Source organism: Arachis hypogaea, chromosome 8 (genome assembly GCF_003086295.3).
Source record: "Arachis hypogaea cultivar Tifrunner chromosome 8, arahy.Tifrunner.gnm2.J5K5, whole genome shotgun sequence".
Lineage (NCBI taxonomy): Eukaryota > Viridiplantae > Streptophyta > Magnoliopsida > Fabales > Fabaceae > Arachis > Arachis hypogaea.
The window spans coordinates 3,766,995-3,839,083 of NC_092043.1; the positions used below are offsets into that span (position 1 = coordinate 3,766,995).

Sequence of the window (72,089 nt, forward strand, 5' to 3'; positions counted from 1 at the left end):
AATTAAAGTTATATTTTTTTATATTTTGATAATATTCTTTTTAATTAACACTTTTTAAAAAATAAAAAAATATTATTTTAATTTTAACCATATTTTTTAAAATATTATAATTATAAGTTACTATAATATAGTCATAATAAAATGATGCATATAATTAATTATATATTTTTTGTTTACTTAAATCTTTGGAATGTATCATTTAGTTTATAATTTGTACATGATATTAAATGTTTTACGAAAACAATTTAGCATAATAAGACAAACTAAAAAAAAATCTTAGCATATAAAATCGAATGTCTTTGAGATTCATAGAATTATTTAATTTGATTTTTGAAATTTTAATTTTATCATAATAATCTTTAGATCGAACTTCCAACATCATAGTAATTTCTGAATATCTTTTTTATGATGACTAAATTGTTTTAGTATTGATGTGATCAATAACAAATCCAAAAATTTTAAGTCATGAGGACAAATATATGGCACATACAAATAACAAAAAAAAAATTATATAAATATATCGAAGTATATAAAAATAAATAATATAAAAATATTAAATATTAAATAATTTTTTATTTATGAGTAAAGTATTGTTTTGTCTCAACGTTTGGAGTAAGTCTTATTTGTGTCCTTAACGTTTAAATTGTCTTATTTGTATCCCTAACGTTTATAAAAGTGATTCAATGTTATCCTACTATCAATTATACTAACAAACCAGATTATATTTTTCAATTATTCTCATTTGGATGTATTTATTCTCAATTAGGTCTCACTTGGATGTGTTCGATTTTAATATTATACCTACTATTTGTGTTTAGATTCAATTATGTCCCTAAAAAGGTAAATTATGTAAATGTTGTAGAAATTAGTTTCAACTTTTGATGAGTTATTTTTCAGAGTGGATCATCAATTCTATCCCAGACATTTATATTCTAACTTCAAGAAGAGATTTTTAAAACTCAAACTAAAACATTCATGATGTATAATTGACAGCAGGATAATATTGAATCACTTTTACAAACGTTAGGGATACAAATAGGACGATTTAAACATTAGAAACACAAATAAAATTTACCCCAAACGTTGGGGACAAAAACGATACTTACTCTTTATTTATTCATTATGAATATTGATATTAATAAATAATAATTATTAATTCAATTATATATATATATATATATATGTATGTATGTATATAATAATAATACAAAAAAATTGAATAAAAAACCTCAAGGATATAAACTTTGACTAAATAAATTTATTAATTTATAATGCTACAGTAGTGTTTTGTTTTTTTATTAAATTGATTTAATATATATTTTTATCTTGTATTTTTAGATATAGATTAGAGTTTAATGTTAATGTATTAACGGTGTCAATTATTCAATTATGTATGTTCTTTTAAAAGATCATTCACACAATCAATGTAAAAGATAAATTTTTTGTGACATGACATTACATAATCAGATATATGTGTAAATTTATTTTACACTAATAATATATCAAAATTTAATTCTAAAAATTAAAAAATATATATATATATATATAATAAAGGAGTTAGCTAATTTATATCCTAAGAGAACATATTAAAAATACAAAAATTTTTAAATTTTTAATATATTTAATATGTTAAAAAAATAAAAGAATCTATAATTTTTGATAAAAAAAAATTATGGTATTTTTAAAATGTGCCCTTATAGTATAGGTTAGCAAAATCTTTAAAATATTTTGACACAATTTAATACGTATTTTTTTTAATGTGGGGCAAATACAATTTTTTAAGGGGCACATATATATATTTGTACATATACTTTCATATGTTTTTTTAGAATGTTAATAGGGGCACTTGTCCTTGTAACCTACAAGGTAGACCCGTTCGTGGATGTGACTATCCTATGCCATATTAAAGTGTGCAACGATTAGTTTAGCTGGCAAGATTACAATTTAGACTCAATTTGATCCTTCTTTTTCTATTTAACACTAACATTCTTTGGTCCCTCTCGAATCTTGTGAACGTTACCCATTTCTATATCAATGATTAATATTATATTTAATTCTCTAATCTCAACCAGCCACCTTTGTCTCTAGTTTTTTCTACCTTACAAATATTTGACAAACCACCTTTTAGTATTATTTTATCATTAAGCAGTGCTAATTTTCATAATTAGCATCAAGCATACACAACACAATTATTAGCCATCAAACAAAAAATATAATAATTAGCAGAGATGCATCTCCATGTATTTTTTGTCATCACCATCACCAATCCTACCACTGAAAAGAGTTGGTGTCTCCGCCAAATTTCTCTACTATTATTATCGTTGGGAGTAAAATCAAAGACTCATTGAAGTGACACACAGTTTTTGAAAGATTTTAAGAATAGAATTCACCCAAGTTCTGTGATTCCCGGCTCCTGCTTAAGTTCATGGGACTTCATCTCGACCCGTGCGATAATCTCTTCACTCAGAAATTCACATGCGGCTTCAAGTGCAACTCCAACATTTCCAAATTCAGCTGAGTTACCAAACTCGCTCTTGACTAGGTCGGCTACTCCAACTTGGAATCTTCTTCCCTACCTCCAAGCTCTGAATCTCTCTAACAACTTTTTCTTTGGCAACATTCCCAACTCCCTATCCAACTTGACTCGCTTGTACCGACTCACCTTCTTTGGTAACTCCTTCTCTGACGCCATACTACCCTCCTCCATTGGCTCACTCTTCACTCTCGAAGAGCTTCGCTTCAATCACAACCACTTCATCGAAGCTATCCATCCACCTTCAACGGCCTCAAGAACTTGAAGAGGTTGGAGCTTCAATCCAACAAACTCCAGGGTTCAGTTCCCAAATACTTGGGTCTCCTAAACTGCCTTAATTACTTCGACGCTAGTGACAATTTTCTAATCAAAGAATTTTCAACCTGGTTGTCAGCTTTTTTGGTTCGTATTTCGATGAGGAACAATAAGTTGAGTAGAGTACTAAAACTAGTAGTGTTGAAAAATCGACCAATTGGATTTGACTTCGAATAAGCTGAGTGGGACAATTTTTTTCGCTCTTTTCGAGCTTCCATCGTTGCAGCAATTAACGTTATTTTTTAACGAGTTTTTTTAATAGAAAAAAATTTTGCAGGATTTGAAAAGAGTGGATTGATCGCGATAGATATAAGCAACAACAAACTTAGGGGTACTTTGCTATGGTTTATGGTGTGGATGCCTCAACTTTTGGCATTGTCATGAGAGAACAATATGTTAGGTGGCATGATACCAATGGAGTATTAATCATTGATACGAAGAAGAAAAAGAAAAAGCATCACAAGAAAAAGAGGAGGAGGAGGAGGAGGAGGAGGAGGAGGAGGAGGAGGTAACATTCATAAGATTTGGGAGGAATCAAAGAATGTTAAGATTCAATAGAAAGAGAGAACTAAATTGGATCCGAATTGCAATCGCTAGCTAAACTAGCCGTTGCACACTCCAAACGTGGCACGACGTTAGTACTGAACAATTGAGTCACTACCAGAAAGATGCCCAAAAATCATTATAGTTTTCGAAGCTCAATTTGAGGGACTACTATAATGACATTGTAATCTCAAAGACTAAATTAGATAATCTCATGAATTTCAAGAACTATTATAAAAGTTTACTCATATAAAATCATATTTTAATTTTAAAAGAAACTCTTGTATGATGTGATATATTAAAAATATAATTATTTACCTATTTTTTATTAATTTAAGCTAAAACCTAAAAAAAATCAAAATACTAAAAATATATACTAATCTTAATTTCTTAATTGATATCATTTTTTTGGATAAATCTTAATTAACATATTAAAATAATATTCTTAAAATAATATTAACCTATATATGCACATACACACTAACACACACAGAATATATCTTATGAGAATGAAAAGATATATTTATCGTTATTAAATTTATTTAAATGGGCAAAAAATATATATAAGCCAAGGATAGACAGATATTATGTGAATGCGCCAAGTTGAAAAATGATTCATCAATCAACCAAAGCACTTCTCTATACAATTCGAATTGCATTTGTATATAAATTGAACCGAATCAGCTCGAATTACTCAGCAAAATTCACAATAATTCGAATCAGGTTGGTTCAAACTCAAAACATACATAATTCGAACTAGATGAGTTCGAATTATATAGTGTAAGATTTCCAAAGTAATTCGAACCAAGTTGGTTCGAATTAGTAATTAATAATTCGTAGCAGCTTGGTTCGAATTAGTTAGGACCAGACATGTATATATTTGGTGTGAACGTAAGTTGCTCTCATTAGAGGGGTGAGATGACTACTGAGGAGAGTTTCGTAGTGTTGGTTCACCACAGAGGATCCATTAAGAGGAAAACTCGTTCCGGTGTGAAGTTCACTGATAAGGATCCTCTGTGTATGATCGTCAGGCCTACGACGAGGTATGAGGACCTTGTTAGCTCTGTACTGCTGAAACTTGGTCTAGAAGGTGTGAAACGGGTTAAGAAGTTTTCTATCGCATTCCAATCACGATGCTCCAGGAAACCGTTAAGTATGATTGTTTCACGATCGGGAGTGATGAGGACTTGCAGGTCATGTTTCATTATCGCCGGCAGTTTCCAGAGGTGAGAACACCAGAACTGTTGGCAAAGTTGGTTGACGTGGTATCCAGCTCGGGGGGTTCGAACCGGCATAGCACCACTTTCGCCACGGTAGCCGGTTCTAGCTCCCGACCTGCCGTTGCTTCTTCCTCCGTCCCTGCGTACGAGCCACCCGTCCAACCTGTTGCCTCCCCTTCGTTCGCTGTTGATCTCAACGGCAGTGTAGGCGACGAGGTCGAAACAGGAGAATTTCTACAAACCTCTTTACAGTGTGCTGCACCGGCTGGGGTTGGAGATGGATTTTTGGATGACCCAGATGACGATGATGTCGAGCCGGATATGATTGCTGATGACAGTGGCAATGATGTCGGAGCAAGTGAGCCTGCTGGGGCGGGCAGTGGTTCTAGCTCTGGCACACAGCAGTACCCTCCACATTTTTCCTCTTTGGACTTGGATGCCATGAGGCAGGAGGGGGTTCCTGGGCAGCCGGCTGGATTTGGCTCTAGAGATGGCGAAGGGTCTGCAGGTCTGAAAGAGTTTCAGGTTGGTCAGCAATTTCAGGATAAAGATGAGGCCCTGTTAAGTGTGAAGACTTACAGCATCCGTCGAGGGGTACAGTACAAGGTCGTGGAGTCTGACTATCGCCGGTATGTGGACAAGTGTTCTGAGTTCGGGAATGGGTGCACCTGGTTGATTCGCCTGAGTCTCCGATAGCGCAAGGGCCTTTGAGAAGTCAAACACTACAACGGACCGCATACGTGTCTCGCCACCTCCATCTCCAGCAACCACAGGAGTTTGGATTACCATGTGATATCGGCGTTCATTATGCCAATAGTTAGGGCTGATGCATCCGTCAGCATCAAGGTACTCCTAAATGCCACCGCCGCACACTTTGGGTTTATGCCGACGTATAGGAGGATCTAGTTGGCCAAGCAGAAGGTTGTTGCCCTCATCTATGGTGACTGGGATGAGTCGTACAACGAGCTCCCAAGGTGGGTGTTAGGAGTCCAGTTGACGATGCCTGGTACTGTTGCAGTCCTTAGGACGAGTCCTGTTCGTGTTGGTGCACAGCTGGACGAGTCTCAAACTTATTTTCACATACTATTCTGGACGTTTCCACCGTGGATCGAGGCATTCCGTCATTGCAAGCTCCTAGTTAGTATTGATGACACCCATCTCTATGGCAAGTATGGGGAAACGTTGCTTGTCGCAATTGCACAGGACGGGAACTCCAACATACTCCCTGTGGCATTCGCATTAGTCAAGGGTGAGAATGCTGAGTCGTGGGCCTTCTTTCTCTCCCACCTGTGTGAGCATGTGACACCGCAGTCGGGTCTACTGGTTATATCGGACAGGCATAACGGCATCAAGACCGCGCTTGAGGCTCCTGACGGAGGATGGTTACCTCCGTCTACATACTGGGCATTCTGCATTCGACATGTAGCGGCAAATTTTGCCCTAACCTTCAAGGGCAAAGACGCAAGGAGGCTACTTGTGAATGCAGCGTACGCTAAGACCGAGGTCGAGTTCCATTACTGGTTTGATATTCTGATGTCTGAAGACCCGGCGATGTGTGAATGGGCGAACCGAATTGAGTATTCATTGTGGACACAGCATTGTGATGAGGGGCGTAGATTCGGACACATGACGATGAATATCTCTGAGTGTGTGAGCTCAATCCTTAAGGGTGTCAGAAACCTTCCTGTGTGCTCGCTTGTGAAGGCAACATACGGAAGGTTGGCCAAATTATTTGTTCGCAAAGGGAGAGAGGCTGAGGCGCAGTAGGAAACCGGACAACAATTTAGTCAGCACTTGGTGAAGTGTATAGAGGCCAACTTGAAGACGGCTAGGTGCTTCACGGTGACTTTGTATGACAGGGAGAACTCCGAGTTCACCATCGCAAAGACGACTCATACTGGTTCTTTCTCACTGGGTAGCTACAAAGTCTCAGACATGTAACTGCGGTTACTTCCAGACACTTCATTTCCCGTGTCCCCACGCACTAGCATGCTGTGCCTACTCACGGTTTACATGGGAGCCTTACGTCCACCAGGTGTATCGTCTTAGTTCGGTCTTTAGTGTGTATCGGATGGGTTTCACACCTCCCATTCCGGAGGATTTAGATGTAGTTTTTAGAGAGAGGGGTTTTCTCCTCTCTCTTAGGATTTAGGATTAGGATTTCTATTAGGATTAGGATTGTTTCTTCATACCAGGTTCAATAATTTATGTTTCTCTTCTATTTTTGTTTATTTTGAAGCTTTTATTTATTAATGATTTATGTTGCCAAATTGGCTTATGAACCATTCATGTTATGATTTTCTTAACTAATACACATTAAGGTATTTCAGACTTATATGTTATGGATGCTTTAGCTTTATCCAAATTATTTTCATTCGAGTAGATTTTCTTCCCTTTTGGCTTTGGTTGATTAATTGGTAACTCTTGAGTTATCAAACTCATTGTTGACTGAAAATTAGAATTCTTCAAGAATTAATTCGAGTTTCAATAACTCTAGCCTTTCCTAATGAAAGACTAGGACCTGAGGAATCAAAATTAATTCATTCACTTGACTTACCTTCATAGTTAGAGGTTGACTTAGTGGGAGAAAAATCTAATTCTCATCACAATCGATAAGGATAACCGGGATAGGACTTCCAGTTCTCATACCTTGCCAAGAGCTTTATTAGTTATTATTTTAACGACTTGTTATTTTACATTACTTGTTCAACCCTTTTGAAAACCCAAAAAATATACTTTTTCATAACCAATAATAAGAACATACCTCCCTGAAATTCCTTGAGAAGACGACCCGAGATTTGAATACTTCGGTTATCAATTTATTTAGGGATTTGTTACTTGTGACAACCAAAACGTTTCTAAGAAAGGACTTTTGTTGGTTTAGAAACTATACTTGTAACGGAAATTTATTCTAAATTTTAGACCACACAAAAGTTTTCTCTTCACACGCCATTCCTTGGAGTGGCACGCCAGCTTCCTGTATTTTCTTAAAAGTACTTAGAAACATATTAGCAATAGAAAATACTTCAAATCAATCAATTTAGATGAAAAAAACTGTAATTTGCTTAATGAAAATGTAAAAAGAATGCAAGAAAAACTACTAAAAATACAAACACATCAACCGTCTAGGGCGCTGCCTCAGCAGTCCCACCAGCGGGACGACGACGACGATGATGACGACTATCAAGATCTTTAGTGACTAGGGTTTTCTTTATACACTGTTTGATTGTATCATATTCTCTGTTATTTGACTTTTTATTTTATTTATACACTTGATAATTTAACATTTTGACTTCTATTATTTAGAATTCGGCTACTAATTGTGCAAAAATTGAATTGAAATAAAAAATTTAGAATTTGACCACTAATTTTGTCAAAAAATCTAAAAACAAAAAGAACTTATTGTCGGATTGACCGGGAAAAAATCCGACGGTAATCATGCGGGAACAAAATAGTTTGGCGCCAAAGTTACTATAAAAAAAAACCGCCAGTAATTAACGTTAGATATTCGTAGCTTAAAAAATAATTCTGACGCTAAATCCACTGCAAGTTAACGGCGAGCAACAAAATCCAATAATAAACAGTTATCGATGAGATTTATATTATCAGATTGGATCCCACAATAAATTTATTACTGACGAATTATTTTTATTTTTTCACCAATAAATTCAATGATACTCAACATTTTTTTTTATAATGTCACCAGAATTTGAATTTCCCAAACCACAAATTAAACTCTAAATTTTCTATTCCCATCCACACAAAATCGAGGCTCTAATTTATTCATCAACAGAATTTAAATTCACCAAGCCACAAATTAAACCTTAAATTTTCTATCCCCATTAAATCTGAGCATTCGATTTATATTTTGTAATTTTAAAAATAAATCATCGTTATATCTATAAAAAAAACACCCAATTAATCCATAACCATAATAATACATACTGAGAATTCATTACCAAAAAAATTAGCCTTATAATTGATCATAGTGATCTGATAAGCTGCTCGAATAATATAGTGATCTTTATGGCCTTGTCCGATCTTTTCTAAGATTTACTTTATTCAAAAGCGTCAATAGTCATAATTTGTTCTCCATGTGTTATCGCAACAGTATTAATTATTATCTTAGCAAATGGATATGGTGTGTGTGAACATATGACATATGGATGGAGAAAAAGCAACGCTCAGTTCAATTATTAAAATATTAATATATACCGTACCAAATTTTTTAATGGATACTTTTAATTTTCTTCTAAATTCTAATAGCTAGTATATAGCAATGGAAGACATAAAGACAAATGAAGGAAGAATTCCATCAACTAACCAACATTCAACCAGCTAACTAACAGTCATTTTATCGTTAATTAATAATTATTTAAATTATATTTTTTAAAAAATATAAAATCAATAAATATTAATTGCAGTTATTTAAAATTAACTAATTAAAAATTATTTACCTATATTTTTTCATGAAGAAAACCTAACCAAGCTAAGTCAACCAATTAAATTGTACTGCATGCAAATTATACTCATTATGTGACCAAGCCTGTCTTGCATGTCCAAGGTATGTGTACTCAACATTCATGTTTGTACATTTCCATTTATTTCTATATATAAATAACAGCTAATTAAGTAAACGATTTTGTGAATAATAAATTTTCATGTATAATTGAATATTAATATATTATTTGAACTATTAAGTGTTATCTATAATTGGGAATGGAATTAATTAGAACCCTTCGGGAGAATCTTCTAATAAACCTGATTCAAAGAAATGAGGGCCCGGAAAAGAAAAAAGGAGAATACATGCATGGAACATGCGCAAATACGCGGTGGTCGGAACACTTTGTATTCATGTATGGAAATTAGTTTAACTTTATAGCTGACTTTGGTGTCTCATAATGTCTAACCTAAATTTTTTGTCGGTCCCTTTGGCTTAAATTGTCAGTGTAGTCACATTCGTATTCAATTTGCAATTTTTTTTTACGACAATACTTAAAAAAAAAAAACATTTACAACTTATTTTATTTAGCATTCATCAGTTCTAACTATTTTTTATTAATTCTTTTTTATTACCAAACATTTCTTCTATTTTTCTTATTTGGGTCCAATTAGGAGTATTTGACATTTGCTCATACATATGCTCCTGGTCTTTATTGTTATTACGAATCTTATACATGTTCCTTCATTTTCTTTATATTATTTTCTATCCAAACGACCCAAATGCTAATAATAAACTAGTTTAAGGTTAGGTTAGCTTATTTGATTTAATGAAAAAACACGTGAGTAACAAATCTATTTGTTAATATACATTTTGTACAACTAAAATATATAACGAAATTTTGGGGCCAAGGATTTTTTTTGTTTGTTTTTATTTGCATTCATTAAGAGAAAATACTCAGTTTGGTCTCCACAGTTGTATTTAAATTTCAATTTAGTCCTTGAAATTTCAATTACTTCAATTTAGTCCCTAAACTTTTCAAATTTTAATCACGTTAGTCTCTGCGATGGTTTCCGTCATAGAGTCAATTGAAAAGTTTAGGGACTAAATTGAGGCAAGTGAAATTTCAAAGGCTAAATTGAGACTTGAGTGTAACTTCACAGACCAAACTGAGTATTTTCTCTTTCATTAAATACGGCTAGAATAAATGCATAATATTAAATATAATAACTATGTATTATGCATATTACATATTTGAAACTATAGATTTCAAATTTAATAAAATAACTTTAGATTATTGTCTCTTTAGCATTATTCATAGATAGTACAAGTCATTCTTATTATTTATAAATTAAATTATTTTTTCTTTCTTTCACATTATTTTTTTCTCTCTCAACAAGCTATACCCTGAAGTACGCAAGCGTAACCTGGTTTCACGTTCACACAAGTAGCACCACATTCTAAGCTCCTAAGAAAACCAACAATGAAGGAAGTTTCTTAGCTCTAATTGATAATTGGATATGACAGACACACACACAAGTTTCTTAGCTCTAATTGATAATTGGATATGACAGACACACACACACACAGCTACAGAAATGCAAGGAAGAAAAACAAACTTGACCTTTTCTTGGTCTCTTCAATCAGGAGGAAATTCACTCCATCTCCAATAGTATTCTAGATTATCATTGTTACGGTCGGTGGAACCAGGGTCAACCTTAGCCTCATGTACCATATATAGTGCTATAACAATTTGTCTTCCTCTTATTATTTGCAAAACTGTCACTATTGTATTATTTCGGCCAAATGGCGATGTTTCAGCATGTGGAGTATTTGGTTTCTTTGTAATAATATGGCTCCACATAAACTAGATTAGGTGACCAGAAATCTAGAATGAAAAAAAAAAGGAAAAAAAAAAGAGAAAAGATAGATTCGCACTGAAGAATTTATTAATGAACGAAATCCTGGTAGCGATATCACGCTTTTGCATCATTGAGTAGCCACATTAATCAATAATCATCAGAGTTAACGAACCTAATATGAGTGTTTGGCACATGGTGGGGTCCTATGACCCAACAAGAAAACTAGTTAATGGCGTTATGCGAGAAGATTTACAGAAAAAAAAAAATACAAAAAGTTAAATTTTTGTTCTTAATTAACTACAGGTATAACAATTCCTTCAGGATGTTAAGAATTATTTAATGTAGAAAACGTAATAGGCCAAACGGCCCAAGAAACAAAGACAGAACTTGTATATGGGGGCTAACTCCTGACCTAAAAAAACAAACAAGATGGGGGCAAACTCACATGCTTCTCCCTAATCCATCATCATAAGGTTACAGACTTGCAGAGTTACCAAAATAAATAAATAAATAAATAAAGATTACAGACTTACAGTATGTTTCCTTTCTAATAACATATCTTTCCCTCTGATCCCTGTCTTCCTTAATTGTTTGAAATGATAAGAATATTGCTAGATTCGCTAAGTTTAATTAGTCATAAATATTCACGTCCATTGCAATTAAATCAAATCGACATTCAACAGGACTAACTTTCACAGTTTCACTTCTGCAATGGCAATAAGTTTAACTAAAGAAATAATGCTTGACTTTCAAAATAGGTACAAGTTTGTAGCATACACCAACCAAACCAGTAAGTAAATCTTTACTAAACATTAACAGAAATCGAACTCAATCTACCTTCTGATACCAACCAAAATTAACTTCTGTCGATTTCTGAATATTGCAATGGTGGGTTCTGTCTATGATGTTCAGGGATACTCTGAGAGGCTAGGTACTCCAATGCAACAACAATATCACCGATTAGCGGCCGGACTTTTGGTTGCTCCTGTAGACACATTGCAGTAATGGCAATTGCCTGATGTAAACAGCGCAAGGGGAAGTTCCCTTGCAAAAGGGGATCAACCAATTGTATGAACTTTCTCCGGTCCCCAAAACATGGGCGAGCCTGGAAACCAAAACAAAAGAGAAGTGTTAAGAAGTAATTTCACATATGAAACGGAAGAATACAGATACATCCATCTATTAAGCTAAAGACGAATTTGCATGTTAAAGGCAGGAATCAACCTAAATCACCATGTCAGTTCCTTTATGCTGAAGCATACTCTATTTTTTTTCAAGGCTTTTTTCACTTTTTGCCATATAGAAACTACATAAGTACATATATAGGGGGTAAGCTATACGGCAATGGAAATAATACACTAAAAGGAGTTACATATGAGCAAAACTATGACAAATAATTTACTCAAAAGGGGAAAAATTCATTTTGGGAAACAAACAAGCTAAACATTTACCCATGAAATTAAGTTTTGCTCCCCTGGTCTTCTGCTACTATCTATTGCCCTACGCCCAGTGATCAACTCCAACAAAACCACGCCAAAGCTGTATATATCAGATTTAAGTGTTAATTTGCCACTCATGGCATATTCTGGTGCACAGTAGCCATATGTTCCCATCACCCTTGTTGAAACATGGGTATTGTCTCCAACAGGTCCAAGTTTAGCAAGCCCAAAATCTGACAGTTTGGGATTGAATTCATTGTCTAATAAGATATTTGCAGACTTCAAGTCTCGATAAATAACTGGCGGATCAGCTCTACAATGGAGATACTCAAGGCCTCGGGCAGCCCCAACAGCAATCTTCATCCGTGTACTCCAACTTAGTGGTTCTTTGTCTTGGGGAGGATCTGAAATAGAATAAGTTACAACAGAATCAGTTAATTAATTATATAACCGAGAAACTAATGTTGGGATGTATTTAAAGAGGAGTAGAGGATTTTTGAATAAACAAACATAATAAGAACAAGTTTGTTCTTCCAATAAATTATACATTATACATCTAAGCTGTAAAAAAATTGCTCTTTAATTTTAACAAAGATCCACACAGACGAACATCGAAGAACAACTGCAGTTTACTTTTAGGTAATTCTAGTTCACAAAATCAAATTTCAAAACCATCCTTACTGAAAAACTAGAAGCTGTTTTGGTTGTCTACAGCACAATAGTGTAAACCTAACAGAAAATAGATAAACAGAATTTATGATTTTATCCACTTGAAGCCTATACTCATATGCCGCATACTTATTGACGAATCATGGATGGGTGTCACAGAAGAAAAATCAGAAAGCAAAGACTAAGACCATTTTTTCTCCACATTGGACGAAGTTTATGACACTCCTTACACAGTTGGACACATAAGCCATAAACCAGTTTACAGTGGTCACTATGCAATCACAAGGAACACCGCAACGCATATCAAAGTAGACAAAATCTGTTCGTTCTATATACATAAACTCCTTCTGTGGTTAATGGGAACAAAATATAAACAATACAAACGAAATATACAAAATTATGAAAATATACTTGCAAGAGCAACACAAGCAACAAAAGTTTTCCTGTAAGTAGCAGGTGTTGCAATGTGCTCTGTTGCATCAACTTCATTATAAATAATGGTCAATACTGAGATATGAAGAAACTAAAGATACCTATTCCAGTCACAAATTTACATTGACTGTTGACTAATGACTATAAAACCACAAAGTTGTCTGGAACAATCCAATCAGAGCTTCTACAGCATTGCAACAGTCAAGCACTTGCAAATTAAGTGTAAGTGCGAGAAACATAAACAATAAATAGTTACCAAAGAGATGATCTTCAAGGCAACCCATAGGCATATACTCATAAACTAAAAGCCTTTGATCTCCATCGGTGCAATAACCTATGAGCCTGACAAGGTTAGAATGGTGAAGAAGGCTTAACATAAGAACCTCCATCACAAATTCCTGAAAGCCCTGATGACCATCATGACTTAACTGCTTTATGGCAACAACCTACACAAGAGGACAATTCAAATTTGAAAAACATATCCAAATAACCACAATAAATTGATTATTCTGTTGTTAATTGCTAAATTGTTAGTCATGTCATGTGATCTGAAACTCTGAATTGAAAAGAAAAGAGGTAGTTAGTTGCCTGGCCAGTAGAGAGGCGACCCTTGTAAACGCGTCCGAAACCGCCCTCACCGATCAAATTGACTTGGTTGAAACCCCGTGTTGCCGCCGCCAGCTCTCGGAATCCAAAGCTCGCCGCCGCCGTGCTGCTTTTCCCATTACTCGTACTCTTCCCCTTCCCCTCCGAATACGATTCCTTCTTCCTCCTTTCACTCTCTAACCACCCAAAACTAACTTAAATAATCTGACACTTGTTTTAAGATTTTGATAAAAAAAAAAAAAAAACTACTCTGAATTTAAGTACATTAAAATAATAATAAATAATCATAATTACAAGGCAGAAGAATCGCAAGGCATACCAGTAGCAGCAGTGTATTTCCCTCCACCAGAGCCTGTAAAATCCACACAGAACCCTCGTAATTCAATAAAATAAACGAGCAAAAATAAAATAAAAGAGAAAAAAGAGAAGAAGGAGGAATGGACCTGAGGAAGCAGATCGAGAACCAGTGTCAATTTCGACTCTGCTGGCATCTTTGGCGCGAGAAACAAAGCACGAGAAGCAGCTCATGTCGCTTTTCTAACCCAATTTCACTTCAATTTAAAAGATCCAAATCCCTATTCTGCGGTGTGGAAGGGGATCTTTGCATAATTCATTCTCTCAGTCTCTCTCTCTCACTCACTCACTTGAAATAAAGCTGCTCTTCTTTTTCGCCTAAATACTACAATGCAAAGCGTATATTCAAACAAAAATGGCTATTGTTTCCAAAGCGGTTTCATTAGATTCGCGACACACTCCTCCGATGTTTTCCCTTTTAATTCGTTTGCGTGTGTGTTTTGTTTAGCAGAAATGAACTGACGCTAGTTATGGTAGCTACAATTAATTAAGCATCTATTATTTATTCACGATTTATAAAGAGGGTTTTTGCCTTTTCTTGCTTTTTCTTTTTGGTATGTGTATTTTTTTTTTCTGTTTTTGTCATTTTATAATTTAGTGGTATTTTTGTTTAGTATTAATTTTGGATTTCCACTTTGGTTGCATTAATCTCTTTGATTTGCAGGGCGGGTCGCTCTCTATCCTCTCTGTTAGGGTCTTGTGCGCATTTATAAACGTTGCAGTCCCAGACATCATCGCTTTCCCTTTTCCCCCTTCTTTCACCTTTTTATCTTTTTGCCCTCTTTATTCATTTCCTCCATGCTCCAACACTCCGAATCCCGCATTGCCCATCCGACCGTTTTCCACACAAAAGTCATTCCGTCCTTCCACATCAGCTAGTCATTGGATGAAAAGCCTCTTTTATTTCTTTGGTGTGAAAGTTACTGCATCAAGAGACTGTTGGCCATTTTCTAGATTTGGCTTATTGGGCTCTCTGGTATTTTTAGTCTACTAGATATGTTGGACCCATTTTGGCCCAGACTTGAGAGCCTACAATTTTAATAAGAAAAATAAAAATGAACCAAGTTGGGTTGGTCTAGTGGTTAGCTCACTAGTCCGCTTAAGCAAGTGTCGGGGGTTCGAATCCCGCCTTGTGCATGCAGCAACCCATTAGCCAGCGGCAAACCCTTAAATGGAGCTCAATACCGCGGCGGATTAATCCTTGACCTGTCGGGTTGGGGGATACCGTGAGAAACCAAAAAAAAAAAGAAAAATAAAAATGAACGAATTAATATTCATGGTTCATTTTTTTATATATGAAAAAAATTTAAGGTATTTTTGCTGAAAATGAATTTATTTGGTGTAATTATAGATGGGTAGATGTTATAGGGAGAGTAGGCCCAGCACGCAGGTGGCGTGCTAAGCTAGCATGCAGAACGCGTGTTGGACACGAGATAAGCTCCTAGCCAGCACGCAGGAGGCGTGTTGGACATGTGGCGAGTCCTCATCCAACATGCAAGGAGCGTGTTACATCACGTGGGTTGCATGTTAGACACATGTCACATATTGATTCGATGTGATTCGTATGTGACCTGCATGTTTGTCTATAAAAGCGAAGTTCTTTACCATTAAATTTTATTGTGAGGAGAGTTGTTTTAGTGTGTTGGTGATGTGATGAACAAATATAAGTATATAACGGTATATCACAATAGTAAGATTATATGAAATACACATAAGAATTCGTTTGTGGTTTCATGCACTATGACGTTTACAGAACTACTGCTACGTGCTTCAAATGTTCGTGATATGAAGAGTTCAAGTGTTATTTAAAAGATATTAGTTTATATTTTTAGAATGTTTTAATTTAATTTGATTTTATTTTGATTTTATTTATTTAATTACTAAATTTTTGAAAAAAAAAATCGTAGGAAAAGATCTTTTATAACTGTTGAAAATTTATCGTACCATATCTAATTTAGAGTGTAAACATCATACCTTTTCGTTTATCTCATTTATATACACATACACATTATTATTTTATTGACACGTACCAAACAAGTAATAGAGTATAAATTCACAAAACTTTACATATTATCTATATTTGTAAATAAAAAATTTATTTTATTTTTCTTTTTAAAATCCCGAGCTTGATAGAGGCACTGGCTTTGAACTGGCCGTCGATGATGATGTCGTGGTTGCCCATAGTGTCTATATTTCTTAAATCAAATTCACCTCGGTTCACAATTCTAGGATCTGTTAAACACAAATTTTTACAAAGTTACTTAATTAATTTACCGATGAAATTTTATAGATAATAATAGCTAAAACTTGCACACTTGCTAGCAAGGTTATCGTCAAAGATTTATTTTAATTAAATTACATAATGTTTCATTAGGGGTGCCAGTTTCAGAGTGACACCACATGATGTCATTGTATTGTTAGAAAACACAAATAGTATTCTTCAACAAGCTTGGGCTATAATCGACTGTGTGCACGAACACATTCAAAAACTGCGCATATGAAGGACAATCACAGTTTGCTGGAGGTGAGGAGAGTTGGATGAGGAAGGATTTGGATGGTGGTGGTTGCGGTGGTGAAAAATTGGGGAGCCAGGATAGGTTAGGTTAGATTAAGAGGATTAATTTAAAAATTTTAAAAAAAATTTAGGATTGTAGTTTTGTAAACTAAAGTTAATCTTTTATGGGTACAATTTTTTTTTTTTAGGTAAATTTATCAGCGTTATGAATATTCGTATAAAAAAAATAGTAACTTACTCATTATTAACTTTGAATATTATATAGAGATGTTTTAAATGGTTACTCATACATAATATAACCATAAAAAATTTCAAGAAGATAGAAGTATAAAAATTGTCATAATTTTTATAAAAAGTATGAAAGAGTGGCGCTAAACTTGTCTGGATGAAAGACATGGTATACATGGACTTAGTAAAGATTTTAGAAATTAGTGGCATACAAAAAATAACGAAAATGATAGAAGTGAATCAAGCTAAGTGATTTCAACAATTATATTGATGAAAATAATGATAAAGATGACAATGCTTTATAAATATGATATTTGGATATTATATTAGTTTTTTTTTGAATGTTATGTTGTCTGTTTTAGACTTTTAGTATAAAGTCAGCCTATTTAATCAGGTTTTCGACTTTAATACTTATTAAATTTGTCTATTTTAATTTTAGTATATTGACAAAATTCTTCTGACATTATTTTACTTATTTATTTAGTTGAATATGATCCTCGTGCTTCTTTTAAATTTTAGCAAGTGTACATAGATTTATCAAATTAATCATGATAAATAAAAAAGAAACTACCTACAAATTAATCTATACTTTGACATTGCCTTTTTATCAATAAAAATAAAAGTTCTAAAAATTGAATGAATTATCGAACCAGTAAAACAAGAAATTTAAAAATTCAATTATGTCGAGTTAAACCAAATATAATAAATAATATATTCATATATAAATTTTTTTTTTTTTGAACTGATCAACTTCAACTTTTTCATGCCCAACTTTTTCATGCCCAACGAGGGAAAGAGAACCCAAAGGCTATAATATAAACTAAGAGATTCATCAAAAGCAATGTAAATAGTAAATACACAATGCAATTGTTGTTAATTTTTTTCTCTATACTTGAATATCACAAGCATTACACCAGAGAGGAGATTTTTTCAAGGGTGTTGAGGAATTTACACATAGATCTAACCTATTTTGAAAGCTCATTTCGGTCATCTTTAACAACACAGGGAGAGGGAAACACACCCCCATTTCTACGCAGCGTTTATGCCTCGGCTTAATTCTGTTCTCTAAGCTAAATGAGAAATACTGTGGAAACTCCTTCAGCTCCTTCAAATCTCTCCCCATCTCCACCACAAAGTAATTGTATTTCGGCTCCAGATTATTCTTAATACTGTAACAAAACAGTGGAGGAAATCTTCGGAACATGGTAGTTGCATCGCGTCGAGAAAACCCGATATTCTCGAAGTAATCTATTCGGGGTATAAGCTTTTCTTGGACACTACATGATAGCAAATCAGTGTGCCTACTTACCTCTTCTATGCCAATACTTTGGAGGTAGTAAAGTGTAGGACGGAGTTGGTTATTGACACTGCAAACAAGCAACCTCGGGCGACGATGTATGACCCTTTTAATATCCGAGCCTTTTACATGAGCCTCGCGGAGAAGGAAGGTAAAGACGGGTATGATGTCCGAGACGTGGGTGGTCAGAACATCCGGGCACATGCCAACTATGCGTCGAAACTCGATCGTGGTGAAGTCCATGGACATAATGTATTCCACTGTAGATTTAATGTCATCGAGGGAGGCAGTGATCAACTTCGGATGATTTTCGATAACTGAGAAAGAGTCTAGACCTATAGACTCTAAATAAAGGACCATTTTCTGGAAACTAGTATCAGGGTTAGGAGGAAGGCTTTTCTTGGGAGGTATGGTTTTCTTTGGAAATCCAAAACCGGCATCAGCATTGGGAGCTAGGCTTTTCTTTGGACAACCAAATCCGGGATCGGGGTTGGGAGATAGGCTTTGCTTTGGACATCGCCACTTTACAACCTGCAGAAGGAAAAGAACAAGAAAATTCAAGCTCATGTTAACAAACCCAAGGGGCTATGTTGTTATTTCTTAACACACCAACCTCAACCCAAGACTCCTTTTTTTAATTAAAAAAAAAAAAGATTTGGGTTGAGAACAATAAACATTTAAGAAGATCAAGCAGTACCTACCCATACGTCTAATAGACCTGCCAAGCCAAGACCTCCTAGTAGCAGCACCCATATTTGAGTGATAACCTGCGGAATTTCGAGTGAGAAAAGAAATATGTGCTTATCAAATGGCAAGTGAAAAACACAAAATATAAAACATCAGTCTCACCTCGTTCTCAGATATAACCCCAGAAGGAATTCGGATTTCTCGGTCATACCAATCATTTATAGTCTAAAAAGGAAAACAGCAGCAAAATCAAGGTTATTTGCTCCGAGCAGGCTAGTAAAGTGTAAAACTCAGATAACAAAAGTTATTACCCGAGTATATCCTGTTAGAAACGGGCCAGACATCAACATGCCCGCAATTGATTTAGCAACATCCTCAATAGTCCAATGGAAATTTCCTGCTCAGACACAAGATTGATGCAGAAACCTCATTAGATCAGAAACATTCATGTGCCACAGTGTAGTGCTAGCTTGTTTTACTAAGCCAGTAACTTTTACCTAAGTTGGATACAGTCTTCCAACCACCTAAATTATGCTTGGCAAGCACACTTAAATTTCATTGAATCTTGTCTTTAATAGCTATATCCTAATTTTGGCAATTATGTTAATCAGCGATGTGTTGTTACATGTTAAATGTTAAGTTAGAACACATTTTAATTTTTAATGCATACAATTCAACAATAGATATACGAAGAAAGAAAGAAAAAGAGAAAGAAAAGAAAAAGTGAGAAACAAACTCATGGATATTCTTGATTCTTTTAGTTAATATATCACCTCTAGAATACTACCAACAAATTATAATTCTACTGATGTTTTTCCTTTTCTATTGTTATACGGAGATGATCAATAATGGAAGCATTCCCTGTTGTTGTCACTTAACATTTTCAGATTAACTTAGTAATAACAATGTAAACATACTCGTTACTGTCATCATACCTAGGGATGAAGAAACTCAACAATAAGAAAAATGTTGAGAACAATACTAGCAACATTTCAACAGAAAACTATTAAACTGAAATGTAATACCAGAAGCAGCGGCACCACAAACTACACCCCAAACCAACGGAGGCCAAGTGACAAATTTTGTAAATTGAACTTGAATCTTCCATTTATTCTGCACAATATAAATAGAAAGGATAAGTACAAAAGCAGTTTCATAATGTTAACTACCAAGTACACCTAAATAAAGCAATAAATTTTCAGCGGCCAAAAACTTTCGAGTTAGAACTTTATAAACACATTCAAAACTTAAATTCGTTTTCAACATGTTCAACTACATTTTCAAGGATGTATGAATGGCAGCCTAATACATGAGGCTCCCATCAGACTGTGACCTCAAGATTACAAGACCACCGCACGGAGGCAACAACCTTATTGTTGCATCATAGTTCACCATCCACATGAGGATCCAGCCACAAAAGTAGAAAAAGTTTCAAATAGCTTTCAAGATTGTTAAAAATCATATATACCTTTGGGTAAAGAGTTTTTCACAGTCATCCAATAAAATTCATGCGTTTTAGATGACTTTTTAAGCAGTGTGTTTGAAAATAGTTACTTTTGATGGTGTGGCAATAGACAAATACAAAATTCGATATTATATAAAACTATTTTGAGTTGTAGGTGCATGAAAATTAAATTCTTGGTGAAATACATGTGGTATTGTGGTCAGATTTGGAAGATTTTGTCAACAACAGCATCAAGAATCATAAATTTTGTCTAGAACAACTATACTTGCCTTTCATTCATTCTTGACCTCCTTGTTCTCAAATTTCAGTAAGTGAATGAAATTGTGGTGCTAATCATTCTTTATTATTTAAATCAAATTGAGATAATTGTGAGCATCCATAATGAAAATTTAACCCAAATTTCCAACCATCACAACTCTACAAAGAAGACACAAAATTGGTTAACTCACTGAATCTTGAGCAGCTCCTTTAATACCAAGAAGCTGATTGATGCTTGAACCATCTTTCAATGGAGCCTTATCCGGTGCCTGAAACCATGAAGCTACAAGCACAAAAAGAGAACATTAAAAAAAAAAAAACAAAATTGAACATCATTTGATTCATAAAAAACTAAGCCTAAGCAAATTACCACATCTTACATAAGAACACTAAAAAGAGTACTCTGAAATTTGAAAACCCAATGTTTTGCTCTTTCAACAACCAAGAAAACCAGAAAGTGTGTGGTGAGTCAACCTACTAGTGAATGAGAAAGGAAGTGAAGGAACCCTTGTTCTTGTGCATGAGATTGTTGTTGTTCTTGGTGGAACTGAAACCATGTTGAGAGAAAGCGAAGCCATTTTTTTTAGGAAGATAGGAGCTTGTAACTCTGAAACTGAGGAAGAAGCTTGAAGGTTCAACACCCAGAACACTATAGATTCAAGTGGTGTGTTCTATGCTGTAAGCAAGGTTCTGAAAACCGGACCGGTCATCAAACCGCTCTAGTCACTGGTTCACTGGTTTACTGATCCAACCGGTCTAACCGTGGTTCAACCGGAAAAACCGTTCCATGATAAAATAATAAATAAATTATAAATAAACATCATAAAATATCTTTCAAATTTAAAACCCTACACAAACTATCAGTCTATCACCAACTAAATGTAATTAATTAATCATCAAAATATGCAAAATTAACTTCATTATACTTCCATTAAAAATAATGGGATTGAATTGCAGTGCACAAGTTAAAGATAGACAATATTGCCTTAAAGTAATTGAGTCAAAAAGTAAAACAAAACAGGCCCTTTTAATTCTTTTATGCTTGTAGGCTTCAATACAATCATTACCATACAGAGGAATTTTCTTGAAGGAATTTATGGCAACCAAAATAGGCCCTGCTTTTGTCTGATGTACAAGATATGATTAACAAGGTTAAATATTGTAGTTAATCAGACCAAAAAAGAACATTTCCCAGTTGTCTTACTGAGTCCAGCCAAATGGAACAAACATCACTGTGTACTAGCATAATTCTAGATCAGACTCAGTTCCAGAAGATGTTATTATCTTCACCAGCTCGCAATTCCCATTTGAAACTTGAAGCCAACACTGAACCTTTTGAAATAACGAACTTCAGAAGTAAGGGAAAGAAATAGAAAATTCTAAACTATCCATGTCTTACTAATAATGAGAACAGAAAAACTCAATCTCTTGAACTCAATAATTACATCAGTTATCCAACTAAATAATTGCATCACAGTTATCATAAACTGATTTCAAAGCCTAGAAGCAGAGTGAAATTAAAAACATGAAGCATATAATAAATCAAAAGATCACCAATTGCAATTTTTTAATAAGAACAGAAGTTAAGAACAATGAAAAATGAAGAAAGATTAACATTTTTCAACCCAATTTTAACAAAGCTCATCACAATGATTAACAACAACAAAAAACACTGAAGGAACAGTGAATCAGTAACATGGGCAGTGCAAATTTAAAATTTAAAAGTTATCAATTTAAAATCTATCATCAAATACAATCAGTGAGCAAAGCCAATCAACCAAGCACTGACTGAGCATTCTGTTATGATTCTGTTACTGGAAAGCAACAAATTCAAGTTACAGCAACATAATTAACAAATCTTAGTAAAGTCCCGATTTACAGCAACATTTAGATCAGCAACAAGGCAAATTTATTGATTAGCAATTCAGCAACATGCAAAAATACAGGGAGAAGGGAAATTTGGAAAAGAGAGAACAGGGAAGCTATGGTTCAGGGACTCACCAACGGTTGAAGGCGAGTCGGCAACCACCCCACAGAAGGCGACGAAGCAAGAGACAACCCCACGAGTTGCTTCTGCCGCCGGCGACGAGACAGACGAACCACGAGATGCCAGTGACCGAGACGAGACTCGAGTGACACTGGGAGGCAGAATCGAGCAGAGACAACCACGGACAACGAGCAGCAACCAACGCGCACAGCTCGAGCACTCACTGGCGGAGTGAGGCGCGAGCAGCCGAGCACAGAGGAGAGAGGGGAGATGCGAGCACACGAAGCGGAGGATCCGGCGAGAGGCCCGAGACCACGAAGACGGTAGTTCTTGAGTGCGACGGACGGCGGCAGCAGTCTCTCACTCCGACAGACGGCGACAACGATTGGTGGAGGCTGCTAGCGTTTGCTTTCTTTGGTGGAGGCTAGGGCATTTGCTGAAGGAAGGAGTTGGAGAAGGAGGGATAAGTGGATAACGCGTGCAATCTTTTCCCTTTCAAGAAAGGAAACGACGTCGTTTTTGGAAACCGGCCTGCTTCCGGTTCGATCCGACCGGCTGGTTTAGTAGTTCTTGAACGGTTTTAGATTTTACGGTTTTATATATTGGATCGGACCGTTTTCTTTGCCGTTTCCCAGTTGAACCGGTTCGACCGGCCGATCCAATCCGATTTTTAGAACATTGAGTGTAAATGATAAAGTTTTTGTTTTTGTTTTTGTTTTTTTATTTATTTATTTTAGGTAGACATTAAACAAAGTTTTAATGAAAGGGTAAGGTACTTTGAAGTCTACAAAATTTTTTATGTTCATGCCTACGTGGCATCATTTGATTGCTTTGTTTGCATTATTTTGATCAAATTATTTTGTTCGGTTCAATAACAGAAATCGCTGTTCCAAAAACCAGAAGTGAACCGCTGAATTGACCGAGAACCGACTGGTCGAACCAGACCGAAATTCCGTTGGATTTATAGTAAACGACGTCGTTTCGTCAGTTTAACGGAAGAAAAAAGGAATTGCACGCATTCCAATGTGGGTTCTACATCTCCATACTACATCATTACATATACAACAAGGTTGATCTTCTGTTTTATTAACTTGTTTAACTTCATTTTGGTTTTGGAGGCATTTTTTAATCCTTTTATGTCTTTTTGTTCTTATTATTGGGTTTTCGGCATTGATTTGATTCATCATTTAAATTTGGGTATTTTAAGAGTTACATTAGACTATAATTATATTTTTGTATATTTATTTATTATTATTCTATTATAAAACAATTATTCTATTTGAACTACGATTGAACTAGTAAATCAGTGAATCAGTAGTTAGAGCCATGCAGCAAGCGAGATTCAAACTCCCAACATTTATTTAAGTAGACGAGTGAATTTTTTTTTAACAAATGGAGCTCAATACATTGAAGTGGAGCATATAAGGATGTAAAACACAAAAATGAAGCAAGAAAATAAACACCATACAATACGGTATAATCCGTTTTCATCTCCAATATTGCTATCAACAACTGAACGGATCAACACCATTCCATTCCTTGTAGCTCACAAACGACCTATTCTTGACTCCATCAACACCTCTCTCGCAGCTCTGGAATACTCTGATATTCCGTTCCAACCAAATGTTCTAGATAACCGCAAAGAACCCTATCAGCCACTTCTTTTGCTCAGATTTACGACTAGGCACTTCAATCCAGCTCTCAAACAGCTCTTTGATAATCTTCGGAACAGCCCAAGCTCTATCGGTAGTCATCAACCAAGCGCACCACACATGTCATGTAAACTCACAGCCAAGAAATAAATGATTCACAAATTCTATTTCTTTTTTGCACAGAACACAAATATTATCACCATGATGTATAATTCCTAGTCTGCTGAGACTCTCTTTAGTGTTGACTCTGCCTACTAAGACAAACCATGCAAACAGTTTAACTCTTGAGGGGAACCAATCCTCTCTATATGGGACTGGTGAAACTATAGTTTGTGATGTCCTCTGATATAGTCTCTTGTTGTAGTACCTGCACCAAAGAGTTAGTAGAAAAAACACCTGTTCTGTCAAATTTCCATACAACTGTATCCTCTCTATCAGATGATAGTCTAGTTAACCGTAGCCGCTCATGAAGTTGATTGAGCAACTCTAGCTCCCATTGGAATAATTCTCTCATCCACTGAAAATTCCATACCCACCCTAACCCATTCCAGAATCCACAGTCTCCTATGACAGATCTTTGTTGATTTGAAATAGAGAAGAGTCTCGGAAAATTATCTTTTACGGAGCCACTTTGTAGCAAATCATCCTCCCAAAAATGAATATGTCTGCCATTCCCCACCTCCATAGACAAACCATTGATCATCATATCTCTTACCTGTTACTCTTTAATATTAAGTTGGCAAATGTCCTTCCACGGGCCACCTCTTGACGGTAATGTCTGTTTTGACAACATTAGAGTTGGGTTCAAATGATTACAAGAACATACCACCTTCTTCCACAACGGGCAATCTTCCTTCGAAAAGCACCACCACCACTTAAACAAAAGCGATGCATTTCTGATTAAAGCATCTCCCACCCCTAAACCACCTAGCTTTTTCGGAGTCTGCACCATCTCCCATTTAACCAATGGTATACCTTTGTTCCCATCTTCTTTACTCCAAAAAAACCTTCTCTGTAGCTCAATTATCTTTTCTGCAACTGCCTTTGGCATCTTGTACAAGCTCGAGTAGTACACCGGTAGGCTATTAAGAACATATTTTATGAGGACCAACTTACCAGCTTTGTTGAGGGACTTCGCTTTCCATAAGCTGAGCTTGTCTTCCACCTTGTCTATGATCGGTTTCTAGGTCTTCACCAGCCGAGGGTTTGCACCTAGGGAAATACCTAAGTACCTGACAGGTAGAGTGGCTTCTGTACATCCCAACAAATCACACATATTCGTCATCCCTGTTCACAGTTAATCGAGATCAAACTGGACTTATCAAAGTTAATGCTCAAACCAGACATCAGCTCAAAAAAACGTAGTAGTCTCTTATAATTTACTATTGTCTCTGTTTTCTGGGGGCAAAATAAGATTATGTCATCTGCAAATTGGAGATGCGACAACCCTATATTATCTCTTCCTACCATCAGTGGAGAAATACGTCCATTCCTGACTGCCTCACCCACCATCCTATGCAATACATCTACGACAAGAACAAACAGAAAAGGAGAGAGAGGGTCTCCTTGTCTAAGACCTCTTTCCATCCTGAACGGCTTAAATAGTGATCCGTTGATCAACACCGACATAGATGCTGTAGTCACACATTCCTTCACCCATGTCCTCCATCTAAGACCAAAGCCCATCTTCTGCAGCACAATATCCACAAAACTCCATCTCACCCTGTCGTACGCTTTCTGAAAGTCCAATTTGATAATTGCCGCCTGCTTCTTTCGTACCTATAGCCATTGGACCGTCTCACATGCTATAAGTGCCTCATCGTGTATTTTACGGCCCTTTACAAATGCAGATTGAGTTTCCCCCACTAAACCTGGCATCACTGATCGCATTCTTCTCACTAAAACTTTAGATATCACCTTGTAGACACAACCAACCATGCTAATAGGCCTCAGGTCTTTGATTTCCTTAGCTCTCACAAATTTTGGAGCTAGTGTCACCCATGTTACATTATCATCCGTTGGTAACTTCGCACTTTGAAAGAAATCCAATATAGCTGTAGTAAACTCTTGGCCAATCTCACCGCAACATTTCTTTATGAAATTCGTATTGTACCCGTCACTACCTGGCGCTTTACTGGACTCGCAATCCCAAACTGCCTCTCGTATTTCCTCAGGCGATGGCATCGTCTCTAGCACTGCTGCTTCCTCGTCCTCAATCTGCTTAACCAACCCATCACGGATCCCAATCGTAGGAGCCAATTCCTGTCTATATAGATCTTTATAAAATCCCGTAATTGCACCCTTTATTCTGGACTGGTTTCTCACTAATCTGCCATTGATTACAAGAGAATCAATCCTGTTGTTCCTCCTTCTAGACGACGCTAGGTTATGGAAGTATCTAGTGTTTTGTCTATATCTCTAACATGTTGGGATCGAGACATCTGCTTCTAATGAATCTCCTTTCTGGCATACCACGTCACACAACAAATCACAAGAGCCTTCCGTCTAGCCTCTACTGTTCCGTCATACCTACCAGCACTAACCATATCATCAATCTTCTTAATCTTTTCCTCAATGAGTTGTTTAATCGACCCAAGTTGGTTACTATTTTATTTTAATAAGGTGAATGTGAATTATAAATTATCACCATACCTCGCCACTTTTTGGTTTATGGATTTTTCATCTTTTAATTGATTCAAGAAAAAGCCTTTTAAATAGTCGGGCTTCTGCTTTCCACCACCAAGACACACCTTTTACTCAGACTGAAGGCAAAACCAAATAAGGTTTTTCCTTCGAAAATTATGAGCATATAAAAGTCCATACCATAATGGGCTAAGATGTACGAGTACTTGAAAAGGAAATTTTTGATGGCTCAAAAAAATAGAATTTTCGCATATACCAGCACATTATAATTGAGTTTAATTATTTCTTTAGTTTTTATAGTTTTATTAAAATTGTAATTAAGTTTCTGTAAATTTTTTCAATTATGTTTTTATATTATATCAAATTTTGTAATATTTTGTTAATTTTAATATTTTTGTCGCGACAGAGACTTAATTATAAAATCTGATATGGCATAGAAATTCAATTGAAAAGATAAAAAAATATAAGGACTTGATAGAATTTTTGATAGAACTATAACGAGTTAGGGACTAACATAATAATTAAACCTTATAATTAAAGTAATGTTCATTTTGGTTCTTGAAATTTTTGACAATCATCAAAATAGTTATTGACTTTTGGAAATGATGAACTTGGTCCTGGAATTTACAAATCTTAAATCTCTATTCAACTCTAATTCAATAGTACTAACTTAGAGTATTATAGTGCCATGGCAATCCAATGAATTCTTTTTAATGTTTTTGTTTTGATATTTTTGGAGTCAATTTGAATATTCTCTTGGAATATAAATACAAAAATAGAGAGAAAGAGTTAAAAATATTGAAGCAAAGATATAAATTATTTTGTATCTATTTAGTACTAATATTAGATACACTATAAAAACTTATAAAATATCTATTTTTATCTTCTTTTTCATCACTATCTCTTTCCGTCACAATTCTTTAATCTTCACTAAAAAAATCATAAATTTCAAATGAAAATAGTAGAACCAATAATTTCAGTCATGCCTAATATTATACCGATGAACCAAATAACCAAAAACCAATGAATCGATAAAAAAAATCAAAATCGATGAAAATTGATCCGACCGAACTATTTAGAATTTAAAATTTTCTCATAATGCTTAAGATGGGGTTTAAATTCCTTTCCTCAATGAAAAAGATGCCATTCATAGCCACCAAGCTGTCATGCTTCTTATTAATATATTTACAAATTATAAAACAGATATATATCTTTTATCAAATATTTTACTTTTATTTAATTATTTTGATTTTAGTCATAAATTCACTCATTTTTAAATTAATTATATTTTTATTTAATAATAATTATTAACTCACTTGTTTTTTCTTTTCATAATTATATAATATCTATTAATATTATTTTTTAATAAATACTTGTAGTATATAATAATATAATAGATATAAATTAATTAATAAATTATTAAAATTTAAAAATAATAGTTATTTTAATATAAAAATAAAATAAAATATTTATGATAAAATAAAATTAACAAAATACTTATTTTTCCTGTTTTATATTGTTTTAAAATAACTAGATATTTTTAAAATATTAATAAAAATATGTATTTTAAATTTTAATTTTAAATTTTTGACTTTTTTTTTTATTTACATAGGATTGGGTCAACCGATTCAACTAGTGATTCGCCGGTTGAACTTGAACCAATAACCTAGTAATCTGATTAGTTTGATTCAATTCTAACAACTATGCTCCGTTTAGTGTTTACAATTGAAAGACCAAAATGCCCCCAACAATTTCAGAAAAGCTAGTTACGATATTGAGCCATTTTTGGAAAAAAAATTGTTTTCTCACACCCATATTAAAATTCATATGAAGACATCCTCGTTAAAATATCTATCTAAAATTAATGTTCGAACTATATAATTTAATATTATTTTAAATATTTTATTAGTATGTCATATAATGCTCATAAAGATTTATTTGTCACATCCAAATAATCCCACTTAGCATTAGAATAAATTTGAATTTGTGATTAGAAACAACGTGACAAAGCATTTGAAAAGAAAGATACTTTGCCAGAAGGCAGCATATGCATGCCCACGGAAGAAGAAACAAAGATGTTGCCTTGGGTGCAAGGCCGCAACTTAAGCTTACCCACTCATCACTCCTCGAATCACTTTTGAACTGTGTTGAATACAAATTTCTTGTGTCTTCTCTCATCCCTCTACTTACGTGTGTGTTCTGTTTGACATTTTCATTTCACCCCTTTCACAGAGAAAATAAAACAATGACAACACTCACCTAATGCTATAGTAGTCATGTATCACCTTTCAATGCCTAGCTAGCTTTCTAATTATAAGATGTCCGCCAACTTATTAATCATTCTTCCATAATCTTCATTCATTTTTCCTTTATTTCATCCTCCTTCTCCGCCTTCACCAGCTTCCATTCATTAATCCAATAACAACCGCCCGCTCGCGCGTGTGTCTCTTCTCCATTCAAACCATGCGGAGAAGATCAACACGCGCCACCGGCACATTTCTTCTCTGCCTCCTCTTCATTCTCCTCTTCTCCATATTCTCCCTTCACCTTTCCCGCAATGCCATCTCTTCCTCCTCCCTCCATCTCAATCTCAACCTCGACAACCGCCACCACCTCCTCCACCACTCCAACAAGCGTGCCCTCCTTAACAACTTCGACAACGATGGCCTCCTCCCTCATCCAATAGCACATCGTGTCTCCTCCATCAACGTCTCCTCCCTTTCCTTCTCCGTCTCCGTCTCCGAATCCGTTCTCCTCCCCGATTGGGAGATCCTTCTCATCGTCTCCCCAAACACACCCTTACCTCCTCTTCCTCTTGATCGCGATGACAACTACCATTGCCTTTTCCGCAACAACCAAAGGTCTCCGGCCAAGTTCTTCGCCGTTTTGCCCTTCACCAACCGCACCACCTTCAGGTGCGTCATGCCGGAATCAGTTCGTCGCCGTCGTATATTCTCTCAGCCGAACTTGGTGGCGTCATCCTCATACAACGAGTCACCGGACTTGTCGTCTTCGCCGGCGCCGGAACTCCTGAGATGGAACTTCTTCGTTTACGAGTCATTCTCCACTGACGACGACGTCGTTTTGTTCGCAAAAGGCGTCAACAGTCGCCAGGGCAACGACCGTTCCCCAAACGAGCTACGTTGCGTCTTCAGTTTCGGAGACGGAATTCGTAACACCGTCAAAACGACCGTCACTAGCTCCGTCCAGGAGGTGTTCCGTTGCCCGCACCCGGATCCATTGGAATTGGGCCTTGGACAAGGACCCGAGAGAATCACCGTTTCACTCGAGATCATTGCCGGAAACCTCCTTGTCCCTTCTGTGGCTTATTACACTCCTAGGCCCAATAAGAAGCCCAATTCTCTTCACGCCCAGCCCAAATATCAGATATGCGCATGCACCATGGTTTACAACGTAGCGAAATTCTTACGAGAGTGGGTGATGTACCATTCCAAGGTTGGCATTGACAATTTTTTATTGTACGACAACGGAAGCGATGATGACTTGAAAAAAGTGATCAACGAGCTTCGTGGAGAGGGTTACAACATCTCAGTGTTGCTTTGGATCTGGCCCAAGACTCAAGAAGCTGGGTTTTCTCACAGTGTTCTATACTCTAAGTCCCAGGGAATGTGCAAATGGATCATGTACGTGGACGTTGACGAATTTGTTTTCTCTCCTTCTTGGGGTAATATTGGAAAGGGCCATGAAAAGTTTCCTTCGCTGAAATCGATGGTGCCACGAGAAAAACATGTAGGGCAGGTTTCGGTGAATTGTTTGGAGTTTGGGCCATCGAGTCAGAAGGTACACCCCTTGGAAGGTGTGACGCAAGGGTACACGTGTCGTCGAAAGGTGGAGCAGAGGCACAAGTCTATGGTGTTGGTGGATGCAGTGAATCCCAGCTTGTGGAACGTGATTCATCACTTTATGGTGAACGACAAGGCTGGGTTCGTGTCGATTCAATTAGGGTTGGACAAATGGGTGGTGAACCACTACAAGTACCAAGCGTGGGATGAGTTCAAGAACAAGTTTCGGAGAAGGGTCTCTGCTTATGTTGTAGATTGGAGGCAAAATGTGAATCTAAATTCTAAGGATAGGACTCCTGGGCTGGGCCATGAGGCCATTGAGCCTGAGGACTGGGCCACCAAGTTCTGTGAGGTTAGGGATGAGAGGCTTAAATCATTTACCCAAAAGTGGTTCGGCTCCTTTAGGCCCAACCATACCCACGCATAGCTGACCAGACCAGTTCTTGATTCTTTTATTCTTTTCCCAACATTTGTATAGGAAAATTACGAAAGAATGTGGGTTGGAATTGGTTCATTGTGGTGGTGACGTGGTGTTTTGTTGTAGATTGACTTTTTGTTTTTGACGAGCTAAGTAGAGCTGATGTTCCATCTGTTCTTGTGGGTTGAATGAGATTTTTTTATTTCCATCCTTTGAAACACATACACTTGATGAATTAGTGTGGTTAGGATAAATTTTAGATACAATATTCATTAACCTTTGTCTGACACACATATTTATTGTGTTTAATTCTATTTTAATAAAAAATAAATTTTTTAAATATATTTAAATACACATAAATACTATTACATATTAATATGTTCATACTTACTTTTATCATATATTTTTTACTTTACCTATTTATATTTGTCACACTTTTTAATTTTTACTCTTAAAGTCGCAAGAAACAGAGTTTACAAAGGAGTGAATCATCTTCAGTAAAAAAAAATTAGATGATGTCAATTGTAATATTTTATTTTTTATTTTTTTTCATATTTAATTTTGACCCCACTTATAAAATTAATAATAAAAGATTACACTATATTTTTTCAAATGTTAAAAAAATTAGAGAAGTTCCAGTTTCAATTTACAGGACCTTTGCCAAAGTAACTCATCCAGAGCATCTCTCTCTTTCTTTCTTTTCGAATATCTTATTTAATGATAATAAGTTTTGAGGAAGTTTTTGGCGTGGGGAAAATATTTTAAAGTTCTTAATGAATTAGGATAAATTAAGAATATATGAAAAATATGGGGTCATTTTAAAATATGAAAAAAAAATAATTAACTTCTACATGACTACCACATTCATATGACCATCACGTGTACATTTAAAGAGACTTCGAAACTCATATTTTTAAAGACTCTATACCACTCTCTATACGTGCCAACATCATTAATAAGAGAAACACTACAAATATAAATCACTTGCTCATTTCTAAAAACAATTTCATTAAAAAATTTAAAACATTTTTGTTAAAAATGTGTTAGTCATAAAAAGTAACAACAACAACAATAATAATAATAATAATAATAACAACAATAATAATAATAATAATAAAATTTATTATAATTATAACAAAAAATTTTATCACTTAAAAATAATGTTAAGAAAATTTTTTATTCTCTTCAAATGAACTCTATATAAATTTTAGTCTTTTTATAATGAAATTTAAATATTAATTTCTAATACAAAAATAAAAAAGGATATTTTAGTATTTTTCAAAATTAATACTAAAAAATTATTTTTATTTGAATTTTAAAAAGAATACCTTAGTCATTTAAAATGAGTATATATTTTAGTCTTGTTAAAATCAAATTCGAATTTTTCATTTCTAATACGATCAAACAATATGAATTTAATCTATAATGGTATTTTAATTTTTTTAGATTAACCTTAAAATATTATTTTGTTATTTTAAAAATTTATATGATATTTTAACTGTTTCGAATTTAAATTTACAATTTCTAATACAATTAAGTAATTTTTATTCTAAAATGGTATTTTAGTTCTTCAAGGTTAATGGTTAAAAAAGTTGTTTTGGTATTTTAAAATTAACTATAAAATGTTCTAAACTTTTTAATATTAAATTAAAATTTATAATTGCTATTAAATCAAATAATATTAATTATTCATATAAAATGTGTTATAGTAATTTTAAAATTATTACATAAAGAATATTTTGGTATTTTAAATTTAACGGTAATTAACAAATATTTTAGTTTTTTTAATATGAATTCTATAGATATTTTAATATTTTAAAATAGAAATTAAATTTTAAGTTGTAATACAATTAAAAAACTTTAAAAATAAAGAGGTTTTTTATCTTTTAATACTGATACCAAAATACGATTTTTTTCATAATATTAAAAAAATTGTTTAATATTTTCAAAAAATTAATCAAAAGAATATAATTATTCTTCAACTGATACTTCATCAATTTTTTACTTAATCTGACAGGCCCTTTTGTAATTAGTACAACTTTAAAGTAGAATTTTACAAATTTACACACTTTTTATAGGACACTAATATAGGCCACTAAATTAAAATGTCCTTCCCTAATCCTTTTAAGAATCAGCTTCAAGTTTCCCATATTAGTTTTGATGGGTAAACAAACATCTTAAGTTAATTGGTAGTTATTATACTTGTGAAAATGTTTCTATATAGAATTCTATTATCACTAACTACAATGCTAATGAATACTGTTTGAGTGAATTATTTATACACCTCCACAGAGATTATTTTCGGCTAACAGTACACCTCAATATAGACGTGACTAAAGTGACCACGCTCAAAATGTGACAAATATTACACGGCTTTTTATCCTCTGCATCTCTTTAAGTCCTCTCCTTTTTATCGTGCTAAATAGGCATTCGATGTTGCATGTTCGTTTTCGTTACCACAATGAAGCTAGGCTCCCTCTTTTGCTTAGCGCAGTAACAACTTGTTGAACATTGAGAGTGAAAACATATATTTTGCTTCTGCGTTTTCAATCAGGAACCTTATGACATGCCTTCAAAATAATTTCGCATCATGATCAAAATGAAAAAAAAAAATTCGCAAAGAAAAAACACATAGCACATGTAAGTTACAACATGATAAGGATACACACCTAAAGTCATATTATACGGTCTCTTATGATAAGCTAGACAAGGAATTATGCCTTCTTGATTGTGACATTAAAAGTTTACTAGATTTATATGTTATAGCTAGAGTCGTAAAACATGAAAAAGGTTCAAACAAATTTCAACAGAAAAGAAACCATCATCCACTAAAAAAGGGAAAGGAAAAAATTATGTCCCAATCACTCAGGGTCTTACAATTACCATTTTGATTATAATGAATTTGCGTTAGAAACAAAATAATCAGAGTCAAGTGTGCAGATTGTCGAAAAAAGAAAAAAGAACTGTACAAATGTGTAGGGGACTAATATTGAAATACAAGAGCAAGTTTTTGAGTCACTGGCTGTAGCAAGTCTCCATTATTTCCTTTAGCTACATTGAATATGAAAGGACGGCAGTAACTCGGTTGAAGAATTAATCATTAATCATTTAACATCACCCAAGTCTAAGAGACTAAGACCTAGGCCGGTGTTAATCGCACTATAACTCTAAGCTTGTTTGCATAGAAAGCTGAAATATCAAGTCAAAAAACTAAAATGATTAAGGGTGAAAAAAATGGAGCCATCATATGGGAGAAAATAGTATATAATCAGAGCTGCAATGCCAAATTTGGATGCAGCTGAGAACCGGTCTCCATATTGGAACTAGATGAATTTGATGTTCCAAGCGAAATAGAATTGTGTCGAATGGGAACTTCCATGCCCGGCCATGAAGCTTTTCCAGCATATCCTTGCGATGAACTTTGTGGCTCGAATCCAGATTCCCGAGCCATCAAATTACTGGAATCTAATTGACTAAACTTGTTTAAAACCTGAGCCTTAAGAGGCTGATTAATAATTGTCGGTGCCGTGTGGCTAGGAAGGCTGTTTATGTGATCCGTGTCTAACATCTGGGGAGCCTTTCCAACACTGGAGGACGAACCAGTTAAGTCAGCAAGTCTTACCATCTTCATTTGAGATGATACATTTGAACCTAACCGGCCAGCTGAACCAAAATCATCAGAGTGCGCCATCAGTTCCTGCTGAATCCTCATAGGAACCATGGATTCCATACCACCACTAGCCCTGCTGAGTGGATTCAACTCACTTTGGTAATTCAATTCTCTGTTAATTACCATTTCACCACCTTGTAAGCATGATCTATTTGAAACAAGGAATGATCCAGATGAAGAAGAAAAATTACTTCTATGATCCTCTGGTAAACAAGGGTCTGAAGTTTTCTCTTCATCACAAACTGGGAGATTTTGCCTCTCTGACACTTCATCTTCACTTACCCATCCAGGACCAAACTCGTGTCCTTTTGGTAAAACACTGCTGATTTTCTGGGAAGCAATCTTCCAAACAACAGGACCAAGATCTGCAGCAAAATGGGCTAGGCTCCTTGCATAGCTATGCTTTGCATGTAAACCAACCTGATGTTGAAAAAAAACTAAGTAAGAAGCAAAAGATGACTTTATACTTGATATATGCTTCCAATTTTGTTTTATCTAGTTCAGGAAAACAAGAAAAAGAGATAAAGCAATAAGAAAAGTTCATACCGCAAGTAGTTGCTTGAATTCATCTTCAACTGTAGTCAATACTGGTGGTTCATTGCGTGAAGGCACTGGACAATTGTAAGTATCACGCCTGGTCTCATCAACCGCAAACTGCTTCTTTCCGTACCTTAACACAGCTTTTAGAACAGAAGCTGCAAGAAAAATATAATAGTGGGAATTTGTTTAACCAGGGTCAAAAAGATGGAACTGAAAAAGCACCAGGAAGATGTTGATCCACATGCTAACCTGGAAATTCATTCTCCCATTCAGATGTCCAGCTTGTACCTCCACTGTTAAAATTGTTGTGGGAGGCCCTAGTTGATGAATCCGCAGGCTGAAATTTACTAAGCACTTTTCTTAGATTATAACCATTGGAGCCACTGGCAATATCCCCAACAGAAGCAAGGGTTGCATCGGATGAAGATTCAGGAGCAATGCGCTCTGCGGGAGACATGACCAGTGACTTTCTATTGTGCTTGCCTGGTGGCCTTCCTCTCTGCACAATTTTAGGTTGTGGTTCACTATCGTCACTATCTTGTCTGAGATTCTCAAAGTCCTTCCTTGCAATTTCTTGCATGGCCCGAGCCTAAGAAAAAGGTTCGGTCTTTAGAATATAACAAACAAATAATAAAAAATCAAAATTAATATAGTTTCAAGACTTCACCAAACCTGTCGATAGTAAATAGTATCTGGTGAATTATATTGCATTGCATTTGAGCATATCAGAAGCACATCACTCTGCAAGAATGAAGCAGTGTCACAAAATTTTATCAGACTATTAAGAAATACTAACTTAAAGATCAATTGTAGTACAAAAAATCCAAACCATCTGAATGGCCTAAGCTACCAGAAAGGTATATAAGTATAAAAAAATGCAAAATCTGCTATGATGAGCAAGGTAATTTACCAAAATTTAGCAATCAGTGTGTCTAAATAGGTAAGAAGGCAAATGACAGTCGAGGCTTGGGTTTATAATGATGTCAAGCCAAACAATAGAAAAAGAATTACAGATCAATAATGAAAACACATCAGGACTTAATTCAGCACTATTTGACAATAAACCTTTAATACAAAAGGCTGAAGTTTCTAGATAAATGATGGGAGTAGTATTCAAAACTCCGTAAAAAAAATCATGAAATCCAAGTGGAAATATTATCCAACACCAAAAATAACAGTTCTTTTGGTTTACCAATCTTTTTCAGTCTTTGGACAAAAACAACTTCCAATTTCCTACATAACAACCAGCATCCAAAACGAAAACAACAACAGCTGGCTGAGTGAATGGATTGGAATTCATAAAAGGATGAGAAGAGAAGAGAAAGTAGTGCTGGACTAAGCCTTGGAGGTCACTGAAAAACTGATACAAATTTGGTGAAAAGTGGGAGGAGGAAACACAGAGGGGGAGGGTTCATCCATCATGAAGTGGACCACACAACCTCCTTAAACGAGCTAAAATCCACGGGACTTTGATCTCAGAAGCAAGTCCCATATATTTTCTACAAAAGCGGGTAAAAACTACAGCACAAACCTCAAATTGATCCAAGTTGGTGTAAAGTCCACCATCCAACTTCTTCCTCACAGTTCCAAAATCCATAGGGTGTCTAATGATATCATGATAATCAGGAAGCTGCATCAACAGTGTTTCTTTATGTCAACTCAAGTTACGGGAATTCAGATTTCCAGAACCGAAATATCATATATATGCAAGCATCAGAAAAACAAGCACCTCTTCTGGATCCACAGGCTCAGAGAATACCCCATGAGTGTCCTTTCTGCAAAATGGATGAACAGTAGAAAACACAATCTGTCAAATTCTCAAGTAAAAGAACAAAACCCGGGATGAAAAAAGGAGGGGAAAAAAAAGAAAAGGGAGAAAGAAACAATAGTCATACTTTTGAAGCCTATCAAGGATAAACAGCAAGAGCTTTTTGTCTGGCAAAGGTGTAGTGGGACCGGATTCACCCTGCGAACCTGTCAAACACATAATATATTTATAAAAAATCGCCATTAATATTCCCCCACTACGCACCTTGCACCAAGGGAATGAGATTTTTCGAGGGCAAAAAAAATCATTTCCTTATAGCTTCATACCATGTTTACTGTCAGTCGCTTTCGGAAGCTTTCCATCCTGCAAAAATCATCCCATCATCAAATCCCAAAAAGCCATGTGCTACTCATTTTATACTAACCCCCTTTTTTTAACACACTCTGGTTTATCCTTAACAGGATCGAAAACTAAGAAAGCACATCAAATTTAAGGAAAGTGTCACAAACCCACATGCAGTAACCAAGGTAGTGAGTGGTTGGTTGGGTGGAAGCAAGAAAAATACAAAAACGAGAAGAAAAAAAAAGTTGAACAGATCAGAGACAGGATTTAAAAAATTGAAAAAACAAAAAAAAGAAACAGAGAATACTGAGAGATAAGACAAATTGAAGCTTTTAGGCATATCCGTGCACTTTGTGCGGATAAATAATGAAGGGATTTAAATTAAGAGGGAAAAAGAAAGAAGAAGCGGCAGCACCAGTGCGACTACCCCACCCCCCTCCCCTCGCCCAAAAAAAAATTAGGAATAAAATTAATATCAAAACCTAAACGGTCAAACTCAAGCACACGCAGCTACTGGTTCACAATTCAACGAGTTCAACTCATAAAAAAATTAAAAAATAAAAAAGGAAATAATACGCGCGAAATCCCAAAAGGGAATAAATTTCGGTTTTTTTTTTGCCCCAATTGTAAGACCCCACAACAACAACAAACAAAATCTAATTGTATATATGAGAGGGGAAAATCAATAATTGAAGAGATGAATAATGTGAGGCACTCACGGCTTCGTCTGATCCGTGGAAGGAAGCGTCAATTCTGCGCCTCTTGCGCGTGGCGGCGTCATCGGGATCGCCGCTGGGGAGAGAATTGGAAGGGGATAATGCGGCGGTGGCGTGGTGGCTGTGGTGTTGGAGGTGGGGATTGAGTCCGACGAGGAGTTTGTGCTTCTTCTGCTTGCGCTCGTCATCGTCGTCGTCGACGATGGTGCCGTTTTTGGCGTTTCTCGAAACGGCGTGTCGTTGATTCTGTTGTTGCTGCTGTTGCTGTTGCTGTTGTTGCTTCTTGAGGGATCGCTTTTGAAGATCCAAAAGGGATGGGCGTCCCTTCTTCTTCTTCTTCGTCATCGTTTCAGATACCTCGCCCATTGTTTCCTCCTCTTTTCTCGCTCCCTAAACAAACACCTACTAATTTCTCTTTATTTTCTTTTTTTACTCTCTCTCTCTCTCTCTCTCTCTCTCTCTCTCTCTCTCTCTCTCTCTCTCTTCCTTTAATATTTTAAAATAAAAATAAAATAGTGTATTAGTATGTTGTATGTGTCTACTTCTATTCGGATACTATACGGTGATGTATGCGTGCCACTCACGTGACTACTCTTTGCCTCTGAGTCATTGCCTCATTGCTCGGCCGCTTAACGCTTATGCTTAACAATTTTTTATTGTTTTATTATTCCTTCAAGTCAGTCCCTTTCTTTTTTATTTCCACTTCCCACACAAGGAAACCATGCTTCCAATTTCAGCTCCATCTATCTATCTATTTATTAAACTATTTTTTTTTTAAATAATCCATCTATCAATCTAAATTATTTCCTCCTTCAATCATAAATGAAAACTTATCTTGATAGCAATCCTATTTTTAAAATTCAAAAACAACTAATATTGCTGATTTAGAGGTGAAAGATAGAAAAAGATCCAATTTAATTTGTAAAACAAAAATAGTCAACAATAACAATCGGTTTTATTAGTGCATTGTGCAACTGTGCAATCCATTTGATATAAATTTTGATCTTACCAAAATTCAAATTTGAGTTATATAAAGAAGAAGAGATGAATGATAGTGGAAAACTGGAAATTAAACACTTGAAATTAAACTGTGCAATCTTCGGATATTTTTATCAATTCAACCATTATATTATAACTATATATTATGTAGGCAAAATATTATAAAATGTGATAAATATATTTTAAAAATATTTTAAAATATAATAAAAACAATAAAAATATATTTTTTATAAGTGATAGATAATGTTTGTATTTAGCAAATTGTTTATTTAGTTAATCTAAAATTTTGTAAAAATATTTAAATAATTATTTAAAGATACATATAAAAATAAAAAATATCTCTAAAATTTTTTATTTTTTAAAAATTCTTGATCATTGGCAAAAGAAATTTACTTAGCATAAATCTTTTGATAATTAACCTCTAAAGCTTTTGGTAAAAAAAAATGACAATAGTAAAAATTCACCTCTATAAATTCATGTTTTTTTAGTAATTTTGAGTAATATAAATTCATGTAAGATAATTCATAAAAAAATAATACTCTCCGTGATGATTACATCACTTAATATCTTTTAGTTAGTAGTTTAATTTTATGTAGTAACTTCTCAAATGTTTAAGTAAATAGCATTTTTGTCAACAAGTAAGTTAATTTGTCATTGGAATGGATTTATTGAATGTCTATATCAGGACTTTGTTAAAAAACATGGATATAGAACAATTTTAATGAAATATATTTTCTTCTATCACCTCTAATGTATCCCTCTTTTAATTGACACATGCAACCAAATTTATCTTCTTAATTGTTGGTTTCTTCTTTATGGATAAGTGATGTGTGAACATCATTAGAGTCTTTTTTATGTAATTTATATAGTATTCTGTTGATTTATTAAAAAGTTTTAATGGATTATGCCCCATTAGATGAGTTTCTGTGGCTTTTGATTGATTTCAAGTAGCATTCGGATGAAAAAATGATAAAAAACACATGAAGAAGCAAAAGAGGCTCATGCGTACGTATAAGTTGTGCGTACGTATGACTGCAAAGAGTGTAACAAGCCAATTTCTTCTCTAGACAGTGGACGCTAAGGCAGCGTTTGGTTTGAGAGACATAGACACTGAGACATAGACACAGTGGTACACGGTGACATATGTCTGCTGTTTGGTTTGGTTAGACATAGATTTTTTAAAGACACGGGAGGACACGGATAGACACGGAGACATTAAATTTGTGTACCTCCAATTTGGTGAGACACTAAGACACAACTTGTGAGACACTAATTTTTTACTCTTTTACCCTTATTGAAATTTTAAAATTTGTCCTCTTATCTTCCCAAACCTTTCTTTTTTCTCTTCCTCTTTTAGATTCTATAACTAAATTTATCTTTCTATTTTCTTCAAAAAAAAATTGTACATTTAATTTTTATTTATTTAAATTTTGATTAATCTTTGATAAATTATGAGTTTTAGTTTTTTTATTTTTTTCAAAAAAATATATATTTAATATTTGAATGATAGTTTAAGATGATATTAGAAGAAATAAAAAATATTAAAAGAAATAAATATTCAATGGTGATGACATGTAGTGTTTGGAATAATGGATGTACAGTAATAATAGTAAAACTTGTGATAGAATGAAGGGTAATTCAGTCTTTTTAAAATATATGTGTCTTGTTCTTTATTTTAACTAAACACAATACATAGACACAAATATTTTATGTCCATATCTTTAATATCTATGTCTTTGTGTCTATGTCTCATCATATACATCAACCAAACGGAGCCTAAACGCCACGATTTGACGTTTTTATAACTCATGCCCAGCTTTTTGGATAGTTGGCGCTAAATACACACTCACCGGCGTTTAGCATATAGGCCTTGATTTCATGTGCAAGCCGTTTTGTGGGTGGCGCTAAACGCCCAGTTACCGGCGTTTAGCGCTGGTAGCGTGATTGAGAATGGGGACCACACGTTTGAAATACATCAACAAAGCATATCTTTTGATTTCAAATCAAATAATTATTAGAAAAGATTTGTTAGGGTTTTATTTAAGTTTTAAATCAATTTTAATTAGGACTATAAATAGGATTGAGATTCGCCATCGCGGAGAATTTTCTTCTCCTAATTTTTATTCTGCATTTTTACACTTTTCTCTATTAGGATTTTCTACACACTATGAGTAACTAAACCTCCATTGTTAAGGTTAGGAGCTTTGTTTACTTTGATGGATTAATAATTATTTATTCTTCTACTCTTGATTAATACATTGATTCTTGTTTAAGAATTAGTTTCGTTCTTCATCCAACATATTAGTGATTATTGGAAAATAACTCTAATCCAAATTGAATTCTATTGAATTTTGAAAAACTATATCATTAGAATTACATTTTGAAACCACTTTTTCACAACTCCTTAATTATCTGGGTTTAATGTAGTACGTGATATACAACTACATTATTCTTGGGTTCTTAGGGTTTGTGTGGTTTATAAATCAGAAAATGAACTTAAACTTCTAATACAATTGGTTGATCAAGGAATTGACAGTTAGTTGGATTAAAGGAAATCGGATTGCCTCGTAATATGAATTCAAGCACTTAGGTTTGCCATAACCCTAAACTTAATCATTGCATGATCAAGGTAGTTGACATTGAATATTAATCTTAACATTTAAATATCTACAAAGCCTTAACTCTATTCTCATACCATTTTCTCAACCACTATTTATTTTTCTTAGTTTACTGCTTTTTACGCTATTTAATCTTCACAACTCTCATTTCAATTTGTCTAACTAGAACAATCAATCATTACTTGCTTAGTCCATTAATTCTCGTTGGATCGACACTCACTCATCTAAATTTATTACTTATTACGATTCGGTACACTTGTTGGTAAGTTGTGGTTAAAAATTTCGCACCAATAAACTACATGAGTAGTGTGTGTTTAGATTAACATTTGCAAACAAACGTTAATACAAATGTGTTTTTACAAAATTAATTTTAATCAAAATTGGATTGGTATCAATGTAATTTATATTTGGATATTCTTTTGCTAAATGTGATCTCGAGAAAACGAATTATGTTTGGATTATATTGACCAAAATCACATTAGAATGTAAAATTACTAAAAAAGACATAATTTATATCATTTTTTATATTACTTATGCAAAAGATAAATATTATTATATAAATATAATATATTAATTAAAATGTATTTAAATAATAAATATTATTATATGGTTTAAAAAACAAAAAAATTGAATATATGTAACTATGAGAAAATATAAAATAAATATGACATTATGTATTATACAAATTGGTAGGTATAATAAGGTGATTAGGAGATTAGTTTTTTTTTTACGTAGTGTAATAGTTTAAACATATGTATAAAATGATGTGTAAATATAAGTATATGAATGAAATTAAGATAAAAATTACTCATTTTTTTTTGAAAGATAAATTTAAAAATTGTTGTGGTTGAATAAACCAAAACACAAAAACCTGTTCAAAATGATAGATAATAAAAAAATTATGAAATAAAGGAAAGTGTTCACTTACATATGGTTGTTATTGAATTAACTAGTCTTATAATTTCAAAGTCAATTTTCTTTGTGTTTGAGATTTCATAGAAGAGCTCTTTTGAAAGGGAGAAAAGGATATGAAAAAGGGTATGCTTGATAGAAAATAAATTAGTTTATCATAAATTTTCAATGGAAACTCTCAATTGAATGTTGAACTAAGTCCAATGTTGTTTTTAAAAAATGTATTTTTGGAGAATGTTGAACATTGATGAAAAAGAAGAAAAAAGAAACCAAACAAAAAGAACGGCATTCAAGAAAATAAAGTGTACGCTTTGTTGGATGAAATATTAAATTAAACACACAATGTGTATTTGAATTGTCATTTGTCAAACTAGAATGTGAATGAACGTAATTTTATAAAATTGATTTTGGATAAAAGAGGGTTTGTGCTACTAGATTTATGTTTGGCAACTCTATTCCAAAATTGATTTTGATAAAACAAATATTATTTAGATAATATTAGTTAAAATCATTTTAGATAAATAATTGTTAAAAAGAATGTGACATTAAATTATAATGTTATTTTTTTAACTATGTTTTATTTTTTATACTTTTTTCTGGTATGTTTTTTTATAATATTTTTTTCTAGTACACTTGATACTCTTTTTTTGTATGCTATGATTTTTCATTATTATTATTATTATTATTATTATTATTATTATTATTTATGATTAATTTTTTGTTTAATTTACTTTATTTAATGAATTAATAAATCATATTATAAAACGATAATAATAAATATAATACACAAAAATCACAATTATAAAAGTGTACAATATCAAACCAAATAAGAATTAACAAAAAATAGAAATAACAAAAGATGGAAAAAGAGAATTCATATAAAGAAAATAATAAAAATTTCATAAATAAAATATGTATGAAGGGTAGGGTTGGTAAGAGGGAATTAAAAGTTTAGAGGTAATGGTTGAACACTAGTTAGTGAATGCCAAAGCTAAGATTTTTTGCTTTCTGTAAACATGAGTGTTGAGTTTGAAAAAATAAAAATAATAATTTGATGATATCTAAACATTATAATCTTGCTCAATTGTGTGTATAATTTGTTTGGCTATTGTACAGGCCAAACATTAAATTAAACTGCAACAAATAAGGCCCAATAACAAACATTTCATTCTCATGTGGCACATGATAATTGTTGCTGATCACAAACCAAGAAATAAAGCAACACTCTCTCCTCTGACCCATAACCAAGCAACTGAACTCTTTCCTCTGTTTCAAGTACTATAACCAATGTAATTGACCTTAAATCAAGGTTGAAAGGTTTTTAAAAGCAAGCAAAGAAAAGAAAGCTCAGTTTAGAGTTTAATAAAAAAGAAAAAGGTGATTAATAAATCCAAGTAACAAAGAGAAAAAAAGAATAAAAGTTAGAGGTTAGGGTACAAAAGTAAAAATCAAATTAAAGATTGAATTATAACAACATTTTTACCTTTGTGTTTCCATAGTAGCTTGTTGAACTTGCCTTCCTCCTACATGCATCATTTGGATAAGATGAAGAAAATAGAGGTAGTATGTATCACTGCTACAAATCAAAGGTAAAAAATAAAATTTGGAGCCAAAAAATGGATAAATGGTTCAAATCCTTGAAGCTAAAAGAAAAAGGAAGAAGGAGAAGTGATAAACCCATATTTTATGATGAATTTTGGATTAAAATGGGTGAATTTTATCAACTTATCTTGCATTTATTTATTGAAATTGTATAGTTCTGTGAATTCCTCATAATTATACTTAATTGTAAAAAGACATGCTTTTTATTCTTTAAAATTATTAAATTTAATTCATTATTGTCCCATTCGATACCTTGATGTATTTGCTTGAGTGAATTCAAGATTTAGAAGACAAGAATGACTTGAAGAAATGGATAAAAAGCATGTAAAAATGGAGGAATCATGATGAAATGAAGATTGGAGATTTTTATGGTTGTGGGTCATGCATACGCATCATTCGCAATTCGCGCATACGCATGGGTCATGCGTATACATTACCCCAATCTCACGCCTCACTTAAAATGGCACGTGACTCGCGATTTCTGACCCAATTTTGGCCCAATCCAACTCATTTCTGAAGCATTTGAAGGCAAGACTCAAGGGGGATCAACCAAGTAGGGTAGAGAGTAGTGTAGAAGTAGTTTAGAATAATGTTTTAGGGTAGAATTTTAGAGAGAGAAACTTCAACTTCTCCCTAAAATTTAGGATTTCTTAGGTTAAATTCTCCTTAAATTTAGGTTTTAATCTTGTTCTAATTTAGTTTTCTTTGTATTTTCTTGTTCTAGTATCTTAATTCCCTTAATTTTACTTTTTAGCTTCTCAATTTTAGTTTATGAACACTTGTTGAATTCTTGTTTACTTTTAATACAATTTGATATTTTTATGTTTATTAATGGTTTTTTGAGTTGCTATTATTGTTTTCTTGTTTTGGTAGTTATAGATTTTATAATTCATGCAATTTACCATGCTTTTTCTTTTATGCATTCCAAATATTTGTTAAAATGCCTTTCTTAGTTTTAGAGTATATTTTTACACTCTTGGCTTAGAATTGAGGACTTAAGTGGCCTTAAGTCATTGATGTCTAATATCGTTTTGTAATTTAAAGTTGTTAGTTGGTTTTATTTTCACTGATGCTAGTCTTTCACTAAGTCTAATTAGTGAATCGGCTAGGGCTTGTAGATTAAGATCAATTATGCTTATTTGACTTTCTCTCAATGTTTGGGGATGACGAAGTAGGATTAACTCTTCTTAATTACTATGCTTGTGGTCAATGACTTGGATAGGAATCATTGACTCTCAATCCTTGCCAAGATGCCCTTTTAGCACTTGAATTTTCTTGTTTGCTCTTTACTTTCTTGCAATTTAATTTCTTGTCTTTTGCTTTCAAACCCTTTTTTCTTATAACCATTGATGCGCACACCTCACTACAATTTCTTTGAGAGATGACCTAGAATTTAAACTCCCAGTTTTTATTGTTTTGGATTCGTAATAAACATATTAAACTTTGATACAAGTTATTTGTTGGTTTAGAACTATACTTGCGATGAGATTCTTTTTGAGACAAAGTCTAAATCGACATTTGGACCGCCGTGAAGTTTTTGGCTTTTGGAAGGTTTGCACGGTCCTTCTCAACATCAATTTCACATCCAATGGAAGAAGACTCAATAAGATCATTAATATCACTAGTTGATGTAGAAGTGTCCCGAATAATGGAGCTTGACCCTTGCTCAACTTCTCTTAACTGTTCAATCACTCCTTCCGATTCATTTATCTCAACTTCCTTCACTTGTTACAAGTCATGCTTCAAATCTTCTTCTTTTTCTTGAGGTTCCAAACTCTCTTCCACTTCACATTTTTCAATTGAAGTTGATTCTTTGCATTCATCTGTGGATGTGCTTGGATTGTTGCAAGAGCTTGTTGAGGCCAATCAGGTTAAAGCTTTGGCTAAGGTAGTTATGCTAGCATTTTGATGCTCGATTGATTTTTGCTGTTCCTTTCTTGCCTCACTTTGTTTTTGAAGGAATGAGCAAAGAATATCATCTATCAACTCTTCTTTCTTCAATTGGGACTCCAAGCTCTCTTTCACACTATGCTCTTTGGTTAAAACTAATTCTTCACATCTATTAATGGGAGTGCTTTGATTACTGTGTGAGCTCTGTGAGGTTAAGGAAGCCATGATATCATCGTGCCTCTTTTGGGAGTCTTCTTATTTTTGGAGAAAACTTGATGAAGTTCGAAAAGCTTCTTCTATGGATAGTTGTGGTGGAAAAGATGGTTGATTATGTTGGAAGTGGTCATCATATATGGGAGGTAGTTCATAAGAATGAGAGTGTTGAGGTTGTGTATATGGAGATAATTGGTCATTGGGGTTTGAAAGTATTGATATTAGAATGGTGGTAGTTCTAAGTGTGGTTTATATAGCTCATATGGTTGGTGGTATGGTGGTGTATATGGATTAGGATCATATGAAGGTGTTTGGTGGTAAAATAGGGCTTGTGAGTATGGTGGTTGAGGACAATGTTAAGGAGGTGGTTGATAAGCATATGGTGGTTGAGCTTAATAACCATAAGGAGACCCACCATATCCATTGGATTGGTAAGCATTATGGGGTGGATTGTGACCATAATAGACTGGAGGAGGTTGTTGCCATAAAGGTTGTCTATAAGAACGTGGCTCCTCCCACGATTGATTTCCTGATTCATGATGTGAACCATCATTAAAGTTTCCATTTCCTACAACATAGTTACAACCAAACTTAAAGCCAAAAGGGTGAGAATTCATAGAGAAAAGAGAAAATAAAAATAAAAGATAGTAAGAAACAAAGAAAAATGTGCTCCTAACTACTTGCAAAAACGAGCAAACAACCAAAAAGCAAACTATTCATAATATTAACATATTAACAATAACCAATAACAAGCACACATTGCAAGTCTCCAACAACGGCGTCAAAAACTAAACCGTACTCAAACTTAGAATTCACGCACACTATTTTTTTAATGTCACAAACTAATCAATATCACTTCATTTTAATGTTTGTTTAATCATCTCGGCAATCTATACTTCCTTGTCTTAGAATTTACTTGTCTTAATATATTCTGTTCTATACTTTTCAGAATGAGTAATCATAAGCAACAAGGGAAGCAGACGAAAGAACATGTCGTAATGGATAAAGAATGGAGAAAACTCACCCTTAGCAGCAGAACCACCGCCACCAGCATTTTGTCGATCCACCGTATTGTCCTTAAACTATTCCAAGAGATAGCTTGGATGGAGCGTCGCAACAAGCGACACTATGAGTACTTGAAAAAGCTTTCTGGCTGTATAGACCCCCTCGAAGGAGGAGCAGGATCCACCAACTAAAGGTGGAGATGAGTAGAGCTCCAGCTTTTTCTTGATTGCACGTAGGACCATGCATATTTTTAATTATGGGGAAGTCGAGTGACTAGATCTGCTATTGGGTAACAATTTTTCTTCTAAATACCTCCATTCTGATTTTTATTATGCTTTCTAGATATTTGTTAGTATTTTGCTATTTTGAGTACTTTTCTAGCTTTTGCACTTTATTATTTTAGTTTGTATATATTTTAGTTATCTTTCTAGTTTTTCCTTTAGTTTATTGCACATTTTTATTTTGGGTAGTTTTACATATTTTTCTTTCTTTAATATGGTTTGTATATATTTTTAATTTTTAGTTGTGATTGGATAATGTACTAATAGGACCTAGTTCATTTTTCTATATGCATATGATTCTTTAGATTGATAGAGAATAGAAAAAGGACTTAGGATTTTTACTTTTCATCCAATCACATTATACATATATATATAATAAGCTTAGTCAAAATAATTAATTTCCAAGACATTTTTTTTTATAGGACATCCCATTGATTTGAGTTGAAGCCTTTTATTGAACTTGCATGAAAAACATTATGGAACATAGATTAGAGCTAGAACACACAACCAAGTGAGATTTGAGCTTTAATATGTGATTGTATTATATTAACCGCTATTTTACTCTTGTGTGTGTTATTCTCTCTATAATTACAATATTTGACTTGTTTAATTCATTATGTCTAATATTTTGTATATGAATGCATTTACATAACTAAGGTCCTTACTTCATTTTAACTCACTCACCAAAATGGTCTTACCCTTTTATCTACTTTTGTTAACCAATTTGAGCCTATTTAATCTCATTTTATTTTTAATTTTAGCACATCATTGCCCCTAAATTAAAAATAATAAATATCCTTAATTTGGATCTTTAATTAGTTTAGACTAGTGAAAGTATGCATCATTTGAGTGTGGAGAAATTTGAGAACATTGGTAGAGAAAAAATGGGTGTTTTGTATTTTTATTGAAAATTTTGAAAATTGGGTTCATACTCATGCATTGAATGTTGAACCATATGCATTAATCTTTTTGTATATATTATATTATTGAAAAAAATGAGAAAACAATAAAAAGAGAACAAATGTTATCTCAGAAAGAAAAGTTTGAAAAATAAATGCATATGTGATATGAATTGAAAGAATGCATGAGTGTGTAAAAAAAGTGAATAATGGGAAATTAGGTTTTTCATTAGAGTTGAATAAGTTGTCATAGGTCAGGTGAGAGTTTAAGTTAATCAAAGATTCAATTTCAAATCCACTTAGTGAAATACAATCTTACCTTGACCCTAGCCTATTACAATATTTGGAAAAGTCCTCATAATACTTGTATGCATACATTGAATAATTGTTGATTGTTAGAAGAAAAATAACTCTTGGAAAGAAAGATTAGAAGAGAATTGAGTAAATCAACCTTATACTTTTGAGCGATTAGAGAGTATACATATCCGGTGAGGGGTTTGATTGCTCAATTATATGTTTTTACCTTTTATGACTTCTTATCTTGCAAGTTATTATATATTTTAGAGCTCAAATGAATTTATGGGATTGTATTGATTGCTATATTATTTTAGCCCTCTTTGTTTATATGTTTTCTTGAAAATTGATTTGTTTTGACCAAGTAGATACAAATAGATACAAGTAGATAGTTAGATAGAAATAGATTGAATAGATATATATAGTTTACTTTTAATAAATATTCAATATTCCTTGATCTTGTATTTTTTTATGTTTAGCATGAGGACATGCTATTGTTTAAATATGAGAATGTTGATAAACCCATATTTTATGATGATTTTTGGGTTGAAATGAGTGGATTTTATCAACTTATCTTGCACTTATTCATTGAAAATGCATAGTTTTGTGAATTTCTCCTAATTGTACTTAATGGTGAAAAACATGCTTTTTATGCTTGAAAATTGCTAAATCTAATTCATTGTTATCCTATTCGATACCTTGATGTGTTTGTTTGAGTGATTGAAGGTTTACAAGGCAAGAATAACTTGAAGAAATGGAGAAAAAGCATGCAAAAGTGGAGAATTCATAAAGAGATGAAGATTGAAGATTTTCATGGTTGTGCGTACACATGGTTCATGGGTACGCATCATTCGCAATTCGCAGGTACGCATGGGTCATGTGTACACATCACCCCAATCTCGTGCCTCACTTAAAATGGCATGTGACTCACAATTTCAGACCCAATTTTGGCCAAATCCAACTCATTTCCGATGCAATTGAAGGCAAAAATCAAGTGGGATCAACCAAGTAATGTAGGAAGTAGTGTAGTACTAGTTTAGAATAATGTTATTGGGTAGAATTCTAGAGAGAGAAGCTCCAATTTTTCTCTAGAATTTAGGGTTTTTTAGGTTAAATTCTCCTTAGATTTAGGTTCTAATCTTGTTCTAATTTAGTTTTCTATACATTTTCTTGTTCTGGTATCTTAATTCTCTTAATTTTACTTGTTATCTTCTCAATTTTATCAATTTTAGTTTATGAGTACTTGTTGAATTCTTATTTACTTTTAATGCAATTTGATATTTTTTATGTTTGTTGATGTTCCTTTGAGTTTCTATTATTATTTTCTTGTTTTGGTAGTTATCGATTTTATAGTTCATGTAATTTAACATGCTTTTCCTTTATGCATTCGAAGTGTTTGTTAAAATGCCTTTCTTAGTTTTAGAATAGATTTTTACACTCTTGGCTTGGAATTGAGGACTTAGGTGACCTTGAGTCATTGATGTCCAATATTGATTGATAGTTTAGGGTTGTTAGTTGATTTTGTTTCCACTGACGCTAGTCTTTCACTAAGTCTAATTAGTGAGTTAGCTAGGACTTGTGGATTAAGATCAATTATACTTATTTGACATTTTTTCGATGTTTGGGGATGACGAAGTAGGATTAACTCCTCTTAATTGCCATGTTTGTGGTCAATGACTTGGATAGGAACCATTGACTCTCAATCCTTGCCAAGATGCCCTTTTAGCACTTGAATTTTCTTGTTTGCTTTTTACTTTCTTGCAATTTAATTTCTTGTCTTTTGCTTTCAAACCCTTTTTCTTATAACCATTGATGCCACACCTCACTGTAATTCTTTGAGAGATGATCTAGGAGTTAAAACTTCCGATTTTTATTGGTTTGGATTCATGACAAACAAATTAAACTTTGATACAGGTCATACTTTACTCTTGGGGTAACAGTTGTCCTTTTTTATTGTTTTCTCATTTTCTTTTTTTTAATAACATAATATATATAAAGAGATTAATGTATATAGTTCAACATTCAATGCATGAGTATATACCGAATTTCCAAAATTTTAACAAAAATACAAAATACTTATTTTTGTCAACCAATATTTTCTAAATTTTCCCACACTTAAATTATGTATACCCTCTGACGTTGGGATTTTTGCCAGTAAAGAATTTCATAAAAATAGTCGCGTTGTAGATATAGTCTCTAAACCGACAGAAATCCCTTCGTACAAACGTTTTGGTTGTCACAAGTAACAAACCCCTAAATAAATTGATAACCGAAGTATTTAAACCTCGGGTCATCTTCTCAAGGAATTGCATGGAAGTATGTTCTTATTATTGGTTATGAGTTTGTAAATTGGGGTTTTGGAAGTAAGGGGGCAGTATGTTGCACAAAAAAATAATAAGAAAAATAAATAAATAACTATAAAATAAACTCTTGGCAAGGTATGGGAACTGGAAGTCCTATCCTGGTTATCCTTATCAATTGTAATGAGAATTGGATTTTTCTCCCACTTTTTTAACCTCTAACTATGAAGGTAAGTTAAGTGGATGAATTCCAATTTTCAATTAACAATGAGTTTGATAACTCACGAGTCACCAGTTATTTAACCAAAGCCAAAAGGAAAACTATCTACTCGAATAAAAATAATTTGGATAAGTACCAACAACATAAATTAAAGAAAGCAATCATAGATCTGAAATATCTCAAATAACATTAATTTAAAAGAGTAATCTGTAACATGGAAGAGTTCATAAATTAAATTGGGATAAATAAAATAAAGAACCTGGGATTGAGAGTCACTCCTAAAACTAAGAGAAGTCCTAAATCCTAATCCTAAGAGAGAGAGGAGAGAACCTCTCTCACTAAAAACTACATCTAAAAATATGAAAAGTGAATTATGAGAGCATAATTATGAATAGATGTATTCCCCCACTTTATAACCTCTAAATCTGTGTTTTCTGAGCCGAAAACTGGGTCAGAAACAGCCCAGAAGTCACTTCCAACGCTTTCTGGTCCGTACAGGTCGCGGAAAAGTGACGCGGCCTCATGGCTCACGCGGCCGCGCGGGTTGCGTTCCTGCCAGGTCACGCGTCCGCGTGACTCATGCATTCGCGTCACCTGGCGTCGGGGCAGCTATGGCAAATTATATATCAAATCGAAGCCCCGGACGTTAGCTTTCCAACGCAACTGAAACCGCGTCGTTTGAACCTCTGTAGCTAAAGTTATAGCCGTTTGAGTGCGAAGAGGTCAGGCTAGACAGCTTAGCAATTTCTCCAACTTATTGTATTCCTTCCACTTTTGCATGCTTCCTTTCCATCCTCTGAGTCATTCCTGCCTTGTAATCTCTGAAAACACTTAACACACATATCAAGGCATCTAATGGTAATAAGAGAGGATTAATAATAAGCAAATATAAGTCCAAAGAAGCATGTTTTCAATCAAAGCACAAAATCAGGAAGGAAAATATAAAACATGCAAATAGTATGAATAAGTGGGTAAAGAGTTGATAAAAACCACTCAATTGAGCACAAGATAAACCATAAAATAGTGGTTTATCAACCTCCCCACACTTAAACATTAGCATGTCCTCATGCTAAGCTCAAGAGAAGCTATAAAGATGAAGAGGAATGATAGAATGTATGAGATGCAACCTATGAATGCAACTAAATGCAACATGATTCTACCTACTTGGTTAAAAGTAAACAATTCTTTTAAGAACATATATGAACTAGATTTCACTAATTCAAATCATAAAAATGAAGTACAAATAGACTTGCAAGGAGAAAATAGCTCATGAAAGCCGGGAACAAGGGATTGAGCATCGAACCCTCACTGGTAGTGTATAGACTCTAATCACTCAAGTGTTTAAGGTTCGATTCTCTCAATTCTCTACTAACCTTGCTTTCTAAGGCTTGTTTTTCTTCTACCAATCAACAAAAATTTAATGCATAAATGCACATATCAAGAGGTCTTTTAAGGGTTGTAATGGGGTTAGGGTCAAGGTAGGATTGTATTTGGCCAAGTGGACTAAAATCTGAATCCTTAATTAACTGAAACTTTTCCACCTAACTTAAACAATCTATGTAATCATAATACAACATCTAACCATCCATTAACCATGTTTTTCACATATTCATGCATTCTAATTTCAAGTACAATACATATGCATTGCCTTCACTACTTACTTTGGGGCATTTTGTCCCCTTTTTCTTATTTGCTCTTTTTCTCTTCTTTTTTTTTTCTATGCATATGATTAAATTATTGGATGCATGAATCATGTCCTAAATATTTCTTTCACATTTTCAGAAAATTCTAACATACTCAATTCTCAAACCAAATGTTTCCAAATTCACTTCCCCACACTTAATTCATAAGCACTCTCACTAGTCTAAACTAACCAAAGATTCAAATTAAGGATATTATTATTTTTTGCTTAGAGTTAATGATGTGCTAAAGTAAAGAATAAAGGGGTATAATAGGCTCAACATTGGTTTGCAAGGGATAATGAAAGGTAAGGCCATATGGGTATGTAAGCTCAGTGAAACAAATGCCTCAATCATGTAAGTGCATGCATACATCAAATAATGGAAATATAGAATTAAGCAAGACAAAGATCACAATTTTAGAGAGAAAAATACACACTAAAATAAAATTTTGGTTGATAAAATGCAACCAATCAAATAGGCTCAAATTCTCACTGGTTTTATGTGTTCGAACTCTAAATCATGTTCCAAAATAATATTTCTTCAAACAAGTGTAACATTAAATTTTAATCAAATTAGCGAAATGCTCTAAAAGGTTTCTTGAAAAAGAAAATATTACTTTAACCAAGTGGTAAAATATGCAAAAATCAAACAAGTATGCAAATGCAACAACTAATCTACAAAGAAAATTTAAACATTGGTGTTTGAGACAAGAAAGTACTAACCCATGGAGATCGATACCGACCTCCCCACACTTAAAGATTGCACCGTCCTCGATGCATGCTGAGATGTGCAGGTGGATGGGTTGTTCCAACTGATGCTTTTCTTCAAGATTTTGCAGATGGACTTGTCTGTCTCCCCATGTAAACGTCTTCCGGTTCCCCTCCGGGTGGCCATCCTGAAAGAAAAAGGAAAGAAAAGTAACCCAGAAATAAAGATAAGAAAATAAATAAAGTATGGGTGGGGAAATGCCAAATGATAAGGGTCTCATTTACATGGAAGCTTCAACATGTACGTGAGAAAATAAGAGAAGCCATGGCATACCAGTGGTATAAAATTTGTAACATAGGGGATGAGAGTGGGTAATGAAAGTATCAATACAAGTTCATGCCAATGGAAATGGAGTGCAAGTATCATAAAAGATTGGCATTGGCAGATAATTAATATCATCCCACAGTGTAAAACAAGTTACCAAAATAAATTCAAGAAAATATGCAACGGTTGAATAAGAAAATTTTTTTAACACCAATAAAAAAATTCAGAAATGGAAAGAAAAATATGCACAATTTTAAAATGCAATGAATGAAATATGCAAATAAATGAAGTAAAATAGGATGAAGGTGAAAAAGAATGAGAAGTGAAAGAAATAAAGTAAGAAAGAAAGAAGAAAGAAGAAAAGATAGAAGAAATTAGGATTGGGGAAGAAAAGATAAGATATTTGGCAAATCAGGATAAGCTGTGCGACGCAAGCGACGCGGCCGCGTGGGGCACGCGGTCGCGCGACTTGCGCTGATACTGATTGACGCGATCGCGTCGGTCACGCGGTCGCGTGACACAATTCATGCTACTGGCGCGAGGGCAGCCTCGCACTCGCACAACTCTCTGTTCAAATTATTATTAGTGCCAAATTTTAAGTGATGCGATCGCATGGGGGATGCGATCGCGTGAGTGGGCTCTAGAAGAATGTGACGCGGTCGCGTGGGTCACGCGGCCGCGTGGATAGAATTGTGCGTGCAGCACCAATCCGCACCACTCTAGCACAATAACTGGTTGTGCACCCTTTTACGTCGAAATCTTGGTCACGCAGCCGCGTGGGTCACACGGTCGCGTGGGGTGATTTATGCCATTGGCACGCCTCCTGCCACGCTCCAGCGTGACTCTCTATTCGTTTTTATTTTCTCCCCTCTCCTTGCGACGCGGACGCGTCGCTAATGCGGTCGCGTCACGTGGCCCTTTATATATATATATATATATATATATATATATATATATATATATATATATGCAAGTATGCAGTATGCAATGCTAATATGAATGTTATGCAAAACTCCAGGTTCAATATAATAAAATAAAATAAAACTCAAAAGCAAATAAAACTAAATAAAAATGAAAAATGAACGATCATACCATGGTGGGCTGTCTCCCACCTAGCACTTTTAGTTATAGTCCTTAAGTTGGACATTTTATGAGCTTCCTGCTAGGGTGGCTTGTGCTTGTATTGATCCAGGAATCCCCACCAATCTTTGTACTTCCAATAGCCTCCGGGATCCCAAACTAGGCGCAAAAAGCCTTCAAGCAAGTGACAAGGCCCCAAGAGTGGTGATTGGTAGAATGGATTCCGGGGTCCCAGACCTTGCCTTTGCACCCGTCTTCTTGTTGAGCAATATTGTTCCATCCGGGTGGCAAGCAGTCTGAATTCTCACTGAAGCAGCCAGACAACTTCCTAGACCCATTCAGTTGAGCTCTAAACCAACCTTTGCGTTTGAATGTGAACATACAACCGAGTTGAACCTTGTAGGATAAATCTTATCTCTGACCATCTTTTTCTTACTCTTAATGCCACAGAGAGCTCTAAGTTGATCATCCGTCTCCAGTAACCTGTATTCAAGTGGAATTAGAAAGCTAAGGGATATGAATTTTACCCACTTGAATGTTGTGAAGGATGATGGCAACTTAGGGGGAGGTGTTTCTAATGAACGTGCAAGCTCCACTCCCTTGTGCTCTTCTTCGACATCTTCCACCTCTTGGCAATCTTCGTCAATATCAACCTCTTCCTCTTGGTGGATTTCTTCCAATTCAATCTCTTCTTCAGTGTTCACCAAGGGCAAAGGAGGTTGTGCTTCTTCTTCTGTAATCTCCATGTCAAGTCCAATGGGAGAGAATTCAAATGTAGATAAGAATTCATTAATGATTGAATCCATCTCTTGATCGTCTCCTTCAAAGTCTTCAACCATGATATGCTTTGGAGGTTGTACACCCTCCTCAACATCAGCTTCAATCGTCTTTGAAGGATGCTCTATAACTTGACTTTCCCATGGAGGTTCAGCATCTCCTAAGTCTTCAACCACTGCCTCTTCTTCTTTTTCAATAATTCTGGCTTCCTCCACTTGTTCCAATATCAAATCGTGCTGCTCACTATCCACCGGGGTGCCCAATTTCTCCTTCCTGCTACATTCTTCAGTAGATTTCCCACATGAAACCATGGGGGTGCTTTGAATGTCCGAACGTTGGAAAGGTAATCAATTTCTTTCTTGATCCAGGTATTTAAGTATGCAATCATATTCGTCCTCAATGATTTTTCTTCCAACTATTTCTTTACCCTTAAGCATAAAATCCTCCTTGTTGTCTTCTTTCACTAGTTTTTCAACCACGCTGTCAACTTCAAGGGTGTCTACTACCTTCACCCTTAGTGCCTCTTCTAGCTCCTTATGAAGTATGGATTCGCGAAGATGATCCCTTCTCTCTTGTTCTATGTCAATAGTATTAGTGGGATCATGTTGCTCTTGGATTGATGGATGTTGGTGCTCTTCCATGGATGGTGGTGATGGGGTGGAGAGATTATTCTGTGGTTGAAAAGGAAGTGCACTAGAGCTAGAGGGTTGGTTGTTGAAGGTATTTGGTGGTCCGATTTGGGCGGTAAGAGCTTGTATAGTAGAGTTTAGATCACCAATTACTTTCTCCAAGGAGATTTGGGGTGGATAGGAGGGTTCATTTGTTGGGAGAAAGGGTTCATAGTAGGAAGGTGGTTCATCTTGATAATGATAAGGAGATGGTGCATATTGAGGTGGTGGTTCTGTGTATGGTTCATATGGTGGTTGGTGCGGTGAATAAGGATTAGGTTCATATGGAGGTGAATGGTGGAAAGGGGCTTGTGAGTGTAGCGGTTCAAAGTTATGTTGAGAGGATGGTATATAGGCACGGGGTGGGACTTGTTCGTAGTTACAAGGTTGTCCACCATATCTTTCAGCTGGGTTTGCATTATAGAATGGTCGTTGTCCATGATATCTTGGAGGGTATTGTTGCCTAAAGGGTTGATTAGATCCTCTTGGCTCCATCCATCCTTGATTGGTCTGACCTTGATGCATATTCCTGCTACGGTTTCTATTTCCTTCAACAAAGTTAGAACCAAACTCAAAGCGAGAGGGGTGAGAATTCATAATAGTTATCAGAAATAAGGGGGAAAAAGAGAAAACAAATAAACAAGTAAAAGAAAAATATTTTTTTAAGAAAAATATTTACAATAACCAATAATAAGGCACACATTTGCAATTCCCCGGTAACGGCGCCATTTTGACGTTGGGATTTTTGCCAGTAAAGAATTTCATAAAAATAGTCGCGTTGTAGATATAGTCTCTAAACCGACAGAAATCCCTTCGTACAAACGTTTTGGTTGTCACAAGTAACAAACCCCTAAATAAATTGATAACCGAAGTATTTAAACCTCGGGTCGTCTTCTCAAGGAATTGCAGGGAAGTATGTTCTTATTATTGGTTATGAGTTTGTAAATTGGGGTTTTGGAAGTAAGGGGGCAGTATGTTGCACAAAAAAATAATAAGAAAAATAAATAAATAACTATAAAATAAACTCTTGGCAAGGTATGGGAACTGGAAGTCCTATCCTGGTTATCCTTATCAATTATAATGAGAATTGGATTTTTCTCCCACTTTTTTAACCTCTAACTATGAAGGTAAGTTAAGTGGATGAATTCCAAATTTCAATTAACAATGAGTTTGATAACTCACGAGTCACCAGTTATTTAACCAAAGCCAAAAGAAAAACTATCTACTCGAATGAAAATAATTTGGATAAGTACCAACAACATAAATTAAAGAAAGCAATCATAGATCTGAAATATCTTAAATAACATTAATTTAAAAGAGTAAGCTGTAACATGGAAGAGTTCATAAATTAAATTGGGATAAATAAAATAAAGAACCTGGGATTGAGAGTCACTCCTAAAACTAAGAGAAGTCCTAAATCCTAATCCTAAGAGAGAGAGGAGAGAACCTCTCTCACTAAAAACTACATCTAAAAATATGAAAAGTGAATTCTGATAGCATAATTATGAATGGATGCATGCTCCCACTTTGTAGCCTCTAATTTGTGTTCTCTGGGCCGAAAACTGGGTCAGAAACAGCCCAAAAGTCACTTCCAGCGCTTTCTGGTCCGTACAGGTCGCGGAAAAGTGACGCGACCGCATGGCTCACGCGGCCGCGCGGGTTGCGTTCCTGCCAGGTCACGCGTTCGCGTGACTCACGCGTTCGCATCGTCTGGCATCGAGGCAGCTATGACAAATTATATATCAAATCGAAGCCCTGGACGTTAGCTTTCCAACGCAAGTAAAACCACGTCGTTTGGACCTCTGTAGCTAAAGTTATAGCCGTTTGAATGCGAAGAGGTCAGGCTGGATAGCTTAGCAATTTCTCCAACTTATTGTATTTCTTCCACTTTTGCATGCTTCCTTTCCATCCTCTGAGCCATTCCTGCCTTGTAATCTCTGAAAACACTTAACACACATATCAAGGCATCTAATGGTAATAAGAGAGGATTAATAATAAGCAAATATAAGTCCAAAGAAGCATGTTTTCAATCAAAGCACAAAATCAGGAAGGAAAATATAAAACATGCAAATAGTATGAATAAGTGGGTAAATAGTTGATAAAAACTACTCAATTGAGCACAAGATAAATCATAAAATAGTGGTTTATCACCTTCGCTAGCCTAAGCTAACCAAAGAAACAAATTAAAGACATTTATTATTTTTCACTTAGGCGTAGTGATGTGCTAAAATTAAGAATGAAAGGGGTTAAATAGGCTCAATATTGGACAAGCGAGTTAAAATGAAATAAAGGTCTCAATCATGTAAATGCATTCATACAGAAAATATTGGATATAAGAAATTAAACAAGTCAAAGATAGCAATCATAGAAAGAGAATAACACACAAGAATAAAAATAATGGTTAATATGATGCAACCACACCTAAAAAGCTCAAAAATCTCAGAAGGTTGTGCGTTCTAGCTCTCATCTATGTTCCACAATATTTTTAAAAAAAGTTTAATAAAGAAGTTTTAACTCAAATCAATGGGATACCCTATAAAAAAAGGTCTTGAAAATTAATTATTTTGACTAAGTTTATTTTATATATATATATATATGATGTGATTGGATGAAAAATCAAAATTTTTAGTTCTTTTTCTATTATCTATCAATCCAAATTATCATATGCATATAGGAAAGTAAACTAGGTCCAATTAACACATTATCCAATCACAACTAAAAGATAAAGATGTTACAAACCATATTAAAGAAAGGAAAATATGCAACACTATCCAAAATAAAAATGTGCAATGAACTCAGAAAAAACTAGGAAGATAACTAAAATATATAAAAAAATGAAATAAAATAGTGCAAAACTAGAAAGTACTCAAAATAGAAAAATACTAACAAACATCTAAGGTATAATAAAAATCAAGTATTTGGAATGAAAAATTTTTACCCAACAGCCGATTTCTGGTCGCTCAACCTCTCCACACTTAAAAATATACACGGTCCTCTATGCAATCAATACAATACTGGAGCTCTACCCGACTCCACCTTCAGCTGGTGGATTCTACTCCTCCTTCGAATGGGTCTCTAGATAATACGGTGGATCGGCTATGATGGTGGTGGTGGTGTTGCTGCTAGGAGGTGTTCTCTCTTTTCTCTATCTGTTGCGGTATATTTCTTCTTTTGCTTCTCTTGTTACTTATGATTACTCATCCTGAAAAATATAGAATAGAATATATTAAGACATGTAAATTCTAAGACAAGGAAGCATAGATTGCCAGGATGAGGTAATAATCACTAAAATAAAATGACTTGATTAGTTTTTGACATTAAAAAATAGTGCGTGAATTTTAAGTTTGCGTGCGATTTAGAACTCACACACCAACATTTGAAAGCTAGGTCACAACTACACAAAGTACGCATATACTCACTTATTTTATGGTGCCTAAGATGCTTTAAAGATAAATATGCAAGTTAAAGTAACAAGCAATCAACAAGAAGCATAAGAACTTAGGCGAATAACCAAGCAATTATGATTTATGAAGTGAAAGGAGGAAAGAGAATTAATTGGATGTATGAGTGAAATTATGAAACAAAGCAAACCAGAAATCGCACTCCAATCAATAACATCAATCAAAGTTAGTCGAATTGCCTATTTAACAAAAAAATATGGAAACATGGTTGCTATGTAATTAGAAAAAGGAAAGAGGTTAGTTGAAAAAGAGTTAGTTGTCACGTAACATAGCAAACATGGCCCTTAGAACTTGAAAATTTTCTAGAAAGATAAAAATAGGCAAGCTCAAAATCTAACTTCACAAATCACGCATTATGCTAAATGAATGATTTAAAGTATGTGTAGCGCACATAGTCAAGAAAATAATAGTTAACATGTCATAAAGGCATAAGCATGAGCAATTGATGATGAATAAACAAGAAAAACTTTAAACAAAATATATTCAATCATCAACGCTTTCAAACACTAATATTGCAAGATTGAAATGAAAAATGGAACTCCATGCCTAATGTAACTCAAACCAATTAAGAATAAAGAAAGTGAAGCATATGAGTTACATAGGTTAAAATGTGTCAAACTTGCAATAATAGGCAAAAGAAACCTCAAACATGTAAAGTGAGCAATTTTTGGTCACTTAGAGATTGAAAACAGTCACTTCAATGCATTTAGAAAAAATTCTAGGAAAACAAACATTAAAGCAAGAGATTGACCAAAAAATTTTTATTAAAAATCTTTTGAGGCTATTTGCTGGTCATTTGGCATGCAAGGTCACATCAACATAGAATATCGTCAATAAGGACCTTGAAACACCAATTCCCAAAATGCAACCCAATGAAACAAAAGAAGCAGGATATCTCAGCATAACAATAGTAAAAAATAATTCATGCAGCTAGACAATTAATTAATTGGGCTTAGCACAGTTTTACAATAATTCCAGCATAGTTCCAAACACTTTCATCACAATACCTCAGCTAACTTGACAGCCATATCAACCAATTCCAGCAGCAAATTCAGAAAACAGTAAGAAAACAATGAATCCATCATCAACCATTAGACTCAGAATAATTTTAAAAACATTACAGTAACAATGCAAAACCTAAACTAAAATAAACTAACAGCAACTAACCGTAACTAATCTGACAACCTAGAATCAACTAATCAGCAAACCAATCTAACTAAACAATTAACTAAAAAAATCAACTAACTAGCAAAATTAATCTAACTTAATAGAATTACTGAATCTAAACTAACCAAAAAGGATTGAACTAACTCAATAGAAATTAAGGAAAAGAAAAAATTAAACAAAACCTAAAAGTAAACAAGAACGGGGCAGAGAAGAATGGAACAGGGGGCTGTGATAGAGAAGAAGATAAACAAAGAAGAAGAAGAACAGTGTGTGAATATGAATCAGGGTTTTGCACAAATGGGGTATTCATTTTGAATTTGTATGTACACATCTTCTATGCGTATGCACGACTTGGAAAAATTAAGGGTTGTGTGTACGCATTTGCCATGTGTATGCATTATGTGGATTTTTTTATGCGTACGCATGAAACGCGCACGATTCTCGTGCAAAAACAATTTCATTCATGAAAGCATATGATGTGTACGCATGCTCTATGCGCACGCATAAATTGGTAAAAACTTGGGGGTGGTGCATACGCACAAGGGATGCGTATGCATAACATGGGGATTTGCAAGAGAGATGCATACGCATGAATTAAGCTCTATTTTTTCAAACTTTTGTACCATAATAAGCATTCCAAACACCCAACAAGTTTCCAAAATGATACCAAACATTATTAAACAAGCTAATCTATTAATTAAATCTAACAAACCTATCAAAAAAGGAGATTCAAATTATTAACCAACTATTTACATAAGAGAAAATTAGAAGATGTTACCATGGTAGGGGTGTCTCCCACTTAGCACTTTCATTTATTGTCCTTAAGTTGGACATTTTGGTAAGCCTTTGTGATGGAGGCTTGTGCTTGATTTCATCTTTGTACTTTCACCAATGCTTGGACTTCAAGTATGCTCCAAAATTTCAATTGATGTGCACCAAGCTTTAATAAAATTGCAAACAAGCCAAGAGCTCCCAAAATTTATGATCCTTACTAAGTATCACGGGATCCCAAACCTTGTTTTTGTACCTGTCTTCTAGTTGATTACTATGGTTTTATCTGGATGACAAGGCTTTCGAATTTTACCTTGAATGCCAAAACATCCTCCTAGATCCATTCAATTGAGCATTGGACTAATCTCGAAACCCAAACCTTGAGGTTTCAACTTTACTAAGCCTTGATTCATGTTACCAACCACTACTCATCTCTCTCTTTCTCTTTAACCCACACAGAGTTCTAAGTTTTCTATCCATTTCTAGCAAGTTGTAATAATTGGAGTTTTTACGTAAAATTGCTTTAAAAAAATAATTTAATTGCTCGAAATAGGTTCAAAAATATGAAAGTGTTCTTTTTTAAAATATAAAGGTGAAATTTGAATTCAATGAATTTTTTTGAGTGGGAAAATGTATCGTTTGCGAAAATTTATTGTAAAACTGTGTATCAGTGCTTAAGCTGGCAGTACCGGCTTTAGTCTATCTGGTACTACATATTTTGAAAAATAAGATTTTGAAAATTAAATTTATTTTGTTGAAAGGACAAAAATAATTTAGAATTGAAAATCGGGCACTAATCTTAAAGGTTTTGGCCCAAAGTGGGCCAAACGGGCTAAAAATGTTAACAGGTTGGACCGGACCCAAGTTGGTCTAAGCCAACATATATATACATCTTTTAATGAGCTTTCAGCTCAATTTATCCTAATTTGAGAGAGGGGAGGCGTTGAGATAAGAGGAGAGGAGAAGAGGGAAGAACCCTATTTATTACCATCTTCTAGGAGCCATAACTTGAGCTACGGTGCTTTGATTGACGAGCCGTTTGTGGCCACGAGAAGTCTTATAGAGCCCTTCATTTCTATCTAAATAAAGTGGCAAGATTTTCGAAATCCATGCTATAGTTTTCTGCCCTAAGTAATTTTGCATTTTTACGTTTGATTTTTGAGTAGATTTTTTTATTTTGTTTGTTTAGGAGTGATCTAGCATTGGATTATTATTGGGTTTTATCCCTAATCTCATTAGATAAGGTAAGATATCACCAAACCCTTGTATTTAGTTATTTTTGTGAACTCTAGGTTTGATGTTGGTATGTTGTATGATGTTAGATTGAGTTTTGGTGTTTGTTGGAGTTAGTTTAAGGATTTTGGATCGAGTTTGGTGGCTTCATTCTGGTGTTTGGTGCATTTTGGGAATCAACCAAGGTATAATTTTAGTTTTCTTTATATAATATATAATATTTCTGGACACTTGGGTTAGTGGCCTTTAAGATAGGTTTGAATAATATGGTGGTATGATTAATTGTATATAAATGCTATGTTTGATTGTGGTTTAGATGGAGGTTGTATGAGTTTGAACATTTCTCTTTTTTCATCATTCTTTCAAGAGCCAACAATTTTAACATTCATAAACTTCACTATAAAAAATATGCATTGTTCATGTCATGCATTCAGAATTACAGAAAATACCACCACATTTAAGTAAATAAGACTACTTTTAAAATTAACTCAATTTCTCATGCAATACATCACTTCTGTATTTTTTATTTGAATTCAAGCTCAGTGAGTAATACATGAGATATCTTTTCAGAATTAAAGCAATTAAGAAAAAAACTAAACTAGTCCTAGGATTCTAACTAATAAAGGATCATGCAGCAAACAAAGCAAAATAGCAGAAAACCGGAACATAACATAGAAAAAGAGGGGAGGAATAAAAAATGAAAGGAACTCAACCACCTTATTATCCTAGCGGTCGTTTTATTCTTCAGGTTGTGCTTCTCAGTGAAGATGATTCGCCTCCCTTTTGGTGCCATAGGAATAAACAGAAAACTTCTAAGTGAAGCACCAAACTTAAAGGTTTGCTTGTCCTCAAGCAAAGAAGAACTGAAAACAGAAAGAAACAATTATTATAATGAAAGAAGAATAAAAGGAAAAAAAGAACAAGAGAGAATTAGGATTGGGAGAGAGAGAAAGAAAATTAAAACTTGGGCAGCGAACTAGTAGAGTTGTGCAGCACAGGCGACGCGTACGCGTGGGTCGCAAAATTTTCTTAATGACGCGTACGCGTGAGGCACGCGTCCGCGTGCCTTTGGTTTTGTGCGATTTGCGCAAATCCAGCCGCACGCACACGCAACTCTCTGTTCGTGTGGCTTGGGAACCAACAATTTCATACGACGCACGCGCGTCATGCATGCGCACGTGTGGATGGCCATTTTTGCAAATGACGCGTAAGCGTCAGGGATGCGTACGCGTGGTCAATTTTGTGCGTGTGCGCACGGTACGCGTACGCGTCCCTGGCTGATTTCGCAATGTGCGCGCGAGTGCCTTGTACGCATGCGCGTCCAATGTTTCGCTGATGTTTGATGCGACTTTGCTTAATGACATTCTTTAACATGAGTTGAACCTGTTAATGCTGCTCAAACTTGTTTAAAAAAATAACTATAGAATCATTTGGCTGGCCGACCAAATAAACATTGGCAAATAATATAAAAATTTATACAAAAACAATATAGTATTTAAATTGAATAATCTCTTAAATCAACTTATTATAATAAATGATTGATATATCCCAACCTCTTCTTCGGATCTCATGTCGGATCTCTGGATATTCACTCTTTTTGAGTTTGAAAGGGACCTCGGGGATCACCTTCTTCATGGCCACAGCTTCTTCTTTAGTTGTTTCTGAATTCATTTGAGTTGGCTGGTAATTGGAAAATATTGAGTTGGCTCCCTAGTAAAATTGATAAAATTAATGTTTAATTTACCAAAATATACATTTCATAGTTTAGGTTAACGTAGCTCTAGAGGGTTGGAACGTTAGTGATAAAGTTAGCGTCACTAACGTCTTCGAACCAGGATTTACGCTTAACGTGAGGAAGAATAGTTTTCAGAGCTCATGAATGGCAGAAAGAGGTTTAATGGAATCTCTATGGTCTCTATAAGAACCCCAGATTCCTTTAGGTCCTCAATAAAGAACTCCTTCTTATCTGGGAGACGTCCCATGAGGTCTTCCTCATTGGGATTCACGTCCTCCCCTTCCTCTCCAGGTTCGGCCATTTTGATATATATATATATATATGTTGGTAGATAATGATTATTGATGAGTATGATGCCTTGATGAGTTATAATGTTGAGTGTTGATGTTGAAGATGATTGTTGATGATGACATGGATTATTAGTTGTTGTGGTTCATGTTGAGAATAAATGATTGAGAAATTTTGGTGTGAATTTAGGAGGAATTGGAGTTGAAGGTGAGTATTAAGAGGCTTTGATAGTTAGGTGATTGACAAATATTTGGGAGTGTCTATTATGATTTTGGGGTTGTTTTGAGTATGTTTGAGTTGGTTGGGTTTGGACGTTTTAAAAAATTTGAGAATTGTATCCTTGGGTAAAAACCTATTTTTGGTGAACTTTGGTGGATCATAACTTGAACTTCAGTTTTTAAAATTAGTTGAAAATTATTTTAAATTAAATATGGTTTAAAAAGCTTTAAATTGATATAAAGTTTGAGAAAAATGGAATTTTGTAGAGGAAGTTATGAACGTTTAAAGTTTAGGTTCTAAAACTGAAATTTCTGCAACTAAACTTTTCTGGAATTTGATATACATGCGTACGCGGCCCCATGCTTTATACGCAAGTGGTGGCCTCTGTCCAGCATTCCCGCATATGCGGCCATGCATGCATATGTGTAATGGCCCAATTTTTTCTTAGATGCGTACGCGGACGCACTTTCTTCAACGTGTGTGTACGCACGATAGGGGGTGTGTACACACAACCCCTGTTTTGCTAAAAATGTGTTTTTCTTTACTTTTAAGGGCTCTCAAGCTTTCCAAACTTCTTTAACTTCTCCTTAAGACTTGTGGCTAGTAAATAGGCTCCAAGACTAGTATAGATGGGTTTATGTTTGAGATTATGGATTTATATACGGGTTTTAGAAGACGATAACTTAGGCTTGGTATGTCAGTTGGGTGATTTTGTCTTGTGAACTAATGGGGGGACGGGTTGATGATGAATTTGGAATATTGATAATGGATGATGAGGTTGAAACTTGAAAATGAATGATTATGGTTAATAGAATGAGTATGCATGGAAGTGTGCTATGAGCAGTGGTCTCTGAGATGGGTTATGTGATTGCGATATGCTTTAGTTCTCCATCGTAAGGGCTGTGGCAGTCTTTTGCCTACGTTCGGATGTGAGGGTTGAAGCTGGGCTTCCTACTCACATTTCTCTCTGAATAGAGAAAGTGGTAGAATACTCATCCCTTGGAATTATTCCTCCTGAGTATGTATTTTCTCTCTGGTTACAAGGTGGTAGGGCACTACCCCACATAATCATGCGGCATCCAGAAGAAGGTCGTAGGGCACTCTCTCTCGGAACGTTTCCTTCTGAATGGAGAAGGTGATAGGGCACTCATCCCTCGGAATTATTCCTCCTAAGTATGCACAACAAAGAGACTAATCTGGGAGTTGCCGATCGGATTTTGTGTTGGGTTTGGCACTATAATTGACATGTGATATAACAGCCAATAGGACAGACATTTATCATATGCATCTCTTACGTGCATGTTTGCTTTGATTACTTACAGTTTGCCTAATTGTATAATATGTCTACCTACTTCTTAAATTACCTGCTATACATGAATATTACCTGTGTATTACTTGCTTGAATATACTTGTGATTGTTTGGGGTTGAGGAGGATCAGAAGGCAGTGGCGATGGGATTGCACGGAGGTTAGGTTGGTGAAAGCTGTGTGATACAGCTTGAATATCCATAATGGATGTGAAGTTCTAGGATTGTCTTGGACATCCCGAAACCTTATATCTTACATATTAGGCACTGTTACCATACTAAGAACCTCTAGTTCTCATACCATATCCTGTTGTTATTTTTCAGATGCAGGTTGTAACCCACCTCGGTCAGTTGCGAGATGGTGACGGAGCAGAGGATCTTATGCTCTCTTATGTACTTTGATTATTTTGTTTTAGTACTTTCTCTCACCTTTCTATTTTAGACTTTATGACCCTAGAGGCTTGATTTGAGAGATAAGTTGTATAAGCTATTTTAAATTTCCAAAACTCTGATGTATTCAGTTTGACTAGCTAACCTAAATTTCGTAGACTGTGACTGGTCCTCTTTTTTATATCATACTTATATATATATATATATATATATATATATATATATATATATATATATATATATATATATATATATATATATCTTGTTTAAAATAATAATTACCTTGTGTATCTTGGAGCTATGTACAAAGTTTTATATTTATTATGTCTTGTTTTGTCCGTGCCTACACGTTTAGTATCGTGTGTGAACATTTTGCGTATTGTAATTCCGATTTATGAGACTTTGAGGTTTATTCCTTCATCGGGTTTCTAGTTATATAAATTCTTAGACATATATTATATATTATAAGCTTTAGTGCTGTCGTGACACTTTGTTATCCTTTGCTTTACGGCTAGAGGTAAGGCTTAGGGTAACAGAGTGTTACACAAACCATATTCAAGTGGATCAATAAAGTTAAAGATAAAATTTTTATCCACTCAAATGATGTGTTAGATGGTGGTGACCTAGGAAGAGAGGCTTCTAATGGCTTTAGTAATGTGATCTCCACTCCCTTTTGTTCCTGTTGGGTAACTTCTACCTCTTGACAAGCTTCTTCAATTTCCATTCCTTACTCACCAACTTCTTCTACACATTCCTCATTGCCCAAGTTATGTGTCGGAGGTTGTGCACAGTCCTCCTCAACATCAATTTTGCACTTCATAGAGGAAGATTCAACAATCTCAATAAGATTATTAGTTAGAGTAGAAGTGTCTTTAATCTTGGAATCCACTTCTTGCTCAACTCTTCCTAAATCTTCAACCACTTCTTCTGATTCATCGATCTAAACTCCTTCAACTTGTTGCAACTCATGCTTTAAATCCTCTTCTTTCTCTTGAAGCTCCAAGCTCTCTTCCATACTACACTCTTCGATTAATTGTCCACATTCGTTAACGGGAGTACCTTGATTGCCGTGTGAGCGAAGTGAGGTTTAACGAGCTATGGTTTCTATTAAGGAATCCATGACAACGTCGTACATTTTTTGGGATTCTTTTTGCTCTTGGAGAAAACTTGGTGAAGGTTGGAAAGCTTCTTCCATGGAGGGTTATAGTGGAAAAAATAGTTGATTGTGTTGGATGTAAATCTCGATTAATTAGTAAATAATTAAATAAAAAATTAATTATTAATCAAATAAATTAAGAAATTGGATTTTATAGTTTAATAAAGTAGAAATAATTAAAATATGAATTTTAATGCTAATTTTAAAGACTTTGGCCCAAAATTAGGCCGAATGGGTCGAACCGGTTGGATCGAGCCAAAACCATGCCCATGGCCCAACATATAAATGGAAACTTCAGCTCCATTCATCCCCATTCATCACATTTAACATTTGGGCACAAGGAGGAAAGGGAGAAGAGTATTCAAACCCTCACCCAAAATTCAATCTCACATAACTTTCAATCTGAAGCTTCAATTAACGAGCCATCATCGGCCACACGTTTATCTTAGAATTCTCTTTAAAACTCACTGAACAATTTGATAAGAAAATATCAATTTCACACCCAGATTTTCCTTCCCCAATTTCAAAACCTTTGAGTAAATGTGTTGAGATTTTGTTAAATTTTGGTATTTAGGATCAAATTAGTCTTGTGGATTTACCGGGTCTTGTCCCAAATTTCCTTCGGTAAGGTGAGGAACCATTAACTCTTGTGAGCCATTAATGATTATGAACCCTAGTTCGATTTTGTGGTATTTATGTGGAATTAGAGTGGGATATATGTTTTGGTGACATCGGTGACTAGAAAGCAACCCGTGAAGGTTGGATTTTTGTTCGGTGAGGATTTAGGATTTTGGACACTTGAGGAATAGAGATATTTGAGATACTTTGTCATTAAGGAGGAATCGGCCAAGGTATGGTTTTTGTTTCTCGTAGGTAATATATAATGTAACGTGAAAACTTAGGCTAGATGACCATAGGATAAGCTTGAATTGAATTTGGTTATTGATTTGATTTATGAATAAATGTGTATTGGTGTGTAATTGATGTGTGATACGATGAATATCTGTGTTGGTATGTTGTGGCATGAGATTAATGTATGTGAATGTAATTGTTGTTGGTTTGGTTAAGGAGTTGTTTAATATATATATATGGATTGTTGAATGAAATTGATGGAATTGAGAATTGGAATATTGTGGAAGGAATGGAATGGATGTATAGCTATTTTAAGTACTTTTGATATTATTTTTAGAAGTGAAATGTAGGTTTTAAATTGAAAATTTGAAAAGAATAGAGGTGCTGGTGTTTTGGTAAAAAGTGAATTTTTAACCAACTTTGGCAAGCCATAACTCGGCTTCTGGACCCTTGGTCCGTGAGGTTTATGCCGTTTGAAGAACAGATGAAAAATAATTTAAAATAAAAAAGTTATGCACGTTCGAAGTTTGGTGCAAAAATCTGGTTTTAGCAGCTTTTGAAGGAAACGGGGTTTGGATACGCGGAAGCATGGTTGCGACGCGAGTATTCTCTTCTGCCTTGGACGCTCACATACACGGGACATGGCTGCGTATGCGACTCCGATTGTTTGCATACGCGAAGGGGTATCTCGCATATGCAGAACCTCTATTTGGTAGAAATGTGATTTTTTACAAAGTTTAGCCAATCCTCTAGCTTTCCAAACCTCTGTAGCTACCTTCTATGGTCCATTACCTAGTCTTTAAGCTTAGGAAATAGAGTGAAACCATAGAGAAGGGTTGTGAAGTGTGAATTAAATTGAGAAGGGTGAATAAGGTAATATATGATATGAATGATGAAATGATTTGATGTGAAATATTTGAGGAAGTGCAGAAATGTATGAATATATGAGTAATGAATGAGACATAATTAATGGAAATGATGATATTAATGAGTTGTATGTGGGAAAGGTGGTAGGGCGCTAATCCCTCGATTTTCCCCCTCCCGCATTCTCTGTGATTATGGTGTGTTGGATGTGGGGAAGGTGATAGGGCGCTAATCCCTCGATTCATTCCCTTGCATTCCTTTTGATTGTGTTTTGTGGGATGTGAGGAAGGTGGTAGGGCACTAATTTTCTGACGTTTTCCCTCCTGGAGATGTGTAGATGGTGCGATATTCTATAACCCACAAACTAACCGGCAAGTGCACCGGATCGTACCAAGTAATACCTCAGGTGAGTGAGGGTCGATCCCACGAGAATTGATGGATCAAGCAATAATTGTTAAAAGATTTACTTATTAGGCAAGCAGAAAAGGGTTTTGAGATATTCAAAAGGTTTAAATTTGAAAATATTAGAAGGCAGGCACGCAAGTAAATAAGTTGAAGATAAAATATTGGAGAAATAGTTAATGTTCAGAGTTATCTATTTTTTCGGATTAACTTTTTTTACTAACTATTTTAATCATGTAGGATTTAATTTATGGCAAACTATATGTGATTAAACCCTAATTCCTTAGACCTTTCTAACCTCCTCTAAAATTCATCGACTGCCAATGCCTTGGTCAGTTAATTCTAATTAGAGGGTGAAGTTCAAATTCCAGTTTATATGCCTCGAAAATTCTAATTACCCAAAAACAAGAGGATTATATGTCACGCATCCTGTTAAATCCAAATAATTAAAATTTAGGAGAAATTGTTTTCAAGCTGTTGTTCAAGTAAAGAGCTTTTCCAAGTTTTACAAAAACTCAAATAGAAAGAGGGTCATACTTCCGTTCCACCCAAATTCATAAGATAAAGAGCGAAAACAATTCTTAAATTATAAATCCATACATGAATTGAAATAGAAAAAGCAATAAAATCAATCCATACAAATAGACAGAACTCCTAACCTTAACAATGGAGGTTTAGTTGCTCATGGTTCAGAGAAGAAAAATAAGGATTCTGGTAAATTGTCTGAGATGGAATCTGATGGCATGTAAAATTTTTGTCTAATTCCCTAATGGAATCCCATTTTTATAACTAATCCTAATTAATTTAAAATCTAATTATCTAAAATTAAAAAATAATATCTTTTCCTAAAAATAAGATTTGAATTTAAATCAGAATAATTAGCAGGTCTTCAGTTGATGGGTGGGGACCACATGTTTTGTCCATTCTGTAGCTTCTAATATGTGTTTTTTGGGCTGAAAATTGGGTCAAAACAGCCCAGAAATTGCCCCCAGCATTTTTCTACGTTTTCTCCACGTGGCGTATGTCACGCGTACGCGTCAATCATGCCTACGCGTCGCTAGTCTTCTTCGCAAGTCACGCGGACGCGTCGGTCACGTGCACTTGTTGCTGAGCAAATCTTCAAATCACGCGTACGCATCAGTCACGCGCACGCGTCGCCATGGAAAGCTCCAAATCACGTGTACGCGTCAGCACGCGTATGTGTTGCTCCTTGCTGCCATCTCCTTTTGTTCTTGTGCTGCAGAAACTCCATCAAATCTAGCCGAATGCTACCTAAAATAAACAAAATTGCAAAAGACTCAAAGTAGCATCCATATTGGCTAAAAGATAATTAATTCTTTATTAAACTCAACAAAATCCATGAAAATTCA

The 72,089-nt window shown here is 34.6% G+C and overlaps 5 protein-coding genes and 1 pseudogene across 6 annotated transcripts; 3 read left to right on the top strand and 3 right to left on the bottom strand.

The window, feature by feature from the left end:
• Positions 1-2,128: 2,128 nt before the first annotated feature.
• On the top strand, positions 2,129-3,274 carry LOC112708306 (uncharacterized; annotated as a pseudogene).
• Positions 3,275-5,610: 2,336 nt separating this feature from the next.
• On the top strand, positions 5,611-6,378 carry LOC112704904 (uncharacterized). The gene has a single exon (XM_025755765.1). It carries the CDS (start codon positions 5,611-5,613, stop codon positions 6,376-6,378), a length of 768 nt encoding a protein of 255 aa, XP_025611550.1.
• Positions 6,379-11,544: 5,166 nt separating this feature from the next.
• On the bottom strand, positions 11,545-15,167 carry LOC112705712 (probable serine/threonine-protein kinase PBL21). The gene is made up of 6 exons (XM_025756626.3): positions 14,504-15,167; positions 14,380-14,412; positions 14,043-14,236; positions 13,711-13,900; positions 12,366-12,757; positions 11,545-12,019 (listed from the first exon to the last, which is right to left on the bottom strand). Exons 1-6 carry the CDS (start codon positions 14,586-14,588, stop codon positions 11,771-11,773), a joined length of 1,143 nt encoding a protein of 380 aa, XP_025612411.1. The 5' UTR covers positions 14,589-15,167; the 3' UTR covers positions 11,545-11,770.
• Positions 15,168-18,024: 2,857 nt separating this feature from the next.
• On the bottom strand, positions 18,025-23,384 carry LOC112704905 (protein SEEDLING LETHAL 1, chloroplastic). 2 transcript variants are annotated; one of them, XM_072200406.1, is made up of 9 exons: positions 22,866-23,320; positions 22,069-22,196; positions 21,343-21,620; positions 21,056-21,147; positions 20,167-20,254; positions 19,453-19,538; positions 19,304-19,366; positions 19,156-19,221; positions 18,025-18,985 (listed from the first exon to the last, which is right to left on the bottom strand). In XM_072200406.1, exons 3-9 carry the CDS (start codon positions 21,440-21,442, stop codon positions 18,044-18,046), a joined length of 1,437 nt encoding a protein of 478 aa, XP_072056507.1. In that variant the 5' UTR covers positions 21,443-21,620; positions 22,069-22,196; positions 22,866-23,320; the 3' UTR covers positions 18,025-18,043. The 2 variants fall into 2 exon arrangements, with proteins under 2 accessions (XP_072056507.1, XP_072056506.1); XM_072200405.1 differs by lacking the exon at positions 22,069-22,196 and having other exon boundaries at positions 22,866-23,384.
• Positions 23,385-29,609: 6,225 nt separating this feature from the next.
• On the top strand, positions 29,610-31,376 carry LOC112705713 (glycosyltransferase family 92 protein Os08g0121900-like). Its single transcript, XM_025756627.2, has one exon. It carries the CDS (start codon positions 29,610-29,612, stop codon positions 31,374-31,376), a length of 1,767 nt encoding a protein of 588 aa, XP_025612412.1.
• A 2,792-nt stretch (positions 31,377-34,168) lies between these two features.
• Positions 34,169-38,930, bottom strand: LOC112705715 (uncharacterized). Its single transcript, XM_025756628.3, has 9 exons — positions 38,407-38,930; positions 37,672-37,708; positions 37,473-37,551; positions 37,307-37,352; positions 37,109-37,207; positions 36,250-36,318; positions 35,827-36,166; positions 35,584-35,732; positions 34,169-35,457 (listed from the first exon to the last, which is right to left on the bottom strand). The coding sequence occupies exons 1-9, from the start codon at positions 38,767-38,769 to the stop codon at positions 34,636-34,638; spliced, it is 2,004 nt and encodes a 667-aa protein (XP_025612413.1). The 5' UTR covers positions 38,770-38,930; the 3' UTR covers positions 34,169-34,635.
• Between the last annotated feature and the right edge of the window lie 33,159 nt (positions 38,931-72,089).

Coding starts and splice junctions, on each gene's coding strand:
- LOC112704905 (XM_072200405.1), bottom strand. CDS start 21,442: ATGGCTTCGCTTTCTCTCAACATGGTTTCAGTTCCACCAAGAACAACA. Junction 19,539..20,166: donor TTGTGGTGCCGCTGCTTCTG/GTATTACATTTC, acceptor GTGTCTGAGCAG/GAAATTTCCATTGGACTATT. Junction 19,367..19,452: donor TTCTAACAGGATATACTCGG/GTAATAACTTTT, acceptor TTTCCTTTTTAG/ACTATAAATGATTGGTATGA.
- LOC112705715 (XM_025756628.3), bottom strand. CDS start 38,769: ATGGGCGAGGTATCTGAAACGATGACGAAGAAGAAGAAGAAGGGACGC. Junction 37,353..37,472: donor ATCCTTGATAGGCTTCAAAA/GTATGACTATTG, acceptor TCCATTTTGCAG/AAAGGACACTCATGGGGTAT. Junction 35,733..35,826: donor ATGGGAGAATGAATTTCCAG/GTTAGCATGTGG, acceptor TTTTTCTTGCAG/CTTCTGTTCTAAAAGCTGTG.
- LOC112704904 (XM_025755765.1), top strand. CDS start 5,611: ATGCCTGGTACTGTTGCAGTCCTTAGGACGAGTCCTGTTCGTGTTGGT.
- LOC112705713 (XM_025756627.2), top strand. CDS start 29,610: ATGCGGAGAAGATCAACACGCGCCACCGGCACATTTCTTCTCTGCCTC.
- LOC112705712 (XM_025756626.3), bottom strand. CDS start 14,588: ATGAGCTGCTTCTCGTGCTTTGTTTCTCGCGCCAAAGATGCCAGCAGA. Junction 14,413..14,503: donor TTCTCGATCTGCTTCCTCAG/GTCCATTCCTCC, acceptor TGGATTTTACAG/GCTCTGGTGGAGGGAAATAC. Junction 12,758..13,710: donor CCTTGAAGATCATCTCTTTG/GTAACTATTTAT, acceptor ATTCTATTTCAG/ATCCTCCCCAAGACAAAGAA.